Source organism: Homo sapiens, chromosome 18, assembly GCF_000001405.40.
Source record: "Homo sapiens chromosome 18, GRCh38.p14 Primary Assembly".
NCBI classification, from domain to species: Eukaryota; Metazoa; Chordata; class Mammalia; order Primates; family Hominidae; genus Homo; species Homo sapiens.
In genome coordinates this window covers 41,848,911-41,920,999 of record NC_000018.10, presented here as the reverse complement: position 1 = coordinate 41,920,999, position 72,089 = coordinate 41,848,911, and the positions used below count along the sequence as shown (strand labels likewise).

Sequence of the window (72,089 nt, the reverse complement as noted above, 5' to 3'; positions counted from 1 at the left end):
TTATTGTGCAAGTTTTAACATACTAGTTGTATCTTCATTTTTCCCCTTGCAAGAGAGCATAATTCGAAAGCAAATGGGTGAAAATAATATAATTCATGGTGGAACCTCAAATAATACTGGTTTATTAAAAATCACATTTTAAAGTACTTTCTGTATTAATATCTAATTGCATCACACGCTATGACTGATCTTAAAGTACTTCACAGCTGTTATGAACAAATGAGTATGTCATGACACCTTGGTTGAGAACTGGTGATTTAAGTTATACTCTCCTGTGTCAAGGAACATAATGTAGTTTGAAATTATTTGTGATTCTCTACCTATTATTGCCAATGGAGAAAGGGGGAAAAAGGATGAAATGACAATTTAAAAGGGCTCATTTCAAAAATAAGATTTTTCATTTTGCCAGTCTTGAATACCTCTGCTATCAACATTATGACTCATTAACATCATTAGCTTGATCACTGCCATCATCAGACCCTGAAAATCTGGAATTACAAAAAAGGACACTATGAATTTTGGCTCCTGAGAGCCTGACATTGTTGTTGTCGGTATTAAAACAAAGCACAAAAAAACCTTTTCAACAAACACTTGGAAAATATACTTTTAAATTGATTAATTTACTCTTAAATAAATACTCTCAGACTTCTATTATGTATTTTATACTGCATATTCCATTCATTATTAAGACGTGTAACATGCAAATTAAGGTTGGAAAAAGCAGACATTCAATGACATACACAAAAATGGAGCTGCTCCTCTTTATGCAATATTGGTGTGAGTTAAATTTTTGTAAATAAAAGAAAGTTTTAATTGAAACATGCTTTTACATGAACTTTGACTGCTCAATTTTAAATTAACCTTGCAGCAAGTTATCTATTAAATAGAATACATTTTTTTCAACAATGGAAATAATTGCTTTCCAACCTTTTAAAAATATGTTTTAGATTTTTTTATTCATATTTTCTTATATTGGATTTTCTTAAAGTTTGATACCCATTCAATGTGTAATCCTTTTACCTCATTGTATAAACAGCTTATATGTAACAAAGCCTGTGCTTTAGCACAGTTCTGATTTCAGTTCTCAAAACTGTTGAGGAATCTTGTAACATTTGTGACCCAGTATACGAGCATATATTTACATATTTATTTAGAAACTCAGATGCAGCACTGACTTTTGAAAAATTGTCCTGTTTATAGAATGTTGGCATCATTATTTCAAGCAAGACCCCTTTTATCTCTGTACCCCACTCCTGTAATCCTGTTTTTCTTCCACAGCCACTTGATTCTAAGATATACCTTTTTGTTTGTATATGTTCTTATTAGATGTGTTTTATTTGTCTGTATTTTTAATGTCTATAAATGGTGTGAATATAATATTTTGGTTTACTATTATTATTACTTTTGTACTTAGCATTCTCTTTTGAAGATCCATTCATGTTGCACTGAAAATTCACTGGATATTTAGAAGCTAGGAAGCAGCTGGCAAGCAAACAGCCTTGATTCCAATATGCAGTAAGAGAAGTCTTATTTACTGTTGGAGTACAGAAGAAGGTATGGTTCCGAAACCCAGACTGGTATTGAAACACCCTGAAGTATCATTATAGCATATCATTAAATACTAAAATATGAGATGCATGGTAATATTTGGTAACATTTCAAATGAGAGGGAAATCAGTAAAGGATGGGGAGGTGAAAGAAAGCTGGAAATTAAAGGACCCAAGATTTGAAAATGCAGCAGGAAAAGAGATTTAGGAGTTGAAACTGGTGGGCAGAGGAGTGGCAATGTAGCAATGCAAGTAAAGGCATGAACTTGGAGGCTCTGTGATACATGATAGCAAGAAATAATTTAAATAATTTTTATAGACCTATAACAAGGTTGGAAAAGTGGTTTTGCTATGTTGTGTTTGCTATAGGCTTCCTCTGTCTTCTTTTTTTCATATTTACTTCTTTCTACCTCAAATTTTATCTGCTTCTCTGCTGTCATAGACAGCTTCTCTTACATGGTTGGAGAAGACGGTAGCAAAAGCTCCAGCCTATATTTTCCATACAAATAGTGATCCAAGAAGAGGAGGCTCTTTCTCACCCAGATTCTGTTTGTATGTATATTCATGGATATATTATTCCTGATTCTACTTGGATGCCTATCATTGGACCAATCACTGAGAACATGGGAATGGAGTACCACAATTAACCAGGCCTCTACCAATATCCCAGTGACCAACAAATCCACAGGAGACATGCAGCTGGAGAAAGAGGGCAGTTCCTCCAAGGAAGGCAGGAGCTAGGCAGATAGGAGCAGCAGATGTCCATTAGTTTCCTATGTGACCAGCACAACAATTCGAAGAGGCAGACAGCACAGGAATTCCCATTCTTATTAATAGATGAGGACACAGTACATGAACCAAAGTCAAATAATTTGTAAGTAATTGAACAAGAACTTGGTCAAAATCTACTGAAGGTTTTAGAGTAGTGAAACCTAACAGTTATATTTTATTTTTGGACAAAATTTCCATTTGTTCTTTTGGTTTGTTTTTTCCCCCTGTATTCTTATAAGCTGTGAATCATATGACAACTCTTTAAGAGTAAAATTCAGAAAATCAGTGCCAAATGCTTTAAGCACACATGAATATACTCACACACACTCATTTGCACTCACAGAGTTTTGTTATGTTTATTGAGAGTTATTGTGTTCAAGTCACCTTCTACATGCCTTACCTGTATCATCTCACTTATCATTTCATTTAACCCTAATACAATAACTCTAAGGTCTAGGCTGTATTTTTATTTAGTTTGCAATGTCACAGACAAATTAAATAATCTTCCAAGTCCGTATGGATAGTAGGTGGTACAACCCAAATCCATATACAACCCAATAGCCCAAACAGATTTTCTTACCCACCAAACCATACAGCTGAATAATGCATGCACATGTAGGAAAAATAAGTACACATACCTTTTACATGGGCATATTTTAAATAATTCATTTGTGATTGCTAATGACAGACAATCTGTAAACAAATTAAGCCACATGTTTATTCTATTGGAACTTATAAAGCTTCTTAATTTGATATTCTACTGTTCGTTAGAATAAATGGGCACCCATAGGTCTGAACCAAGGTAAATTTAACTGCCAATAGATAATCAGCTTCATTCTTTCTGGGTACATAAAGCCTAAATTAGTGGTGAGGGATAATTTCAGATGTTAAATACAGTCTGATAATTCAGAAGCACATTGTCCTGTGTACCATTCTGTACTTTTATCGTAATCTAAGCACCTCTGCCAGAAATGAAATCTTACTAAATGTATTTTTTATGTTGCATTCTGAATATAATTGATCTTGAGTTATGATATAAAAGACCAGCACTCAGCAGCTGGAAAATAACATTTTGATGGTAGCCCAGACTCGGGAAAAAACACCCCACCACAGAGCCTGTCAATATTCAGCTGACAAAGACTACTCATGCTTGTTTCAGGAGAAGATTTTCAATCTGTCTGCAAGTAGCTGCCAAAACTTTTGGATGAATAGGGAAGAATGCAGTCAATCACCCAGATGTTCCTCCTGCAGGAGGCCACACCCCCAGCTATTTGGAAACAACCAGGTGCCTGGAACAGGATGACAGCACATCTGGAATAAATGTGTATGTGTGTGTGCATGTGTGTGTATGCGTGTGTGTGAACTTCTTAAGGAGATATTTTGATGTCATGTTGAAACAATTATTACCGCTCTTGAAGTACCCAACTCTGAGATAAAGTATGCGTCATTGTAGTTTAGAGGAACATTTAAGTGTAGTTCACATTATGTGTTGATCATGTGACAAAATGTTGATAATTCTCTCTCAGGACATCCATGAATGCTGATTATCTAAAGCCCAACCCTATTTGGATATTGAATATTGAACACTTCATCTCTGTTATGGTTAATTTAACACTATATGCACCTCGGTTTTTCTTAACTCCCGCTGTCTCCATCCCAACTTCTAAAACTTTATCAAGGTTATCTAGTTCTGAGTGAATTCAAATGACTGATAAAGATAAGAAAACACTTAGTTTCTCTCTAGTAACAGTAAATGTGAATTAAAATAACAAGATACATTGTAGGGATTTTAAACAGAAGGCAGATATGGTCAAAATGCTTTTTAAAGGCTCAGCTCAAGATGTAAAACAGATCTGAGATTTTTAAAAACATGAACAAAATATGGTAATTTTGTACAAGGAATTATTATAAAAATACTGTTCTAGTAAAATACTGAAAGCTGGTATTGCAGTCCTAATCTTAGATGCAGTGGGGTATCAGAGTCCCAGTCTTGGATGCACAGAGGTAATGGCAGGTTGTGAAGACAGAAAACAGGACCAGGGAATAAGAAAGGTGAACTGTTACCAAACTGTGGAATAAAGGGAGGTGGGTAGAGGGTGTTTTTTCGGTGTGGGGAATAGGATGAAATGTGCTCACTCCATACTGTAGAGGCTGGTAATATGGCTGTGGTGAAGAGGGCACTTGACTAGGAGTCAGGGTGACTGGGAGTCAGCTAATGTACTGTAGACCCTTGGAAAATTTTCTCTACAAAATGACCGAGATCTGTTAATACGTTTCAGCAGTCTTTCTATCCTACCCCACCCCTCCGACCTGTATTTATTTGCATTGGGGCTTAAAGTGTTTTGTCTTATAGCTGGCACTAGAATTCCACTTAAAAATGATGTAGTTATTTAGGAAAGTACCTCAGTAACATTCAGATAGAAAGGTGACATCTTACTGAATCTATAGAAACATAAGCCACAAGTGAGATAGTTGCATTACTCTGAGCTAGAAAGAAACAGAAATTAGGACTGGAGAAGAGAGATAGGAGAAGAAAGGAGACAGGAGCCTGTAAGAAGATGCAGGGCTAAGGATTCACAGGTGAAGTGGCCAGTGGAAAAGAGTCCCTGTGGAGTGGGGTAAAACAGATTTAAGAGAAAGCCTACTTGAAAGGTTACCATTCATTTTGAACTTGTTAGCAATTTTGTAATGTAAGATTCCCTTCTTTTTCCTCCCAAATATCAAGAATATCTGATAGGTGTTTAGAGGGAACTGTGAAAGGGGCTTAGTTTTATACTTGAGTTGATGTGGTATAGAACGCAGAGTGTGTGTACCTGAGAAGGTGAGAAGTAAGACCTCTAAGCAAGAGGTCATCAGGATTATATATCCCACTCACTGCCATACTCCCTAGAATTTGGAGAAAAACTGGTGAAGTGGATTTCCAAAGCACATAGAATAGAATATGGGTTATTTAGATAAGTTCTACATAAAGATTTTCAAGGTCAGGGAGCCATGAGCTGACATCTAGGCTATACCAGAGGTCTGGACCCCTACTCTCTTCCTGTTATAATAAAAATGTTTCTTCTTCTTTAAGGAATAGATTTAATGCAACAGCTGAACACTATGATAAATCGTCTGAAACTAGAGTGGGCCATCTGGCTGTCATGAATAGTCTTAAATAAATCGAACCCAAAGTAAGAAATATAAAGAGACAGTAGGTTCCATCTTAGTTGAGCAAGGTTTAAATGAGCATCTTAAAATGAGCAAGGTTTGGCCGGGCGCGGTGGCTCACGCCTGTAATCCCAGCACTTTGGGAGGCCGAGGCGGGCGGATCACGAGGTCAGGAGACGGAGACCATCCTGGTTAACACGGTGAAACCCTGTCTCTACTAAAAATACAAAAACAAAATTAGCTGGGCGTGGCACCTGCGGTCCCAGCTACTCAGGAGACTGAGGCAGGAGAATGGCGTGAACCCGGGAGGCAGAGCTTGTAGTGAGCCGGGATCGCGCCACTGCACTCCAGCCTGGGCGACAGAGCGAGATTCCGTCTCAAAAAGAAAAAAATATGAGCAAGGTTTAAAAATCATACTCTGGTTTTCAGAGCCTTCTATATTGTCATGTGGAATATGGACTAGTTGTCGATGATTATGACATCATGACTAGTTCTGGACAATGAAAGCAAAAATAGGATTATAAAAGAACTCACAGAATCCAGAATGCCAGAGAGATCCTGCAGATAATCAATTTCTCTGTTCCCATCCATTTGTAGTTAGAGACTCGGCCTTTATTTATCACTAATAGAAGCTCAGTGATGTACAACACTATCTCTTGATGATTTCTTTTTCTTATACATCTGAATCCAAAGGTATCTATGTATTTATTCATTCATTCTCAAGCATTTATTGAATATTCACTACATGTCAGACACTGATACAGCACTGAGAATGCACAGATAAATAAGATCTGGTCCCTATCTTCAGGAGCACATACTCTGATGAAAAGATAGCAGGCAAACATTGCTAATGGAATTACAAGTCATGACACTTGGCCATTGTTTCAGTGTGAGCACGGTAAAGAGAGATTACCTTTAACTTTGCCTGGGGAAGAGGGAGAGGACTTCAAAGAAGGGGTTACTTGTGAAAAAAAGCATAATATGACCAGAACCAGAAACTTGGGGTAACTTCTAGGAAATAAAATAGGTTTGTTGAGCTGAAATCAAGCATAGAAATGTGAAAGGTCTAATTTTATGGGTAGATATTATATTTCTCATCATTATTTTAACCACAGAACAAAACTAATCAGTGTGGATGAAGACACATCCACCTATAGATGAAGAATGTATCTACATATTTATATCTACCATAGATATGTGGCATATTACATAAGTTAATGTGAGCTAAGCTGTTGTAAAAAATAGACCCCAAATTTATTGGCTTAAGGAACAGTTTAGTTCTTGCTTATGTGATTCCAGAGCGGGTTTTCCAGGGCAGAAGGTAGCTCTTCTCTGCACAGAGATTCAGGGAACCTGGCTATTTCTGTCTATGACTCTGTCATATCCAAGGGTTTCTTTAAACAAAATAGTTAAGACTGAGTCATCATATCCAGGTTCGGGACTAGGAGGGTGAAGTAGACATGCTGCTGCCTTAAAGCTTCTTGCTTTGGTTTGAATGTGTCCTCCCCAAATTCAAATGCTAAAACTTAGTTGTCAATGTGATGGTATTAAGGAGTGGGGCCTTTAAAATGTGGTTAAGTTATGAGGGTGGAGTGCTCATAAATGGGATTAGAACCCGTATGAAAGGGCTTGAGGGAGTGGGCTTTTTCCCTTCTATCTTTTCTGCCATGTGAGGACACAGCGTTTGTTCCCACTGGAGGATGCAGCAACAAGCTGCCATCCTGGGAGCAGACAGCAGCCCTCGGCCAGACACTAACCCTGCAAGCACCTTGGTATTAGACTCCCAGGCTCCAGAATTGTGAGAAATAGATTCTCTTGTTTATGAATTACCCAGTTTTCAGTATTTTGTTATAGCAGCACAAATGGACTAAGACTCTCCGCTAAAGTAGTATACATCCTGTTTACTTATGTTACATTCAATTCGCCAAAATCAGCCTCATAGTTGCATTTAACTACAGAGGAGGTGGGAAAGGTAATTTGGTCATGTGCCCAGGAAGGAAATAGTAGATTTTGATTTCCAGCACGCATTCTTTGTTACAGAAATAAAATTAAAATTGATGAAAATTAAACAGTCTAGATCATTCTAAATGGATGTAAACTTACATAAAATTTATCAGGATAATATATAAATTCCTTCATTTAGGCTGAAAAATTACTTGCAGATACAGAGAATAGTAAAGGCAAATTAACAATGTTCATGTGGGAAAAAGATGTGGACGTTTTGCTTGAAGACTAATTCAACATGTGCCTACAGTTTAATGTGGTTCCTGAAAAACAAACCAACACACAAACAAAAAGTGAATATAATTATAGGCTGCATCAATACAAGTGTACAGGAAGAAAATGAATTATGTTCTAGAAAGATTTAATTCGAGATCTTTTAATAGTGTTCTGGTTCTATTTTTAAGAGGCACACGAGTAAGCAGAAAGGGTTTAGGATGACAGGGTAACAGAGATATAGAAACTATGTCATGTGAGGACAAGTAGTGTAGAAACCATGTTCTGTCCTAGAGAAGAGGTATGATGATGGAAGGGTGTGTGTGTGTGTGTGTGTGTGTGTGTGTGTGTGTGCGCGCGTGCGTGTATGTGAATTGAAGTAGGAAAAGGTATGGATTAAAGTGGTCTTTAAAATTCAAAGAAATTTAAAGTTTAAATGCTTGAAGTTTAGCCGTATGGAAGAGAGAGCAGATTCATTCTTTCTGCATCACAAAACCAAGGAAGGAACATTTTGGCTTAATATGATGAAGAACTGCATAATTGAAGCTATCCAAGAATGGTGGAATGGGCTGCTTAGAGAATTATTGAGATTCACATCACTGGAAGTGCTTGATCAGAAGCTGAATGACCTCATGTCAAGACTGCTATAGAGAAAATTTGCTCTTAGAGTGGACTAGATGATGTCTAAAATGTTTTCTAATTCTAGCAGAATTGTTTTTACTCCCAACATTTCTGACACCAAATATGTGGTTTTTTCTTCACACCAACAATCAATTTTCCAACTCTCTGGACACCAACTGGATGTCCAATGACTAAATGTAATTATGACATTAGTGGAGTTAGTGTCAGACTCCACAGGTTAAGGGCTCTGTCTCACAAGACTGCTTCCACTTCAGAAGCCAGTTGCAAGTCCTGGACCTCCTGTACTTCTGACTGGTTGGCTATAACAGGAGCTCCCATGACTCCCTCCTTGGGTTTGACAATCTCCCTGTGAGCTAGAATGGCTCACAAAACTTAGTCAAACAGTTTTCTTACTCTTACCGGTTTATTATAAAGGCTCCAAGTCAGGAGCAGCCAAATGGAGGAGATACATAGGGCAAGGTAGGTGGGAAGAGGTATGCCACCCTGCCAGCAACCTGGAAGCTCTCAGGTAACCTAATACTCCCCATAGGTTAGGAGTATTAATGAAGATTTTATTACATGGGCATGATTGACTAAATCATTGGCCATTTGTGAATAACTCAGTCTCCAATCTCTCTCCCCTCCATTGATGTTGTTGGGGTGGAACTGAAAGTTCCAACCTTCTAATCATGCATTGGTCTTTTTGGCAATCAGGCCCAACCAGGAGCTATCTAGAGGCCCCCAGCTCAGTCATCTCATTAGTATACACAAAGATGCTCATTACTTCAAACATTCCAAGGGTCTTAGATGCTGTTGTCTCAGGAACTAAGGACTAATGCCAAATATTAAAACAAAAGATGTTCCTGTCACCCCCGTCACTCAGGAAAATAAAAAAGATTTTAAGAGCTCTGTGCCAGGAACTCAGGATGAAGACCAAATAACATATATTTTAGTCCATAACAATATCACCCTAGGTTTCACTAAATTTGACATTATTTCTATGGCTCTTCTGGATGATTCAGGCCAAAATAGAATTCCTGTTGAAGTATATGAATAAAAGCTACCACTCTAAACTTGGCCAAGAGACATAGACAGTGTGGCCAACATCATGGACACTCCCTTCCCCACTGGAAAAGCACTTTTATAGTTGTTTAACTAGTAATTATTTTCATGAACACCATTTTGCTTGAAATCAAATACTGAAAGACAAACTATGATTATTCAGACTTGAGAATTTGGCAGACATTTTGAAAATTAACAATGTAAGTCTGTCACTTAAAGAGGACAATGAACAGTATTTATTGTTCATGAAAACATTTGTGCTTTAAAGCAAAAATTAGCAGTGTGGACCACTTGTATTTGCCACATAACCATGGCAGCTTCCCAGTCCTTAGAAGAATTTTCTGATGAGGCCAGTAGTGATATTAACAAATGCGATTTTTTTGGATATTATATAATAAAATGTGTCAACATTTGAATGATCTGTACAACATAGTGAGCCATTATTTTCCAAATGAGCGATTCAAAATGAGCATTGATGTTATAAAAATTATGCATGAATAAAAGATCCAAAGTACACAATAAACCAGTAGATTTTTTATATAACGAAGTACAAAAATTATTGACATGGTTTCAGATTTCACCCCCAGATGACTTTAAAGAAATTTATACTTGCTGAGTTTTGGCATAGCATCAAAGAAGAATATCCACAATTATCTGAAATTACTACTAAAATTTAAGTCCCTTTTGACAACATATCTTTGAGGCCAGAGTTTCTTCATGTTCTGTACTCAAACCACACATTGCAATAGATTGAATGCAGAAATAGATTTAAGAATCTAGTCTTTTTCTTTCTTTTTTTTAGTCGAATGAAAATTAGAAGTTTATAGAAAATGAGAAAAAAATTATTACAAGCAAGCAGATAAAAAAATCAAAACAGGAATTAGACATGGGTCTTGGTTTGATATCTTGGGTACTAAATGAAAACTGTCTGAAGTCATTAGTGAATCTAGCTGTTTTCTAATCAGGCAGATATTTTTTAAAAATTGTGAAAGAAAACCCCAAACAATGCCATTCATCTCCCTAAATTATTTTATTTTGAAAAATAAAGTCACTTTTCATATAAACATGTAAATATGTAATGGATTTATTATTTTTAAAAACTAATAAAAATTTTAAACTTTCATTTTATTTTGTAATATAGTAGATATTTTTTAAAAATCCTTTTGATTTACACTATGCAATTTAATATTTTCAATAACTATGGATGTAGGTAGGCATTATCACATTTTACTTTTCATAAAAGAAAAAAATGGAAAAGTTGGAGGACCCACTTGAGATCATGTAGTGAACTGTAAAATTATAACTCCAATTTAGATTCTTTAGCTCTAGATTAACCTTATGCTTTCTTATAAGCAAAGGCCAAATCAATCCAGACAGAATAGTGGCTGAAGAGGCAACTGTGGCGGCTGCACTAAGGAGGAACTTAAGGAAATTATTGTACTGAACTTGCAAAACTCGTGTGGTGTCATTAGAAAACAACATGATTTATTTTGTCACTGCCTATTCAAACATATGCTACAGGACTAATATTTGCCTTTACCTTTAAGCTAAAACTGAGGCATGGTTCCAGCTCAGTAATGAGTATGTCTAGAATAACACTAAAAATGTAAAACTTCTTTTGAAATTACAGCACCCTCACCTCCCTACCCCAAGATTAGGCCTTGCAAATTTCAAGAGAGCTGTGTGTCTTTCCCCTCCCCACCACCTAGTGAGTGCCACTGCTTTTTGATCACCTTCCTTAATGTAAGTTGTAATAGTGGAGCTGGGAATTGGGGAGGGGATAAAGGAGAGTCAGTGGCAGCAAGAAAGTTCTTACTTGACTGGTGGTATCACTGTGATCTGAGTTTCCTATACCAAAGGCTGATTCTTTCTCTCCTGGAGGTGCTTCTGTGGTTCTATAGAACTCCACCAGCTTCCCTTCCTCCAGTCTAAGTATTTCTGAACATTAGGCCCCTCAAAATGGGTAACTGTATTTCTTTTTCAGCTGGTCACTTGACTTCCAGGTATCCCATGGTACACGTTTTGCTTCCTTTTGCTTGAGTCCTTATCTGTGCTCAGCTTTTCATTGCCCTCTTGATGAGGATCCAAGACAAACCCACACTATCTCTCTAAAGCTCTTGGTTCTCATCGATTCCACAGGCAGCCTTGAATTTGTGACCTGTCATTGGCGGGAGTATAGTAACTTCACAAACTGTAGTGCTTATCCACCTGTTTTTATCCAGGGTGAGTCAGACAACAGTTCATGGCATCCTTCAGATTTTAGGAGACACATATGCAGCTTTTTTTTCTTTTCTTTTCTTTTCTTTTTTTTTGACACGGAGTCTCGCTCTGTCACCTGGGCTGGAGTGCAGTGGCACAGTCTCAGTTCACTGAAACCTCTGCCTCACAGGTTCAAGCGATTCTCCTGCCTCAGCCTCCTGAGTAGCTGGGATTACAGGCACCCATGACCACGCCCGGCTAATTTCTTGTATTTTTAGTAGAGATGGGGTTTCACCATGTTAGCCAGGATGGTCTCAGTCTCCTGACTTCGTGATCTGCCCGCCTCGGTCTCCCAAAGTGCTGGGATTACAAGCGTGAAACACTGTGCCCTGCCTACATATGAAGCTCTTTAAGAGGTCTCACTGCATTACCTCTTTCTAGACTTCAGTTTAAGGGCAGGCATGCCTTACTCTTTTTGGTGTGTTTATTGGTGAGGGAGTGTTAGCTATATTCAAAGCACGGCACCTCACCTAATCTCCAGCTCCTGATGAAAGTGATGGTTTAATAACTACAAATCCAGTTTCAGTCAGCTCCTTTACGGTTCTGTGGAGGAACTCTCACCTCACTGTGAAATGTAGCGTTTATTCAATCTTGAGGTAGATTGCTAAAATGGTCCTCCCCACTTTCTTTTAAAGCTTATCCTTTTATCCAAATGCTGTGCAATGAGACTTTTACTTCATCCCATCAGAAGGTGGAGGGTTTGTTTTTAATTTTATTTATTTATTTGTTTATTTATTGAGACAGTCTCATTGTAGCCCAGCATGGAGTGCAGTGGTGTAATTTCAGCTCACTGCAACCTCCACCTCCCAGGCTCAAGCAATCCTCTAGCCTCAGCCTCATGAGTAGCTGGGACCGCAGGCACGCACCACCATGCCTGGCTAATTTTTTAAATTTTTAGTAGAGACAGGATTTCACCAAGTTGCCCAGGCTGGTCTCAAACTCCTAAGCTCAAGCGATCCACCTGCCTTGGCCTCCCAAAATGCTGGAATTACAGGCATGAACCACCGTGCCTAGCCCAGAAGGTGGAGTTTATTTCATCATAATCAGAACTGATCTTATGATTTGCTTTGGTCATCTGATTGCAGTGGAGTGCTAGTTCCAAGCTTAGGCCTCAAGAAGTCTTGTATGGTTTTGCTTTCTCTGGATACCTTGCACCACCATGTGAACAATCCCAGTCTAGTACGCTGGAGGCCAGGAGACTGCCAGAAGAGCGCAGTTGTCCCAGCTGTGGCTATCTTAGACCAGTCTACAACCAGCTTAACATATGGGACATACATATGGGAGAGCTGGACCAAGAACAGCAGAGCTGCCCATCTGATCCCCAGCTAAGGCATCAGTAAGCCTAGCCAAGACTGGAGACTGAAACTACCCAGCTACCGTACAGGCTTGTGAGTTATAATAAAAGCGTGTAGTTTAAAGCTACTATGTTTTGGGGTGATTTATTATGCAGCAAAAACTAATTAATACAAGTCTCAATGAAAACTAAGACTAAAATAGTTCCATTTTGACATCCTGTTACAGTAATATAGAACTTGAAGGATGAATAAGGTTGAATAAGTGAGGAGGGAAAGGAAGAATATTACAGACTGGGAAGAAGGGGCAATGATAAGAAAATGAAGAGAGGCTGATATTCAGGAGTCAGTGAATATGCAAATGTGTAGATAATACTTTTTTTTTTTTTTTTTTTGAGATGGAGTCTCGCTCTGTAGCCCAGGCTGGAGTGTAGTGGGGAGATCTCGGCTCACTGCAAGCTCCACCTCCCGGGTTCACGCCATTCTCCTGCTTCAGCCTCCCGAGTAGCTGGGACTACAGGCGCCCGCCACCACGCTCTGCTAATTTTTTGTATTTTTAGTAGAGACGGGGTTTCACCGTGTTAGCCAGGATGGTCTCGATCTCCTGACCTCATGATCTGCCTGCCTCGGCCTCCCACTGTGCTGGGATTACAGGCGTGAGCCACTGCGCCAGGCCGATAATACTTGTATTATACTAGGGCACAGAAGAAGAAGGTGAGGTTGGGTTCGACTGAAGAGACTTTGATTTTGGGATGGGAGATTCTGCTATCATTCCGAATGTAACCGAGAACCACTGAAAGTGATGTCTGTGGTTTTCTCCATCCCCAATGTTCACGTTTCTCTTTTATTTCAGCCATCATGCAACCCTAGAATGTTTGCTAAAATAGAGGATAGAAGCAAGAGAACCAACTCAATTTTATTTCACAGAGTAGTGACTATCCATAAAGAAGGCTTTCTTTCTCAATGTGTTTCCTTGTGCATAAACCCCAGCCTACATTTTATGGTTTGAAGCACACTGACAGAAGATGAGCCAAGATACTTCTATCCTGACCAAAGAGAAACAGATGGAAGAAATAATTTCCTCAGAAAAAATGCTAGTACACAAAAATCATCCTGTTTTAATAAAAAAGTTAAAAACATGTTTGGTTATTTATGAAAGGCTTTAAGTCTTTTCTTCTTTCTTAAAGTGACATGTTAATTTATTGCTAACCACTAGATGGCACTTGTGTACAGTATTTGAAATTGACTGCGGTGAAAATAAGAGTACCTGTGGTGTGGTCAGAATAGAATCTGAGGTTTTGCTGTTATGCAGCCCACTTCCTCCCCCACAAGAAGTCAGGAGGGGTGTAGGAGAGAAGGCCTAAATCTCTTCTGCGCCTTTTTGACTTATAAAGAAAAACGAAGATGGCAGAAGTGTTTCTGATTAGATCGAGAAAAAGGATGATGCATTCTTGCCGGATGAATCAGGAGAGATGATGTTCTGTCGTTCTTTAGATATAGACCTGAAATACTAACTTTAAATTTATGGTTGCTAGTATGAGCCATGGTTCTCTATTTACCCAGTTAGTGCATTTGGGGGAAGCATGAATTGTGCCTTCCAATTTGTTACTTTATCACACTGACAATTTTGGAAGATATAATAACTCTTACCCTTTTGGGTGAAAAAATGGATCTCACAAGTCTGCTTATCAGATCACCATAGTTTGATTCATCTTTATGAGAGTTGGCTGCCTGGTTGTTCATTGCTGCCTCCAACTCATCTGGACATTTTCAAATGATGCAAAGGTTGATAGCAACTGTGAACATCATCCACAACTGTAGTGTTGAGAATAATGTAGGAAAAATCTTAAGAAAAAAGATCAGCAAACAATCAGGCAAGCAGGCAAACAAACAAAAATTCCATAATTCAATACATTCCAGTGCAAGTCTAGAGGAACTGCAATCTTGCCTAATTGTGTCCCTCATTTCTCTGGCCCTGAGACTATTATCAATATATAGAACTACCCAGCAAACTGTAACTTTTTCTGGGAGGTAAGATGCTGGCAATCTTCCAGGTCCAGCTTTGTCAACCCCATTAGCTTGTCACCACTGTGCTGATCCTGATCTCTTTCAGGGCTCATCTAATCTGGCCTTTCAGTAGCCTCAGCTTTCTCCTGTTTAGCCTAAGCTGCTGTAAGCACACGTTGTGAAGTACCACTAGATCTGATATAAAAGGGACATCTGTCCTAAGGAAGATTAGGGTGGGATCAAGAAATCCCAATAGGACAACAAGAAAACAGCAGATTGGGTCATAGGAGTAAAGAAAAATCAGAAACAGAAAGGCATGTGCTGGGGAAGTACAAGACCACACATGGGAGCCCTCTGTGATGCCTCTGGCCTTCAGGATGGCGTCTCTTGGTCTTCTCCTTGGTCACTTGGAGCTTGTATGCTCTTTTCCAAATCTTTTTATGAAATCCTACCTCAGGAAGAGGATTGATAAATTAATTCCAACTGAAGATTGTCATTCCATAGGAAACAAAGCATGAATTTGATAAAGAAATGGAATCAAATTCTGATGGTAAGAATGCAAGTTTTGACAAGCAGTGTCAGTGATACCTCCCTCTCATTTGTGAAGCTACCATTTAGGCTATTTATGTTTGTGTTTTAAAAAAATTAACCTTTACCACATAAATTAATGTATGACCAGAAACCTAGTTAGCTTCCTGCATTCAACAGCACCAAACACGTTAAAGTTGTATCGGAAATAAATGGTGGCAAATTATTGGTAGAGTGCTGGAGTTGGAATTTGGGGAGGGCCACACATAAGAACACAAAAAAGTAAATACATCAGTAAGTATGCATAAGAAGCTAGAGGATCATTTGGAGGTAGAAACAGCAAAGGGGTTAGAGTCTGGCTGAATTGAAGGAGCATGAACAGTTCCTAAGCACTATGAAGGAAAGAGGTAACCCTTCATGGTAGGGTGAGGCAAAGAGCCACAAGTCCAAAAGGCAATCTGCTTCCAGAGCTGGCATGGTCAGAGTGAGACAGAGCTCCACTGATGGCAGGCACTGTCAGACACCATGTACTGGCCTAAGAGTAAGGGTTCAATTGCTCTCTGCTGTTAGTTGTCCTCCCTCATACAGTGGCCCTGAACTTGGAGGCATTAACCAATGCCAGAAGGAAGTCTGAAGATTTGGATATTTTAGAGTGTTTGTGCTGCTATAACAGAATACCATAGACTAAATAGCTTATAAACAACAGAAATTTATCTCTTATAGTTCTGAAGGCTAAGAAGTCTAAGATCAATGTGCTAGTAGATTTGATATCTAGGGAGGGCCTGCCTCCTGTTTCACAGATGGCCTCTTCTCATCATGTCCTCATATGGTGGAAAGAGCAAGTGATTTCTCTGGGGCCTCTTTTATAAAGGCACTAATCTTATTTATGAGAGCTCAGTCTTTATGACCTAATCACCTCCCACAGGCCCCACCTTCAAATACCCTCATATTGGGGATTAGATTTTAACATACGAATTTTGGGGGACATGAACATTTGGATCATAGCATTCCAACTTTGGCCCTCCCAAATTCATGTCCTTCCTGCATATAAAGAGCTGAAAAAGTCTTAAATTGTTCCAGCATCAACTCAGATCCGAAGTCCAAAGTTTCATGTAAATATCATCTAAATCAGATATGTGTGAGACTCAAGGTATGATTCATCTTGAGACAAATTGCTTTTTAGCTGTGAACCTGTGAAATCAGACATGTATGTGCTTCCAAAATACAAAGACGGGGACAAACATAGATTAGACATTGCCATTTCCAAGGGAAGAAATAGGAAAGAAAAAAGAGTTAACAAATCCTCAGCAAATCTGAAACCTAATGGAGCAAATAACATTGAAACTTAAGGTTTAAGAATAATCCTCTGGCTTGATGTTCTTCCCTCTAAGTGTACTGGGGTGGGGGATCTGGCCTTCTGACCCACTGGGTGGGGGTGTTCACCCAGGGGTTCCACCCCTATGGTGGCTCTGTACCTGGACTCTACCCTTGTTGTGGCTCTCTTCAGTGGTCTCACCTTCATGGTTACTCCATGCCTATGTCACATGCCCATAGCTGGCCTAGTCTGGAATCAGGTGTAGGTTGCTCTGTGATTTCTCTGCACATTTCTCTAAGGAGGGATTTCTGTGGTGGTCTTGTGCTTGCTGGGGCTTTTGCACTCTGGGTCTGTGATGGGAGGGACAGCCCTGATTATTTCTCAGTTGCCTTTGGGATTATTCTTCTGTTGTCTTTGACGAGAGCTCCTGACTTCTGTTTAGGTGGCTGGCTCACCCTATCAGATGATCTTTGGCTACGCTCTTCATGTTTTCTCTGGAACAGCCTTTCTCATTCATTTCAATATGGATAAGCTGAGAATTTTCCGTATCTTTAAGTCCTGTTTCCTTTCCTTCAACAATTCCATCTTTAAATCATTTCTGCCTTCTCTCATTTTACTATAAATAGTGATGAGGAACCAGACAACTCCTTCAACACTTTGCTTAGATATTTCCTAAGCCAAAGATCCAGTTTCATCCCTTGCAAGTTTTACCTCTCACAAAACACTAGGACACAAACGCAATTCACAAAGACGAGCTTTCCTCTATTATCTAAAAACATGCTGCTTATTTTTGTCTGAGACTTCATCAGAACGGCCTTTATATTTCTACCAAGTGTGTTTAGGATCTCTAAACACTCTGTTTAGAGAATTCTTAGGTATTCTCTAAAAAGATTGAAACTTCTCTACAGCTCTCCTCTTTTTTTGTGTGTGTGATCTCAGAATTGCTCTTAGTAGTCGCTTCAAGTCAGTATTGACTTTTTCTAGCATGCACCTCAAAACTCTCCAGCCTCTACTGAGTTCCAAAGCTGCTTCTACTTTTTTAAGTATCTATTATAGCAATACCCCCACTTATTGGTTCCAATTGTCTGTCTTAGTTCAGTGGGGCTGCTATAACAGAATGCCATAGACTGGATGGAACAGAAATGTACTTTTTAGCATTCTGGAGGGTGGAAGGTCCAAGAGCAAGGTGCTGGAAGATTTGATGTATGGTGAGAGCCCACACCCTGTTTTATAGTCAGCCTCTTCTCATTGTGTTTTCCATATGGCCGAAGGGATGAGAGCTCTCTGTTGGACCTCCTTTATAATGGTACTAATCCCACCCATGAGGGGTCTGTCTTTATGACCTAATCATGTCTCAGGACTTACTTCTGACTACCCTCACACTGGGGATGAGGTTTAACATGTGAAGTTTTAGGGACACAAATATTCAGATCATAGCATTGATCCATGCTACTATTGTTGGAAGCAAACCAAAGATGACCAGAAGATTCCTAAGTATAGTGAAGTGGATTTTGATCATCGATGAGAAATGGTCATCTTCAGGCCCAGTGGCTTCCTGTACTGGGCTTTTTTTCCTACCCAGCTATTACTCTTTTTCCTTCTGCTATGAATATGTTCCTTCCTTCAAGGAACTGACCTTTTTCTACTCCATGTGGTTCTTTTGTGTCTGCCAAAGATAGCCTCTCGGTCTTTGAGTTTTAGGTTAGGCATGTTATCAGGTCTCATCAAACATAGTATCTGGCATATAATTCATTTATGATCTAAAACCAGCCAGAGTTCTTCCCTAGGTTTTATGTATGGAAAAATGCTGTTCTTTTTTTGTCTGGAATAGCAAAACTGGGGTGATTCAAGCCTGTAACTTTTGGTAGCCTTGCTCCTTCCTCTCCTTACTACATGGAGAAAGACTATCTGAAGTCATAGAAAATGAGGCCAACATGCAGAAACAGGCAAAGATGTGAGTTGAGCAGAGAAAGAGATAATAAAATAACTCATCTGTTTTGAGCTGGGTCTCTGTCACTGGCAACCATGAGAATCTTGACTAGTATATTCCCCAAACAGTCCAACTGAGGTTCCTAATTTGGCACATGCATTTCTTCTAGGAACTAACTAAATCATTTCTATCTCTAGCTTAGCTTGCCATATGATTCTAATAGGGATAATAGTATTTTTGGAAGAAAATATAACTATGATTCAAATTTTGATTATCCTAACTCATGATCTTTTTATGACCTGAAGCACAAGTATTAGCTATCCCTGAAAGAGATATTATTTAGGACAGAATCAGATAATATTTACAACAATTTACCACATTGTTTAATAGGGGAAATTATAGTGAATGGAATTTTTACCAGCTCATGGCTTTTTTCTTAAATACTGCAATGACTGGTAGGGTACTGCTCTGGCCAATATTCTTCTCTTATATTTTCTATTAACAAGGACAGAAAGTGAAATGGAAGAAAGATTTCTTGGAGTTCTAAGCTAGCTTAGGCCTGACAGCAATGAGATCAGGGGAAGGAAAAACAAACATCAGCATAAACTAGAGTGTAACTTATTGCTTTTAGGTCCCATAGACTACTCCTCTTGCCCTCCACACTCTCTCGCCAAAGAAGAAACGTCAGGAACCTTAGTCCAACTCCCTTATTTTATAGATGAGGAGCCCCAAGAGGTTAATTAAATGAACTAACCAATGTCACAAAGCAAGTTCCTGAGGAACCCAGATTCCTAGTCCTCTTTTGATAGGTTAAATTGCATGTAAATACTTGTTCTAAGAGAAATTACTTTATGCTATCACTTAAAATGGTTATTTTCTTCCATTAATGAGTTCCAGATAGTAGATGAAGAAAGGGGCTAGGCAACCTTTATAAAAACATAAAAGCAAATACATGTATATTTGTAGTTTGTCTTTTTCTCTAAGCACCATCACACCATATCTTGATTTTTTCTGCCCCATGGGCCTGCCTTAGTTTATCAACTCTGTGCTGCTACTATTGTTGTTTGCATTTGTTGGAATAGCCTCCTTACTCCTCAGTCTGGTTCAAAACACATCTCTTGCTGGAAGGAACACAATTAGTAAATGATAAGCTCAGGTTACAAAGTAGGTCTGTCTAAGCTCTAATGAAATATTCTTTCTCTCTCTTGTTACTTCCCATGTGGCCTCAGGCAATAATGCAACTGCAAGATAAATGACCATTAATCTGGAGAAAAGTCTCTTGAAGTAAGTCTCAGGGCTCCATAAAGGACCTTGTCCAGCTACTTATTGAAGACTTGTGTGAGGACAGTGAAAGAACGCTGATCAAATTGTAAGTAGCACAAAGCTATGCTGTATATCTAATATGTCAGAGGTCAGAATCAAGGCTCAAAAAGGTCTTTAGATGCTGGAGTAATGGCCCAAATCCAATAAAAACAAAATTTACTGGGAATAATGTTAGGTCTTGAACTTCAGACTGAAAACTCAATTGGGGGGAGATGTAGCTTAATAGTAGATCTGTGAATAAAAATCTCAGGCGGTGGGGGCGGGTGGTTCTTAACTGACTATAAACTTGATATGAATCCATAGTAATAGGATTGTTCAAAAACAGACATCAGTTTTGGGTTACATTCATGGATGTTTTGCATCCAAGATGAGAGTAGTGATCAGTCTCGTTCTTTGTGCTTCTTAGGCAATACCTGAAGTTTTACATTCTATTTTGGGAGCTACACTTGAAGACGGACAGAAATGTATGAGGACATGCTCATCATGGGACAAAAACATTTGGAATCATTCATTCACTTATTTACTTACTCATTCAGTAGATCTTTACTGGGTGCCCATCATGCTCCAGGTACTTCCCTTGCCACCCAAGGCACAATTAGTGAACAAGGCAGACAAATAAGGAAACTCAGGAAATTTAGCCTGTAGAAGATAAAACTTGGAAAATATGTGCTTTCTATTTTCCAATATTTGAATGGCATAGCATCCTTCTGTGTGATCATAGAGCTAGTGCTAATGTATGTACATTAATATAGAGTAGTGTCTGGGCCATGACTTTCCACCAATTAAAAGTATCCAAGGATGGAACGGGCTTTTGCAACTAGGGTGCACAGCATCAATGGATTGACTTCTTACAGTCCATTGGAGGGAGTCAAATATAGTAAAATCCTGTGATAATGAGCCCCGTGATAATAGGGATTCTCATATAACATACTTGACAACTGGCTCCTTTATCCATTCCCTTATTCAAAAGGAGCTGGCTAAATTTATTATATTCTCAGGAGTGGGGGGAATGGAGGAGCTCACTGGAATATGAGCAGGGGAGTGAGGTTAAGTAGGGAAATAGTAGGCCGCTGCATCTGGGGAAGCAGGTCTGTATTCTCCTGGCCCAATCTCTCCTGACCAGGCCTATGAAGCAGGTGCTGCCTAATTAAACAATTCTTGGAATTGCTACAGCAATCTTAGAAGTCCCAGCCAGCCCTAAAGCCCTGATGGGCCCCATCAATATTAATCTGAAACAGATAACCACCATCAGGTGGCACTAAACCATAACTGGGATCTGGATAGATCCAGATTGAACCAGCAAATGAAATGCCACACTTGTCATTTCATCAATTTTACAATGATGCACCTAGGCATTTTATGTGATTGAAATTTTTGAAACCACTTTTCAAATTACGGAAGGATTTTACTGTACCAAAAGGATTGCTGGACTACTTTACCATTGAGCTTCCAGCCAGCTCTCTGCTTATCTAGCTATAACTATCCTAATTCTGTCCTGATGGGCTCATCCATCATGGCCCCACTACAAATGTTATGTTGTCTAGTCTGACTTCTCTAGTCAGAAATAACTTTTCTTTCCATGTACTTCTTATGGATTTTTTTCATATTTATCCTCAAACAGTTATTAAATTGCATTATAATTCCCTAGCCCAAATACATTCCTCAGTAAATATTTGGCAAGCACCTGCTCTCAGGTAAGCACAAGAAGTAATTGCACCTGATCTTAAGGGATTTTTAGGAGAACTGGGCAGATCAGTTCAGACCAGCACAGGCCCTCTCACACAGCACTGAATGGGGGGATTCTGTCGAGTGCTGAATGGTGCAGCACTGAGAGGTGCATAGCTTAGAGATGAGAGAAGTCTGTGGGAACCAAGAAGAAAGGAAGACTCCCAGGGAAGCCAGGACGCCTTGCTCTTCAAGTTACTCTACTGAGGGACTTCTGGGTTTTTCACAGCATTCTTTTTTTACTTGATCTAATTTCTACCAGGTTAATGCTGTGCCGAACTGGTATTAGATGAGAATATATGTATATATGTTTATATATATGTATATAATTTAAAAAAATATTTCAGGTTATGGGCTCTTTTTTTTAGGGTTTATGTCATAAAATCATCAAGTGTTACATCTTAGCAACAATAGCGCCATTAAAAATAAAAATTCACCTGCAGTCTAAAAGTATTATTATCTTGATAGCTAGAGAAAAGTGCCAGAAAATCATTGTCAATATAATTGCCTTTAAACACAGAAATTTAAAACGGGATCATTTCCCCAAGCACTGTTTACTTTTTCTTTCTTTCTTTTTTAAATTCAGGGTGTTGGCTTTACCTTTGTGTGTTAACTCATTAACTATGTGCTTCCAAGTCAGCCATTTTATCTGAGTCTCAGAGTTATCATATATTAAAATACCTCCCTAAATTTCAGAGGTGTCAACAAGATCATCTATAACACTTAATATAAAATTAATGCTTAATGTAAAATTACAGAATAAGTGCCTGTATGGATATTTTCTATGCCAGGCATATGCTGCCTCAGTTTCCCATATTCTCCGTGCTTATTTCCTTGGTCCCTGCCTGCCATTGACTTTGCTTGATGAAGTTTAATTGCTGTTTTCCAAGATCAATTGCCGTTGGCAAATCTCTCCAAATACCTCATGTTTTTTCCATCAATAAATAAGGGATTAAAATTATTTTATTTAGTGCAGAGCAGTCTATTGGTCTTTAGGAAGGTTTTAGATGATCTAAAGAAGACTCAGTTCTTGCCTTCTAAAAGTCAACAGTCTTAAGGATGTATTAACCAAGACACAAATTTTCCATAAATACATATATGTTCCATCCACTTAGAACTTATTCTAGCAAGGCACAAAAGGAGAGGTTGTGGGAGCCCCTGGCTCTTCTTGGAGTCAAGGAGTTAAGAGGATTCCCTAAATACCTTGACTCTTCTCAAGAACGGCTTTAGATTTGCTATCTATGCATTCATATCAATCACTTTTGAGCTACTTTAAAATTTCTAGCTGGTATTCCAACTTGAAATTCAAGTATTTATTGTATTTTACTATACTACATGCTTCACATGTGTTAATTCATTTTTATCGCTGTAACAACCTTGAAAGGAATGATACTCTGATAACCTCCATTTTACAGATGATCACATTGAGGCTTTTTGAAAGGTTTATTGCCTTAGGGCACACTTAGAGTAAGTGAAAGAGCTGAGATTTTAATTCAGGTATTCTGATTGCAGAATTAGTCTGCATGACAACAATGCTAAACTGCCTTAATAACAACTTCATTCATTTTAAAATTGCTTCTTTCAATTTTTAAATGTCTTTCCACTCCCTCTCCCAATTCTGACATACTGCAATGTCATACATACTTCCCCTCACACCACTGCAAACCTTTTGTGAAAAAAGGTTTGAGGTGCGATGGAAACACATTGGTTTAAGAATGAGAAGGCCCTCTAATTTTGGCTCCACCAACATGTCTGGATAAACATGGGAATCTCACTTCTCTGATTCTGTTTTCACCTCTGAAAAATAGTGATAAATTATGTCTTCTGTGTGGGTTGAGAAAGTAATGACATACATGAAACTATATGGTAAACTGTAATGAGCAAAACTCATATTAGATATAATGAAAATATTATTGATTTCAATCATATCTTGTTAGTCTTTGCACTTTCTTTGGATCTTTGTAGATAGAGAGGAACTACCTTTTTCTTAAAAATCTTAGATAATGTTTTCTGGATCTTTCTAAACAACATGAATTTTGGAAGTAGACATTCTAAGAGACTGGTATGCTCTACTTAGTTTTTCATTTTCTATCTTAGAAATGCTCTTCTTTTTCACTCCTCCAGAAGATTCGGAGAAGGGGGAATAAGTTCCTAGATACTGCACAGTCATATTTGTATAGCAAGGAAAGATGAGGTCATTTGGGTTGCCTTATAAATGGTAGTTGAGTGCTGCACAAGCAGTGCTGGAAGCCGGAATTAATTGGCTCTTAAGAGATGAGGCTGAGGCAGGAGAATGGTGTGAACCCGGGAGGCGGAGCTTGCAGTGAGCCGAGATCGCGCCACTGCACTCCAGCCTGGGCAACAAATCGAGACTCCGTCTCAAAAAAAAAAAAAAAAGAGATGCAGTTCAGTTATCATCCAACAAAACCATTTCTCCTTTCTAAATGTATGTATGTTATGGTGCTAAGCAGCAACGAGAGAACAAATCTAGGGAGAGTTCCAAAAAGTGTTCTGCTTGAACAATGTAGACTCCTGTCACCATCCAGACCTTCAGGAGTACTTTTGTGTGGGGAATAACTGGATCTACCAGAAAAGGTAGAACTCACAGCTTAGCTCTAGGGCTGAAATTCTCAAGCAATCAATGGGTAAAATGGACATTCCTATAATGGGGAGTTGGGGGTTCACCTGAGGGGAAATGATGAGGTGTGCTGTGCTGACTTTGTCTGGGCCAGAATGATGATTCAATTTGGTCCCCAAGGATGATTTTTAACATTGCACGATTTGACACTTGCATATCTTGCTCTCTTCAAGACTCTTGGTCCTGCAGCATGCTCTACTCGCTGTGCGTGGGACCTGTGAGATAATCAGTGAAGAGAGACGGAAGGATATGAAAATGAGAGAGGTAGGTATGGTTTTTCAATCTTTTACTTGACAGGGGTTCTGAATTAGACATTTTATGGATACATTTTCTTCAGATTAATGAGGTCTAGAAAACTTGGGCTTAACATACTTGACTTCTCTGTTTTACAGGAAAGGCAGACCTAGATCATATGATAGTGTCAACCTAAAAGGGAGAAGCTGAGGCAAAATTAGTATACTCACGGCAATTTGAATCCATGCTCCCTCAGTCAATTCTTAAGCTTGGCCCAGATAAATTCTCTACTTACATTAATGTGGCCTCAGCTTCTCCTCTTTAGGTCAACTATGCATATAACAGTGTTTTTACAATCCTTACTTGATACACCTCACCATCATGCATATATATTTTTACTGTAATCTCCCAATGGGTTCTTCTTGCCCCCTGCACAGAGACAGCCAATTCACTGAGACTGCAATATTGTTGTGAAGAAAGAGTTTAACTAACGAGAAGCTAGCCATGTGGAAGAAAAGGAGTTTATTACTCAAATTGGCCTTCCTGAAAATTTGAAGGCTGGGATTTCTAAGGATAATTTTGTGGACAAGGGGCTAGGGAATGAGTGCTGCTGATTGGATGAGGATGAAATCATAGGAGTATGGAAAGCAGTCCTTATTCACTGAGTCAGCCTCTGGGTAGGGGCCACAGGAATGGTTGAGTCATGGATCCTGGGTACAGGCGGAATCAGTTGGTCACCAGAAATGCAAAAGTCCGAAAAATATTTCAAAAGACCAATCTTAGGTTCTGCAATATTGATGTTATTGTAGAACTTAAGGAATAATTGAGGAAGTTACAAATTTTGTGACCTCTGGAGCAATGCCTGGTTATTGTTTAATTACACCGACATCTTAGCAGAATTCTGGCCCCTTTCATACTCCTAATCTTGTGGCCTCTCATTAGTTTACAAATGTGGTTTCAGTCTCCAAACAAGGAGGAGGTGCATTTGTGAAGGGCTATCAACCTTGCTTTAAGGTTTAAACTACAAACTAAATTCCTCCCAAAGTAAGGTTGGTCTATGCCCTGGAATTAACAAGGACAGTTTAGAGATTAGAAGCAAGATGGAGATAGCTATGACAGATTTCTCTTACTGTCATAATTTTGCAATGATGGTTTCATTACTACCTATAGAATAGTCTTGGGAAAGTATTAGAAACATTGCTTATGAGAATGAATCACTGTAAGTGAAAATTATGAAGTGGAAAGTTATTTAGATTACTCAGACTATAATATCAATGTATCATAAAGTATAAATTTCCCTGTAAACTGCTGAATATGATGACAGAGGAGGACATCAGCAAAAATGTTGAGTAAATTAAGGGCTAAAGTAGTGCCCAGAGATAACTCAACCATATTACTACTTAAGAACTATCAATCAAGGCAGAGGGTCACCTTATTAATATGAATAGGGAAGTCTCCCACAGACTGATAGGGAGAAAAAGCCCCCACTCTCTGTCATATTCAGATAGGTGATACAACTTGACCCAATATTCCGTTTTTCTTCTAATTACTTCTTATAATATACCCAATTGAAAGGAGGGGCATTTAGAAGAAACCTATTGAAGATGGAGCAGCTTCCACTTCAAATTTTGAGGGGAGCACTTCTACTGCTTGATTAAATGCCCAAGAGCCCAGTGACCTTTCCTGTTACCCAGAGCAAGAAGAGAATGCTTCTTCATAAACAGAAAGGAGACAAGAGCTGGTGAAAGGGCTTTACACAACTATACTACCCTTCTCCTTGAAATCTTACTCTATTTTTCTTTTCTTTTTAACGTTTAACTTCTTTTGGAGGGTGGGATGGAGAACAAACCTTAATTATATTTATAAAGCAAAACCTTATTTTGAGCTTTGAAATTCAAATCTAAGTTAAGGGGCACACTCTAAGTCCTGTGCTATAGAAACACAGAGGTAGGCTGGGCACGGTGGCTCATGCCTGTAATTCCAGCATTTTGGGAGGCTGAGGTGGGTGATCAATTGAGGTCAGGAGTTGGAGATCAGCCTGACCAACATGGTGAAATATGTCTCTACTAAAAATACAAAAATCAGCCAGGTGTCATGGCGGGCACCTATAATCCCAGCTGCTCGTGAGGGTGAGGCATGAGGCATGAGAATCACTTGAACCCAGGAGGCAGAGGTTGCAGAAAAAAAAAAAAAAGGAAACAGAGAGGTAGCTTGGAAAGTTGAGATGGGGATAAGGGATCAGAAAAGCCTTTTTAGAGTAGATGATACTAGTGTAGAGTCCAGAAGGATGAGCTCCATGTGTACTGATATCACATTGGTGGCTTAAAATGAGCTATCATGGGTGTATTTACACCATGGAAATAAACGAACACTACAAACCAGGCCTTGATTTATTATTTTGTTGATTGCTGAGACTCCAGAATTGGTAGAAAAATGCTAATAATGCAGAATAACCCAAAAAGTGTATTTTCTCTGTAGTCATTACATTACGAAAATAACAATATTTGAGGAAATAATCCTTAAATATTAAAAACTATTATCTGATTGAGCAAAGAAGTCCCTCATGTTATTGACCAATGAGCAAAGGCCAGCATTTCCATTGTTTTACTTTCACCTTACTCATTAATATTTAGTGAATTATTTCCCCTAGAGAACCAGTTGTTAAACATTTACCAGCACATCACTGCTCTAAGACTATCATTCACCAAGAAAGACACTATAGAGAACACAAAGACTGGGGACAGGGTGGGGAATGTTGATTAGTTGGTTATGTACATATGTCAGTAGGCAGTAACAAATGTGACTCTTGAAAAGATGTGAGAAAAAGTTTAATACAGAAGGTAGAAAGGGCTAGGAAGTTCAGTGTATAAGACAGTCATAGTTAACTGACATAATTGGGGCAAAGTTGATGGATTAGGGAATATTTTCCTTGAGCTATACAGAAAAAGGTAGCTCTTTTTCTTTTTCTTTTATCTTTTTTGTGTGTGTTTTTCAGTCTTTTTACTTTTTATTTATTTTTATTTCATTACTTTTGGGGAAACAGGTGGTGTTTGGTTGCATAGAAAATTTTTAGTGGTGCATTTCCGAGGTTTTGGTGCACCCATTACCTGAGTAGTGTACACTGTACTCAATGTGTAGTCTTTTATCCTTTACCCTCTTTCCATCCTTCCCCCGTAAGTCCCCAGAGTCCATTATATCATTCTTATGCTGTTGCATCCTCATAGCTTAGCTCCCACTTATAAGCGAGAACACATGGTGTTTAGTTTTCCATTCCTGAGTTACTTCACTTGGAATAATGGTTTTCAGCTCTATCCGGGTTGCTGTGATTGCCATTATTTTGTTCCTTTTTATGGCTGAGGAAAAGGTAGCCTTTTGATAAGTAGAGATGGTAGGCACAGACTCTTCAGGGCAAGAGAACAATGATACAAAGGCATTTGGGTGGAAGGGTGTGGGTGATTTTAGGACATAGTTAGGAATCAAATTTGCCTAGGAATTAGGTTGTATATTATAAGAAGTAAGTCATAGGAGATTTCATTAGAAAGACAGAATAGAATTATATTGGAGAGGACATTGACAGCCAAAATGAGAAGCCTATTGAAGAAATATGAGATGAGAGAAATTATAAGTAAAGGGTTTTTCTTAATATAATGTTGATGGAACATGCCAGTTTCAAATAATCTTCAATAGATTTCTAAATTTATAATTTAAGGGCTGGAAAGAACATTACTCATTCAACCCTGTTCTCTAATTTTTACATGAAAAAATAAAAATATAGACAGGCCTTTAAAGGTACATCCAAATTTAGAACCGCAGTCCCCCACGTGAGAATACCAGGCTGCTCCTCCAGCTGAAGTTTGTAAGTTTCTCAACTCAGGATTTTCTGGCCTTTATGTTGACTGTTTACATGGGATGCTGGCAATCTTATTGGAATCCAGCACAGTGGCTGGAACATAGTAGAAGCTCAATAAATATATAAGCTGAGAGTATGCATGAATATTCTGGAAAAGAGTGATGACTCATTTCATATACATTGGAGGGGCAGGGAAACAAAAAACCAAACTCTTAGACAAGTGACAAGAGAAAGTCAAAAGCTCATTCCTCTAGCTTGATAACTGATTAAAAGTGAAATAAGCACAAGAAAAAAAATCACAGAGGGAATAAATGATCATGCCAGTATTAGGAATGGTGGTTTGGAAATCTGGAAAAAGCCGTATATACATACATACATACCTGGCCTGGTACAAACTTAATGTTGGCTGAACGAGATTGCTATATTGGACAGGCCTGTGAGGTGGTAAGGAATGTTCATATAAGCATTGAGGTCTGTCACGTGGCAGGTCCTGACTCCTCACAGTAACAGAGAGACTATTAAATAAACCCAGTGCACACAAGACTCAGAAGCTGGCTCAATTACACACTAGAGGCCTCTTTGTGAATTTAGTTCAGAGTGAGCATAGAAATGGTGATTACTGAAATGCCCTGTAAAGGGTTTCCCAAATTGAGATTTGAATTTGCCCATAGATTACTAGGAAAGATTTGGTAGAATTACTTGTCTTGGAATTAGAATGTAATAGGACTAGAAATAGGGATCACGCAGAGGTGATATTCTTCTAGTTATCAATGGGAGTTTTCCAGATTGCTAGGACAAGCATGCAAATAGAAGATGTATTAGGCCATTCTTGCATTGCTATAAAAAAATACCCAAGACTGGGTAATTTACAGAGAAAAGTGGTTTGATTGGCTCATGGTTCTGTAGGCTGTACAGGAACCATGGCACCAGCATCTGCTCAGCTTCTGGGGAGGTCTCAGGAAGCTTCCAATAATGGCAGATGGCAAAAGGGGAGCAGACGTCTCACATGGCAAAAGCAAGAGAGTGTTGGGGGGTGCTACACACTTAAACAACCAGATTTTGCAAGAAAACACTCACTATTGCAAGGACAGCACCAAGCCATGAGGGATCTGCCCCCGCGATGCAAACACCTCCCGCCAGTCCCCACCTCCAATATGGGGACTATAATTCAACATGAGGTTTGGGCAGGGACAAGTATTCAAACTACCTCAGAGGACAGAGCTCCATTTGAGGGACTTTTCCAGCAGTCATGCCCCATCTTCATGTCTTTGTTCACATTGTATTCCTCTCCTTATCACTTACCTCCACATACACAAATAATCTTTGTCCTAAAACGCAGCCCCATTGTTATTTATTATCATGATTTCTCCGTAGGCAGAAATTTCTTTCTATTCCTTGAACTTCCACAACACAATAGTTAACTCTCTTACAGTATTTAAATAGCACTTACATTTTATTAAAATATATTTTGATATTTTCTTGTTGATATTTAAATAAAAAATTTCAGATTTACAGAGAATTGAAAATATAGTACAAATTATTCTCATATAACATTCATACAGCTTTCCCAAATGTTAAATCTTGCATAAACATAGTACAATTAGCAAAACTACAAAGTTAACATCCTATTAGCTTTTAATGCCTATTGTTTTTATATTAGGCTTCCCCCAGGGTGGCTGGGTTTTCAAGTCTTTCAATACTTTCTGTCCAGGACTGAAGATAGTTCCCTAGTTTCTTCCCTGCCTCTAGGTCCTCTTCCAGTGTTGTGTTCTTTTGTGTTCCTCCACATCAGCTGTGGTTACATGTGCCAGAGCAGAGACCAGACATTGTAATATAGACTGTGATGCTTTGACTGGGAGACCCACACTACAGGTGCTATAATCTTGGTGTCCTGTCTTGAAGTCCAGTGTTTTGTTTACTGCATACTCAATTTTTTTTTTTTTTTGAGTCAAGCTTTCACTCTGTGGCCCAGGCTGGAGTGCAGCAGCATGATCTCAGCTCACTGCAACCTCAGACTCTTGGGCTCAAATGATCATCCCACCTCAGCCTTCACAGTAACTGGGTCTACAGGCGTGCACCACTATATCCAGATAATTTTTTGTATTTTTTATTAGAGACGGGTTTTTGCCATGTTGCCCAGGCTGGTCTGGAACCCCTGGGCTCAAGTGATTAGCTCGCCTCGGCCTCCCAAAGTGCTGGGATTATAGGCATGAGCCACTGCACTCGGCCCTTACTCAATTTAGATAAAATATTACATATAGAAGAAAATAATAACTGAGGATAAAAAGTGAGTCTTAGTAGTTACTCTTGTACCATTTTATCCACTGTGGAAATGGACTGGAGTGGGTAACATCAGGAAAAGTAAGCTGAAAAATAGGTTGGGTACTCTTTCTTCCCATCTCCTAGAATGCTATTATTTTGCATCAGGTGCATCATGGGTAGGTATTGTGAGGTCGAGTCAGAAGCCAAGACCAAGAGTTAAGATTATGTTTCTTTTCTGTTTTTATGAATATTTATCGCATGTCTCCTGTGCCGGATACTGTGGGATGTTAGTGATACAATGGTTAGTAAAAAGAGAAGTGGTTTCTGTCTTCATGGAGTTTATCATCCACTAGAAAAGATGTGGGAAAAAGCCTTTACAATATGTACTATTCTAAATACAGTATATATATGTTCACTCATTTAATCTCATATATATATGTTAACTCATTTAACAACCCTGTGAGGTAGTAACCCCATTTTATGAAAGAGATACAGAGTGGTTAAGTAACTTGGCCAGTAGCAGAACTGGGATTTGAACTTGGCAGTTTGGCTCCAGGCTTTGTGCTATTAACCATTTTACCACACTGCCTCTTGTGCAAATTTGACTTGAAGGAAAGGGTACAGCATGAAAGAAGAACATACAATAAACTTGCTTTCCATGGGAAAATAGGTTGCAGACCGAATGATCTTAGGGCTGAGAAGGTGTTTAGTAGGGAAGTGGGGGTTTGTGGGTGGGGCATGGGGGAACAGGACAGGAAGAGAAGATTTTTGTGAACAAAGATAACAATGTGTGTAAAGGCCTTGAGTAAAGAATAAACAAGGTAAGTTTGGGTAAATAAAAGAGGTCCTAGGAGTGCTGGAGATCACATTATGAGGAGAATAAGACGAAGCTGGAGATGGCTACCATACAGGGATTTTCAAGTCATGATCAAGATTTTTTTATTTTATCCTGTGAACAATTAGAAACTATCCAAGGCAAACATTCCTAAGCTTTCTTGGTTCATAGCACCCCTAGGCCAACAGAAATAGCTAAAATTTCCATTAATTAAAAAGTTAGCTAAATATTTATGATCTAACAATTTAAATGTTCTTTGAAAAAATATTATACGTAAATGGACAGAAACCAGTATTTTTTATTTCATTCTTAAATAACTACAATTTCTTACTAATTATACATGTTTGAGTGTTAGGCACTGCGCAGTTTCTCAAACCTTGGAATCAGATTGGATACCTCCACCTTTATGTTTTGTTCCACAGTGATTATTTTGTGGAATTGCCTTTCTTATCACAGCAGTCACTGAAAGCCCAAGCTTCACACAAAAAAAAAAATATTGAAAGAAATGTAGTGCAATCTAATGTTGAAACTGTGCAGTGTCTGACTGATGTGGAGTATTATTGTTTTCCTCAAAAATTAAAAATATTCCAGAGAACTCCTATGAGTCTAAATGGAGTCTCAGGGCACCTTAGTGTACATTTTGAGAACTGTTATTGAAGTAGGAGATTCATATGAACACGGCGTGTTTTGTTTTTATTGTTTTTGTTATTTATTTATTAATTATTAACTAATTTATTTAGAGATGGAGTCTCCCTCTGTCTCGCAGGCTGGAGTACAGTGGCGCAATCTCGGCTCACTGCAACCTCCGCCTCCCGGGTTCAAGTGATTTTCCTGCCTCAGCCTCCTGAGTACTTGGGATTACAGGCATCATGCCATGACGCCCAGCCAATTTTTGTATTTTTTAGTAGAGATAGGGTTTCACCACTTGGCTAGGCTGGTCTCGAACTCCTGACCCCAAGTGATCCACATGCCTCGGCCTCCCAAAGTGCTAGGTTTATAGGTGTGAGCCACCATGCCCAGCCAGACACTGGCTGTACTGTTTTCCAGAGGCTATACTGGCCTATGGATTGGACAGAAGCAAAAATGGAATTGGGGGAGACAAATTCAGAAGCTGCTGCATTAGAGAAGGCAAAATAATTGTGGCTTATAGTGACTAGAGATGAAAACGTATGGGTGAAATTGAGTAATATTATGTAAGAGAAAAGCCATCAAAACACAAGGTTGGGAGCCAGAGTAAGGACAGGGAAAATAAAAAATAGGGGCCCAAAATTATTTATTTAGGATATACTACTTTTGAAGTATAGTATTATGTTGGTAATGATCTCTTCTTGGTTCAGGTGCAGGTATTCATTCCTTAGCACTCTGACATTTCACACAAATAATTTGCTAATCCTTTGTGTTTAAAATTGTCTGTAATTCTTGGTTTCCCCAGACCCCTGCTATGGGGTAAATCAGGACTCATGTGATATGTAGAGAGGACTCTGGGTCCTGTCCAATCCCATGGTGGCTGCATGTGTGATGCTCTGTACTAGAGGAATGAGACACATTTTCTTCTTGTCTTTCTTTCTTTTTTTTTTTTTGTCTCCAGACTCACAAGCAACTCAGTTAAGGCTGTAGACAAGGCCAGAGAGTCTGAAGGTGGCAGAGCCTCTACTCTTGACTGGCCCCATGTTGTTGAACCTCAAATCTGAGTTGGTACTGCCTTTCTGCTCCCTGGCTGAGTTGTTGCCAAAATATCTCAGCCTCAGTTCACAGGGGCCACAGATGGCTATCTGGTCCACTGACAGTTGCCACTTTGTCTTTGAGTGTGGCAGTTTTTCAGCCAGCAGTGCTCAATTTGTACTCTAATTCCAGCCCTTTTGATGCTTAAAAGTTGACTTTGCTCTTCAGGGTAACTGCGCCTTCTATCAAGTCTCCTCAGAAGGAAGGGAATCTCTTTTTGTGTCCTTGGGTAATGCAGAGGTGTCCTTTCAATAATTCTGACTGACCCAGGCCCCAGGCAGGGCCATGCTCTGTGAGGGCTAGGGCCAGGTGGCAGCTTTCCTGGGCATTCATGCCTGTGGTTAGGAACATTCTCTTCTCTTTTGTGAAAATGCCATAGTCCTGAGGTCCAATGACCTAATTATGAGCCCCAAATTCCCCTCATGCCTCTTAGGGCCTGTTGCAGTGTCTCATGAGTCCCAATGGGTCAATGGTGATTATGCTGTTCCGTCCTGAAAGTTTAAGGAAAAGTACAAGTTCATTTTGCCTCTTCTAGAATACAGATTTTCCAAGCCTTGTGCCAAATACACTCCCCAGTGTACCTATTTCTCTGTTTATTCATGCTTAGGGACTTATTTTCTTTGGAGATTTGAGGCTAGAAGTTGGAACATCACAAGCACAACTATCTTCTGGATAAATTGAACGAAACAATTAGAGATTGATAGTGCTTATCCCCAAATGCCAAATCACCCTGAATGAGATAGGCTTCTAAATTTATCTTAAATCCACAGTGCTAACATGAACTGGATCGATACCCTAATTTATGGGAGGATGTTAGCGTGAGGAAGTCTCACAACAGACACACACATACATATGACAACTTTCCTGTAAAGGTACAGCTGTGTGTGTATGATATCTTGTCTTTTCAACATCAGTGTAGGGACAGTAATCTAATTGTGTGGTGTGGCTTTGCAAAAGTCCACTTGTGGTCAAACATTGCCCTTTTGAGAGAACATTGGCTCTGAAACATAAGAAATTTGAAATGGTATTCGCAGGATGAAAGCAACCAACAGATCAGCATTTGTGAGGTGCAGGCAAGATGACTTCAAGCTGCAAAGCTGGGCCTTGACAGACGGATTTAGCACCATTAGCAGTGGCCTGTTGAAAAACAAAAATGACTTCAAAACTCTTTCCTCTGAACCAGAATGTTACATTCATCCCTTCGTTAAAACATCCGTTATTTGCTGACTTGTTTTCTGTCGCCCCCCCAGCCCCCAGCCTCTCACTCTTTTGTGTCGGAGCTAATGTTCCCAGCGTCTACACTGCGTAGGCCCTGATTATTTGCGAGACAGAGTGAGTTAATGCAGATTTGCAAGCTGTTCCCATTTGTGAAATGTCAGAAAAACACATGCAAGTCACTGGCTTTAGCACTTCGCTGCCAGCTGGCTCTTCTGGAGGCAGGGGACAAATGACAGTCTATCACGCAGCATGCTTTCAAAGAAAGAGGGGACCTACTCCAGAACCACAGCATCAGAGCGGCTTTTAACAACATAAGCAAAATAAGAAGCCAACATCAGTTTTTTTCTTCCCTTATTTCTCCCCCTGTTGTTGAATGAATGGCAGCACAACATTTGGGAGCTTTTTAAAGCCTTGGGAATATCGATTCCACTGCCCACCATCTGAGAGAGTGATGGGATAATGGGAGCTTGCCAGGAATGCTGCACACTCTCTGGTGAGTGACGACAGAGATACTCTTCGAGCCTTGGAGGAGAGGGTGCACCGCTCCCCACCTCTGTCCTTCAGGTAGTTTTAGTTCCCACCTTCCCACTGCCAACCTCTCTGCAGGTGTCTGGATTAAGTCGGGATTTCTGCTTCCCCTCCCTATTGGAATAATGCTGCAGTCCTTGTCTGGGCCCTAGAATCTCCCATTAGAATTTCCCATTCGAAGCCCCTCAGCACACCCGCTTAAGAAGGTAAAAACACATGGGAAGAAAACAATACATGAACTTCCCTTTGATTCATTCATGCATTCATCCATCAGTTATTTACTAAGTATCTAGTGTACGTCAGGTACTATGGGGGCTGAAAAGAAGTAGGAGATATAAATTGTTCTTGCACACAAGGCTCTAACAGAGTTGGTGATAGAAAAATAATCACAACTGGAAGTACAAGTGGGTACAAATGGTGACAGAGGAGAATAAAAAAAAAGTTGTAATTCTCTCACGTCAGAGGAAGACTTCATGAAATGAGTGGATAATGGGCTGAGCTTGGAAGGACATGAAAGATTTTAATAGCCGGAAAGGAACAAAGAGGGCATCTGACTTTGGAATGATGCAGAAAGAGGGGCGCGAGGCTGAAAAGATGGCAACAGGTATTGGTGGTGACCATACCAGCCTGATTAGGACAGAAAATTAGATAGGGGAGTTGTGGAGAAAACAAGAAACTTGGTTGAAGCCAAGTTAAGGAATATAGCCTTTCAATGGAAGTTTGGAATCAGAGAGTGCCATTTTCAGAATGGGGTCACAGATTGTTTTTATCCACTTACCTGTGTAAGATCCCATTCAATGCTCAGGTATACGGATACGATTTGGATATTTGTCCCCACCAAATCTCATGTTGAAATGTAGTCTCCAATGTTGGAGGTGGAGCCTGGTAGGATTATGGGAGAGGAACTCTCATGAATGGCTTAGCACCTTCCCTTTAGTGCTGTCTTTGAGAAAATGAGTGAGTTATCATGAGATGTGGTTGTTTAAAAGTGTGTGGCATCCTCCCTCCCTCTCTCTCTTGCTCCCACCCTCTCCATGTGATGTATCTGCTCTCACTTCACCTTCTGCCATGAGTAAAAGCTACTTGAGGCCTCCCCAGAAACTGAGCAGATGCTGGTGCCATGCTTCCTGTAAAGCCTACAGAACTGTGAGCCAATTAAATGTCTTTTCTTTATCTATAACCCAGTCTCAAGTGTTCCTTTATAACAATACAAGAATGGCCTAACATATATACCTAAATGATGTATGCACCCAGCTCAACCAGGTTTTCTCCGTGGCAAGCCCAAAGAGGGTATATTACAGAGAACAACTGCATGGTTAAACTGGGACTCTGTTTCTAACAAAGTTCTTAATGCAAACCTGGCTTCCTGCTAAAGTTGCCCTTGTGCTAACAGAGAGGCTTGTCTTCTGATATTTTGTAAGCATTTTTTAAATTCCCTATTGTTGCTTCCAGATCTTACTCTTCCATTATTATGAAAAAATCCCTCTTATTTTAGGTTTTGCAACTGGTGGCTACTCCTCACCACCCTTTTTTATTTAGGATTATGATTACTGCCTTCCCATTTTAATCTCTCTAAGGTCCTAGGTGACCTCAGTATTCACATTGACAGCCTAAGTAAGAAGTGGCAAAAACATGCCATATGTTTCTACTCTTACTACCTCAGTGCAGATATCACTCATCGATGATGACACTCTTTTCCATTAAGCCTAGATGGATTCTTAGAATCCTTGTCAACACAGCACTTCATGAGACAAAATATATTTGACCTTCCTGTACCTGTACCAGCCTTAAAACTTAAAGTAATATTTGTTCTTCTAATTCAAGCTTATAATTTCAAGATCACACTCTGTTTTTTTGGTGTGTTTCTTTTAATCAACTAACATCTGAAACTGGCTCTGTGGCCTTTGACCCTTCTTCTATCTTTCTTAGCATAGTGGACTTCCAGATTCTCTCATTTTATTCCAGGCTGCTATTTAGCATCGTTTCACCTTATTTGTTAGCCTACTTATCTCCATGGTTCTCATCTCTGTCAGGTAAGGTCTAGTCTCTGCCTCCACAAATCTCTGCTCTCCAGCGAAGAACCACTTTCATTTCCACAAAACCCCAGCCCCAAATCTAGCCCTCTTATAGCAGATGATCTAAAGTTTTACTTTCTGAGAAATTTATGCCTTTATGCAGTCTATTCTCCTTTCCTGGGGAACAGATGAAGAATCTCTCCAGAGCCTCTTACGATCCATCCCCCTGACCTCTCCCCTATGACATTGTCATTTTCAGCCTTTCTCCTCATTTTTGACTTCTTCCTCTTTATTGGTTGTTTTTCTTTATTCTATCAATATGTTTAAGCCTCTTCTATCTTAAAAAACAAAAAAATCCTCAAAACAACCTCTCTGCACTCCACACCTCTCTGTAGAAATGGTCTTTTCTTTCTCTCTTTGGAGAAGAGCCAAACTTCTTGAGCTTACACACTCAGGCTCCAATTCACTGCCTTCCGCTTTCCATCCCCACTCTACACTTCCACTCTCCTGGCAGAGAGTATGAAGGGTATCTGCAACTCAATCTAGCATACCTTTTAGACCTTATCTTACATGATCTCTGAGAAGTGTTTAACCTTATTGAATATGCCTGAGGAAAAATGGCCAGATTTTATCAATGTCCTTATAAAGCTTCACTGATGTTAATGAGCTTGAGCAGTTATAGTCTTGAGTGACTTGCAAAATATATTTCCATGTGAAGGTAAGCTTAGTTCATTATAACTTTTTAAAAAGCCTACTTTTGGGGCTGGCTTTGAGATGTGATATTAATTACTCCCTAGAAGATGGTGTTCATCACATAGTATATGCTCGATAAATATTGACTGACTAAATAAATGAAGTCAGCAGAGAATCTAAGTAATGCTCAATTCATTGGACTCCTGCTTCATCTTCTCAACTCTGGTGGTTTCCAGAGACTATGAATATTAAGTGTGGGGTGGTGAGTGTGGAACCTGGCACCACTAAAAGAAAGAACATGTAACCCAGGCTGATGGTTTCTGGAACTGCAGCTGACTATTGGTGGACAAGTAGAAATCAATCAGTCAAAAGGGGTTATGAGGGCATTCAGAAGAGGAAAAATATTATGGGCAGAAGGTATGGCTCATGTGGTACCACTGGACTTATATATTGCAAATATCAGATTCCATTCTTAACTTTTTCTTCCTTCTCAATCTTTGCAGGTTTTTCTTCATCTACATGGTTTTTAAACATCATGGTAATAAACACAGTAACATTGATGGAATACTTATTCTATGACTTGCATGCGTTATTCAATTTAATCATCATAACATTAATCTGTTGAACAAATACTAAGCATCTATCACATATCTGCCATTGGTTTTGATTCTATGATACAGAAAAGGAAAGCTGCAGTCCCTGTTCAGCAAGCTCATAGTCTAGAACTCAGGCACACAAGGACGTATGTCATTGTGATTCAGATAATTTGATGCCTAGAACATACTAGGTACTTAATGTTTGTCAATTAAATAATTAACGTTCAACTATTTAGAAGTTATAAGACTGGCTTCCTTTCCTCATCTTAATCTCTACCCTCACTGAATGCTCATTTCTCTCTGGCTATGAGATATTTATGTATAAACTCCAAATAAATAGAGGAAAATGACATAGAGGCTTTACTTAACATTTTTCTCTTAGTCAGTCATAGTCGAATTTTTGCCCTTCCTTAACTAGCATTTACAAGGTGGCTCAAATGATTCGATTTTTGTGGTATTTTCACAAATTGTTGCTAACATACAGAAAATGCTCCACTTCCATGAGGTGTCTCACTAAATAAAAGCTACAGGTAATTTAGCAGTTCTTATAGAACTGAAAGGAGCACAGTTTGACCAGGAGTTACTGGAAAGGGAGACATCCAAACAAAACAATATAAATGGCCTTGGTGATCTCAGATGGTTGGCATCCTCTATCTCTACCTATACCTAGATATTTACATATCTAAATTCATACCGCTATCCAAATCCACATTTAAATATATCTAAATATATTCCTGATAATATTGCTTACAAAATTTGTCTTCATAAATTACTGCAAACTCCTTACCACTAATCCCCAAAAATCAGTGTTATTAGACAATTCCCTTGACATTTGATATATGTTTTCCATCCTGTACATGAGTACAAAAGAACTTTTCAGATACAGCTCAAAAAAGCACTGCAAGATTTTCGCTTCTGTATCATGCATGCAAAAGCACACTTGGCCAAGACAAAGTTAGGGTATGGGATGTAAGAAGTAGACAAACAAAAGCTCAGGATGGTGTGAGGGAGAAAAAAGAGTATCTAATTCAGTAATTTCTCATTGATAAGAGACCAGGAAAGGAGAAAAATAGCGATCTATACATACAGTCGATTCTACTGGTCTTCCTAACAGGATTATGTCATCATGAAAAATGATGGGTGGATGGCCCTGGATGCTGAAGTCTGTAGATGAGTCAGGGTGCATGTGGAATGCTGGTACCCCGGTGCACCCTGACTCATCTACATAACAGGATTATGTCCTGTGCTTGTGTCCAGTCCAGGATCCTCTCTAGGTGAACAGAGAGTCTATAATGAAGCTTTTATGAGTGAAACTGATTTGTGATTGTGTGTAATGATGATGAAAATGATGTTTGTTCAGAGCTTTATTCTTATTAACAAACATTGTATCTATTTTAGATTATCAATTACATTCCACATTTATTAAGACTATTCTTATTATTCTGCCTAACTTTCTAATTCTTATCCTATATGTAGCCACCACTTCACCCAAAATTGATCGTCTCTACCCCTTGAAACTGGCTTATACTCTTATATATCATCTTACCTGGAATGCCCTCATTTTCCTTTCTATCTTCCTAAATTCTTTAAAGCATAGATCAAATTTCCATCTTTTCTGGAAAGTCTTCCCTTGAACTCCTATCCTGAATTCTCCTGACTTTCATTATCTGTATATCGCACTTGGCAGGTGTCTCTATGTATTAATTAGTTCTCTTTCAGTTATAAGTGATAGAAACCCACCTCAAACTATAAATTGTGTGGGGGAAGTCCTAGACCAGAGAAATTTAAAATGTGGATGTAGCCTCAGGGGCAGCTGATCTTAGTTGTTCAGTGATATTGTTGGGGTTTGTCATCTCTCTACCTCTCTCACCCTGGTTTCTTTCTGAGACAGGCTCTCTCTGTGTGTTGGGCAAGTTGCCACTGGCAGCCTCTGGCCCTCATTTTCCTAGTTTAGCACTTCTTGATGAGAATGAGGAATCTTCTGAGAGACCTCTAGCATAGAAGTCCTGGGGAAAACCCTAATTTGCCAAACTTAGTTCATTGATCATTTCTGCACCAATTATTGTGGCCAAGAATATGAGCTACTGGGGAGTCAGTGCCCTCTGAATCACAGAGACTGTTCCCTGCAGGAACAAAAGAATGAGAAAGGTAGGCAAACACAAATAACATTTATAATACCTAGTAGTATAAAGTTCTGATGTATTGAATGGTTTTCCCTCTATTCAAGAATGCAGAACTTTAAGGTTTGGGACTCAAATTCCTTTGTTGCTTTGACTATCCCTTACACATGTTGGTGTTCAAAAATATACTGAAATGATTTCAGAGTAATCATGTAACATATCTGCAGGTGGTTATTTTGGTTGGTTAGGATATGATTTTGTTTTGTTTTTTAAAAAGACCGAGTCTTACTCTGTCTCCCAGGCTGGAGTGCAGAGGTGCAATAATAGCTCACTGCAACCTTGAACTCCTGGGCTGAAATGATCCTCCTGCCTCAGCCTCTAGGGTAGCTAGGATTGCAGGTTTACACCACACCACACCAAATCACACACACACAAAAATTTTTTTTGAAAAAAGAAATTTATAGAGACAGGGTCTCATTATGTTGCCCAGGCTAGTCTCAATCTCCTGACCTCAAGCAATCCTCTCTCCTTAGCTTCTCAGGGTGTTGGGATTGCATGTGTGAGCCACTGCACCCAGTCAGGATAGGTTTAAAGAGACCAAACTGTTGAATATTACCCTCACAAGGGCCACCTACTTGCACATTCTTCCAGGGCCATGGGTTACTCCTCAGACCTCAGACAGCTGTCTTACAAATACAGCCATTGGTCTGGGGTCGAAGGTGGGGGTGCTAATGAGAGCCTGGAAATGGATCACTACAAATCGTATCCTTTTGTTGGAAAAGAAATTCTGTGTGCACATTCTTATGATGTATTATCTTCACCAAGAGAAGAACATGATTAATAGCAGAACATAATATATGACTCTAGGATGGCTGGGGAAAAAAAGCCAATTTTCTCTTCAGCATTTGGACCCCCTTGGAAGTGAGTTGTATTGTAAATTCAAGAGTCTTGTATAAATCTGGTAAAATTTCTATTGAAATAGATGACCTATTTAGTCTATTACATCTCTAGTTTCTACAATTCTGAGATTCCTTGGGGCGTGTGCAGAATGGAGCAATCGAAGAACAGCAAATTTCACAGTATGGTCTGCCATCTGTATAGGAACAGCAAGAAAACTGATGGGATTTCTCTCCCTGGCAGATATTTATTTCTCAAGTGCTTTTAAAACAGGAAGTCTGCAAAATTCTTCACAAGTGGTTAAAACATGAAGATTGATTTACAAATGTATATTTACGAGGAAGAACTATTTTACAATGTGTCTAAAATTTCCATTAAAAACCTAACCAAATATTTCTAGCTTCCCCCCAGACTCCTTTGCTCTACAATTTTAACAAATCAAGTAACATTTGTAAGTGCTAAATGTTAAACAGTTATTCACAGTTAATTTTTAATCAACTAACAACAGTTATGTGTTAATTGAATGCCATTAACAAACCATAACTTGATGCATCAGCTCTTTTGTTATGCAAGGAAACTTTTCCCTGAAGCTTTTATATATTGTCTGACTTCCTTCTAAATAGAACATCAATATCTATAGACTATGAATTTAACACGTGTTTCTTGACATTTAGGTGTGTGTATGTGTATGTGTGTCCCTGCACCCATGTAAAACAAATCAGAATGTACTAAAGTATTGAAAATGAAAGAGAAATCCAAATACAGTCCTGATGCAGAGTTAGATATGCAAAAGCCAAAACAGAAGCCAATTTGACATTTTGGAATTTTAATCTTAACTCTTATTTTTACTTTGAATTTCTGAACAAGTTACTTAATATTTCTTTGGCTTTTATTTTCAAGAAAACAGGGCTGGATTGATTTTGATAGGGGATATTTCTTCATCCTAGGCTGAAATAGAAAGTTAACACCATTCCTACAACTCAAAAGACTAATAAAAATTAACATATATCAGCATTCTAATATATTATTTATTTATTTTTGAGATAGGGTCTTGCTCTGTTGCCCAGGGTGGAGTGCAGTGGCATGATCTTCGCTCACTGCAGCCTCGACCTCCAAGGCTCAAGTAATCCTTCCACCTCAGCCTCCCAAGCAGCTGGGACTATAGGCATGTGCCACCATGCCCAGCTAATTTTTGTGTTTTTTGTAGAGACAGGGTTTCGCCATGTTGCTAAAGCTGGTCTCCAACTCCTGACCTCAAACAATATGTACACCTCAGTCTCCCAAAGTGCTAGGATTACAGGTGTGAGCCACTGTGCCCAGTTCTAATATATTTTTTAGATTGTAGCATAGCTTTGTGGTTAAAAGAAGATGCAACTTGGGTTACAGTGTGAGAAATTGTCACTACTCCAATAGAATGGGCTGGAGGCATACTAGGGCCTTAAGAAGAAGATCCAATGGGGGTTGAAAAAAATGGCCCCTGCAATATCAGCCATATTGTCCATGTATTCTGTTTAAGAGCTGTTCTGCAAATATAGTCATTGGCAGGTGCAGGCCAAAATGTACTGCTGAAAGGTACTAAACTATAAAGACTTTTTCTTTCTTTATTTAAAATTTGTTTGCTCACACACATATTCTGTTATGCCCTCAGACTTACTTATAAAACACAAGTTCAAAGATAACATTAATAGTAAGAAGAACATTAAACTAAGTATAAGCTCTTTCTTAGAGGAGGATCCTGTGTAATTGACTAGAAAAACTGCCTTGACTGTGGCACTGGTCTCTCCTTGGTTCTAAAGATGTATGGGAAGCAGACAGAGAATAGTATTCATTAGAAAGAATTGAGATGGGGTTAATTAAGGCAACAGGAGAAATTTACATCAAAACTAAATATATTGTTAGCTTGATTTTGTGGGATATCCTTATGATAATCTTGAAATTGCCTCAGTTATTACCAATCTTTTTTTTTTTTTTTTTTTTTACTTATCCAGAGTGGTTGTTGACTAGCCTTAAGGTCTTCTAAAACATTTCAGAGCCACAGGTAATGTCCCTGAAGCATGCATAAAGGAAAATATAATGCATTGTACATTGTATTTATGCTGTAATTAGAAGATATGTTGTTTCTATCAAAAAACATGCAATCTTATTAGTATTATGACATATGAGGGGGTTCTAACCAATCAGATGTATAGAAAAATATTCCATAGTTGTGTTTTCTGAAAGCAGTCACAGCATTTTCTGTATCTAAACATTGTTGAATTCTGACTTCTAGAAGGGTTAAGTGAGCTCCCAACCTATGCACTAACTTATCGACTACTTAAGACATAATAGGCCAGGCACAGTGGCTCATGCCTGTAATCCCAGCACTTTGGGGAGCCAAGGCAGGCGGATCACCTGAGGTCAGGAGTTCGAGACCAGCCTGGCCAATGTGGTGAAACACCATTTCTACTAAAAATACAGAAAAAATTAGTCGGGCATGGTGGCACATGCCTGTAATCTCAGCTACTCGGGAGGCTGAGGCAGAAGAAGTGCTTGAACCTGGGAGGCAGAGGTTGCAGTGAGCTGAGACTGCGCTATTGCACTCCAGCGGGGGCGACCGTCTCAAAAAAAACAAAAACCAACCAAACAAAAAAAAGGTAATAAATACATAGCGAGAATTTCTATGCTAGGAGCCAGATGCATATCACATATATACTAGGTCTTGATTTTCAATTTTAGGTAGATCTTTACTTTCCCAGAATATAAGTTCTTTTCAGGACAGACAAATTTAATTCTATGTCATGCACTGGCATTGGATGGCTTCCACCAGGTATGCTGGCCACATTTACACAATAATGATGATAATTAATATTTGTGAAGCTTTGTGTAGGATTTTTTTTTAGCTTTATCTTATTTGGCTCTCATAACCTTAATAAGTCAGTAGTAAAAATTCTCCCAGTTTATGGGTGAGAAAACAAGCTAAGGGAAGTTACATGATTTTTCCAAGTTATTCTCATGTTAAAGTATGAAGCCAGGCCTTGAATTTGGATCTAATTCACTCTACCACTTTAGAGAAATAGGCCAAGGGTTTAAGAGCACTTCAAGATTTTCTGGAATTTCTTGATGCCTAAAAGTGGAAAAAGGTCAAGATTGCCAAGGCCATGGGGCAGACCTTGTACAAGAACTACCTCCTGAGTTCTCGTCTTCTCTACTCCAGTCTGTAGGACTGCTTACAGTCCCAGAAACATATATTATATATCTTCTCTGTGTCCTTCTATAATGCACCATCCCTGATCTTCAACTATTGAGGTCTACTTCAGGTTCAGGTTTAGTGACACATTCACAATGAAGACTTTCTACAGTAGATGTAATAACCCACTCTCTCCTCATCCCAAACACATACCCTCATGGCTTAGGTTTTGCTTATACTTCCAGGCTGGACCTGATTTTCTGTCCTAGTAGGGTTATTTCTGTACATAGGCCATTTTCCCTTTCAGGCTGTGAGGGCATCATGGCTTCCTTCATACCTAATGCACACCATTGATCATATTAGGGTTCAGTGAATGCTGATTGGCCATACTTCTAAACCATAGCCATTGTATTTCTTCTGTTGCTATGTTTCTGTTAATTTTATCTCTTTACTCCTTTGCCATCTTCTTAAGAAAAGAAACACACTAAATTATCTTCTGTATCCCTTACAGAATGTAACACAGAGTAGGTGTGTGTATTAGTTTGTTTTCATGCTGCTGATAAAGACATACCCAAGACTGGGTAATTTACACAGGAAAAAGGTTTATTGGACCTACAGTTCCACATGGCTGGGGAGACCTCACAATCATGGCAGAAGGCAAGGAGGAGCAGGTCACAACTCATGTGGATGGCAGCAGGCAAAGGGAGAGCTTGTGCAGAGAAACTACCGTTTTTAAAACCATCAGATCTCATGAGACCCACTCACTATCATGGGAACAGTGCAGGAAAGACCACCTGCATGATTCAATCATCTCCCACCAGGTTCCTCCCACAGTATTTGGGAATTATGGGAGCTACAAGAGGAGATTTGGGTGAAGACACAGAGCCAAACCATATCAGTGTACAATAAATTCTTGCTGGATGAGTCATTAGGCTTATGTTAGCCTATGCTTTTCTTAGGAATCATTCAAAGTTAATCATAGCTCAAATTATGAAATAGGTCATTCTTTCTTTCTTTCATTTATCTATTTATTTTCCTCAGAAATTCAGCTACTTGCTCTTCTCAAATTGTAATCTGGCTCAATTAGAATCCACCTTTAAGCAACCTTTATGCTTCCCCTCCCTAGTCAGCACCCATGGCTTCAGAATCTACTCTTCCATGCATGGGCTCTGTGTCCCATTCAATCCCTCAGTGTCTCGCTATGTTAATGTATTAATGACTGCTGTTTGAGTCATGTGTTAGCCTTCCTAGAAGTAGCCATTTTACTGGAATATTCTGAAGATACAATGCTTTAAGTTTTAGTGTTTGGGGAATAATTTTCTAATGCTGAGAACTTTAAACACCATGATGGGCAAATGATAGGGAGAGTTCAAGGCACACGGGTGCTTTTTTAGTTCTCATAAATTGTACATCACAGGCATCTGCCAAAGTACAAATGTGGCATTGCATCCATTTCAGTCTTTTAAGGAAAAATAGGAAGGGGTGTAGAAGGAGAGACTCCTTGTAGCTATATTTATCATGGAAAAAGGGGTTTTTATATCCAAACTAAATCCTTTGTGTACATAGACTGCTTTTTTCCTAAGTTAGTTGACACCTGTGGAACGTCTCTTCTGGGAGGCAAGAAGAGGGCGTAGGAAAAGACAAAGCTATAAGAGAAGGGATCTGGCTGTGTGATCCAGGATTATTGGTTGTTCCAGTTGTCTCAGCTGTAAAGTATATGATCTGTCTAAGGTTTCTAAGGGTCCCTGACATTGAAATTTTAGCTAATCAGAGAAACATATAAAGTGGTAGTCAGGGAGGTTCCTGAGTTTTGGTAAATCTTGTCTCTTGGAACCTCAGCTTCATCATAAGGTGGAGTGGTGGGGGTGGCGGGTGTGGGGAGTGTGGATTGCTTGATCTCTAAGGACTCTTCCAGCAATAAACATCTTTATTTGAAGGCAGTTATTAATTGCACTTTAGCTTTCCTTGGCTTTATCATTTGGGGAATAATTTTAGAGAAATCCTAGCACTTTGGGAGGCCGAGGTGGGCGGATTGCCTGAGCTCAGGAGTTTGAGAACAGCCTGGGCAACATGGTGAAACCCCATCTCTACTAAAATAGAAAAAATTAGCCAGGCATAGTGGCGGGCACCTGTAGTCCAAGCTACTCGGGAGGCTGAGGTAGGAGAATTGCTTGAACCTGGGAGGTGGAGGTTGCAGTGAGCCGAGGTTGCACCACTGCACTCCAGCCTGGGCGACACAGCGAGACTCTGTCTCCAAAAAAAAAATCTCCAACTATTTGCTTAAGTTGTTTATGAAAATATTTCTAATTGGGTACTTTTCAAGCTACTAATTACTAAACTAAAGATGAAATATCTATGCCTCTCAAATTTGACAATGTCTCTTTAAATTGCTTTTTTCTTCCTCACAGCTAGATCCACATCTGTAAATGTCTAAGTCATGCTGCCAGCCAGTCTTGCCTACAGCTACTTGATTCTGGGAGAGCCTTCTATAAAACTGATTACAGCATTTCCCTGCCACACAGTGAAAAAACAATGTAGTTTGATATGATAAAACATTGATTGAATACAGGGGATATGAAAGTGTCTGTCATCAGATTGGAGGGGCAAAAAGAGTGGCTTTCTTCTTTCTTTGGGGTGAGGTAGGTATGAGAATTGCATAGATATTCATTGAGATAAGCTTGTTGGTCTTTCCTGTGAAATCACTTGTTATCAGAGCTTTGCCCCCTTTCAGCTCTCAGTGAATATTTCCATCCCCCTAGAAGTGTGTGTGTTTTGTGATAGGGGAGACTGAGAAAATGAAAGAGGATTAGCGTTTGCTAAATATCCCCTCATTCATTCACTGATTATTTCCTTTTATGTTAATTGATAGACTGATATCTTTCTAAGTGTCTGGCACCTAATAGGTATTGAATTAAACTATTGAATAAATAAAAATATAGGTTTCCAATTCAATAAAGCAAAATATAAAACCAAATGAGTATTTTATTTTGGGGTGAAATGATGATGTATTGACAGAGGTTGGGGTTCTGTGAATGGAAGAGGCAAGGGGCCTGGTCACTCTGCTCAGGGAGATTATAATCTCATTAATTAAACAGTTTTGTACAAGGTTTAATAACAATGTGAGAAATAATTAAAACGACGATTAGAAAGCTGTTTTAAGACAACGTATTGTGTGTGTTGATTTAGTGGGTTTCTAAGCTTTTCCTGAGAGAAGGAGCTGCCTGTAGCACCTTAAAAGAGGGGCTAGGTGGGAGGAGGGAGGCCTTTAAGTGGGGAGGGAACAGGACATGCAAAAAGGGATATATTTAAATACAAGTATTTATTGAGTAGCTACTACAGTCCAAACACTCTATTAGGTTCTGGGCATACAACAATAAGATTTAAATCATGGATACACTCAGAATTTAAATTAGGGGTTCTCAAACTTTTTTTTTTTTTTTTGAGACAGAGTCTTGCTCTGTTGCTCAGGCCGGAGCGCAAGTGGCATGATCTACACTCGCTGCAACCTCTGCCTCCTGGGTTCAAGCAATTCTTCTGCCTCAGGCTCCCGAGTAGCTGGGATTACAGGGGTTTGCCACCACACCCAGCTAATTTTTTATATTTTTGGTAGAGATGTGGTTTCACCATGTTGGTCAGGCTGGTCTCGAACTCTTGACCTCAAGTGATCCACCCGCCTAGGCTTCTCAAAGTGCTGGGATTACAGATGTGAGCCACCGTGCCTGGCCTACGATTCTCAAACTTTTATGGGCTTAAAATTCACCTGGGATAGTTGTGACAATACAGATTCCTAGGACCCATCCAAAGAATCACTTTCAACAAGTCTGGAGTGGGACATCAAAAGCTGAATTTTGATAATCACCCAAAATGATTGAATATAGATTCTCTGGGGACTGTTTTGGGAGACACTGACCTATGATAGTACTCAAAGCATGGTCTCCAGACCAGCAGGGTCATCTGGAAACCTGTTAGAAATGCAAATTCTCAGGATCCACCTTAAACCTACTGAATCAGAACCTATGAGATGGGCCCAAGAATTTGTGATTCTGATGCTCAGTAAAGTTTGATGACTAAGTCTGGAGGATGTGGTGGGTCTGGAGATAAGTTGTGCCTCCTTCACAATTCTTCTGGGCACATCAATGAATCAACATTTATTCTTTGAATATGTGTTTGTATTATTTACTTCAATCTGAAGGCACAGGGTGATGTCAAAAAACCAACAATCAAACTTTGTGTGAAATTAAAATACAGATAACTGGCATAGATGAAAAAAATAAGCTTAAATAGACAGCTTCCTAATGCCAAGTGGGTGTTCATCTGTTGGTAAAGTAGCAGATCAGATGTTAATTACAGCAGAGGAGTGCTCAGCTAGCAAGGGACAGTCATATTTCCTTCAATCATCTTCAATATTTGTACATTTCCCAACATTTGTGTGTTTTTTCCTCACTTATGCTGTTAGGGGACTGTGTGATATGGGGCTGGCACCAGGCAAGTAAGAATGCCTGGAGTTGATGGCCTTTACTAGCACTGTTACCCTTTGCAACTAACATAATTTCTCTCAGCCCAGATTTTCTCTTTCATATACAAATAATGTGGGCCTATTTACCTCGAAGGGTAGTTGTAAAGATGATAATAGAAATAGCTAACATTTATTGAGGGTTTTCTCTGTGCCAGATACTGTGTTAAGTGCTTTACATGAATTATCACATTTAATCTTCCCTAGAACCCTATTATCATTGTTGTTCAAATTAAGAAATTGAGCCTTGGTGAGATTAAGCAAATCGCCGGAGGTCACACAGCTGGAATGTGGTAGAGCCAGGATTTAAATTTAGAATGTCTGATTCAGAACTCAAGCATATCACTGCCATGCTGGACTATAAAGTTTGAAATGAGATAACATATAAACTGTAAAGTGCAATTTACATTGAGAAGAAGAAAAGTGTCCATGCACTTTGTTTATTCACGGGATCGTCTAATACATTGTGCATGTAATAAGGGCTCACTAAACACCAGTTAATAAATGACAACGATGTGTTCTTTAACTTTTTTCCCTAATCCAAAGGTCTTGTCTGATTGTGTTTTCAATGTTATATAACAAGCTCTACATAGGACTGAAACTGAGAAACTTAGAATAGTTCCTAGGGTAATATAGAGACCGAGGATGTTTTCTGAAGCTTCCATCAGCTTTTGGGTTCTAGTAGCTGCTCCATATCTCTGGAGCAGATGGGATATTAGGGTGTTTGGTTCTATCTCCTTATCATAATTGGAGCTCTTTGGGTTATTCTTTTAACATCTAGGCTTTTATATCTGTAGAATAATCCATAAATTGGTTAAGCAAGAAACAGTGGTTTTCTGCATTTATCCAGAACTATGTTAAGCCTTGTGGGATGTGAAAAAAAGTTTATGTCTTAAACTATAGAATTACTCAAGGACTTTATAATTGAGCAGGTGGGTTGAAGGATGAGGCACAGGAAATGAAACAGCAATGAATCACATAGCCTATAACTGTAGCTCATATTGACAGAATAAAGACTTATGGAAACACAATTACCAGATACACTGAAAAGAATTATAGAAAAGAGCCTATGGAGAGGGAGCTTAATAAATGTTTGTTAAATGAATGAATGGATAGATGGATTGACAGTTTAGAATGGGAAGGTTTGAACTCTAGTCCTTACTACTATGGATATGATTTAGAAGAAGTTACTGATGGTTTTGGGGCCTCATTTTTTTTTTTTTGTTTGCAAAATGGGTAAAATAATGCTGACCTTAGTACATTTTAGAGTGTATGATGATAATGAAATAAAATAAAATAATGGATGTAAACATACTTTGTAACTGGAGAATAATATATAATTTTAAATTGTTGTTTTCATTTTTGAATGTCTGCAGCATTCAAAAATATTTTAAAATTATTGTTTTGAAATATGCTGCTTGTGAATAAAGGTAAACGTAAAACACAAAAATAAAAGGAAGTTGAGCCCTGGTGGATGGACACAGGCCAATGGGCTTCTTGGCTGAGGGTGGACTTGAAGAAGAAGCCACTGCTCCCTAAATAGAGCCAGATTCCTGCTGCCTCATTAGCAGAATTAGGGAAGGCAGGTTCAAACCTGTCTCCACATTGAAACAGGATGCATTTAGATACAATCTCAGAATCAAGAGCCTGTATGTTTTATCGAAGAACAGTTCTTGAATGTCATATACAGATGTGAAGTGGATTGAAACAATAAGTACCTCATGCCAACTCCTCTTTGTAATTTTGGAAAGAAAAAAAGCAAAACAGAAGGATACATTGATTTCTATCTTTTTTTAAAAAAATCATTATATAAGTGATTTGTGAATTTTGATTCTTCTTTTTAAAAACGAAAATTAGAATAATAAGAAAAAGCTTACTTTCATCTTTGATTCCAGTTTCAATTCTAGTCCTTTGTCTTCCTTGACAGAGGGAATCACATTTGTGAGTTTGATGTGTGTGTATTCTCAGCTAGTTTTGAAAATCATTTGTTTTATAAGTCTTTAACATTCATATAACTAGTACACAATTCATATTGTTCTATCATTTTGTTCACTCTGATTTGCTTTTGATTTCTAGTCTGCAGAGATACACATATTTAGCTAATTCCCCTTAACTAGACAATGACCTATTAAAAATATATTTTCAGACCATATAAGACTTTGTCCTCCCAACGGGCTCGTCACATTTAAGAAAAAAACACAGCACAGCTCCAGGACACACTGCCTCCCATTTCCAGTAGGACAGGCAGAGCCTGACCAAAAAGGCAAAGAATGGCGGAGGACGGTTCATAATCAATATCATGAAACACAATTCAAACAATGGCCTGCTTCTGAAAGCTACTGTTCAGTTGACCTGAAAATAATCTCTTTTCCCTCTCCAAGACTGTGTTCTGTTCTCCACCCCATCGTCCCCCTCCCCAGAGTCTTTGTGTGCAGAATCCGAATGAGTTGGGTTTGAGCTCTAACAGCTCTCCCAAGAGTGTTATTATTTTTCCCCCTTTAAACTGAAGGGTGCTAATTAATGTAGGAAAAGTTATATGCCAAGTTTGCTTTGCCTGTGGTTTCCTTAGATTAAAGGCTACTGGCAACTCCAGCTCTGTCAGAAGGGCTGGTGCTGTATTCTTATCCCCTGAAGGAGGCTTCAGCTCTGCTGACTCAAGAAGACTTCAGCTTTTGATTTCGAGTTATTGGATATTGACCCATCACTCACAGCAGAGTTATGGGCCTGCTGCCCTGGATCCAGGGAACTGGGCCCAGGCCCTGCTTATAGCACCTCCCAGACCTCCCTTTCAGTTTCTGTTGAACCTAAGCCTGTAAATGTCAATTTCATTTTGTAAAGGCCAGGCAGTTGTCAGTTCTTCCAGGGGATTCAGGGAGAAGGAACTCAGGATGAGGCTTCCAGTGACACAAACATTCTGCAGTATTTTATTGCAGCTCTTCAACTTCAACCTCTCCCTCCTTCCGTATCCCAGTCTCTTCTAATACACCATCTTCCCTTGCCTTAGAAATTATCAGTGAACCAGCTTTTTATTGGGTCCAAACTGGAAATATAACCAGTTTCAAACTACTCCCATGTCTGGCAGATCAAGTGTGAAGTATTAAAAAAAGTTGTTTGGGTACAATTTCCTCTTTGTCAGAGACTGCTTCCAAACACAAAGTTGACCAGATCAGGTAATAAGACCGACAGAGAGTGATAATTTGGATAATCTTACTGGTGAGGAAAATCCCTATTTAACCTTAAACTTTAGTGTCACCACTAGTCCAGTTACTTCTCTTTAATTCTGATGGTGGCAAGATCCCAGTTTAAGATGAGATTCCTACATGCCCATGCCTACCCAACAGCTGGATTTGAGGACATGTCAGAAGACATTTGCATGAAAGCTAAATGGGCTCTTGGAAGGAAATTTATGTGAGGAGAAAAAGGAACTAGGCACAAAGACTTTGACCCAGTGGCAAAGCTGCCGAGGGCCACAAATAAAAGACAGAAAAGGTGGTTCCTCTTAAACCTTTCTAACACAGAAAGCACAAGAAACCTGGATTTGAAACCCCACTAACTGACTTTGACACAGGAGAGTAGAGGCCTAGAAGCCTTCCTTCCATTTCCATGCCAAGCACTTTGTCTCTTTAAATAGTCCATTGTAGCAGTAAAAGTGTCTAGTGAGAGATGCAGGAAATGGAAGCAGCAGATAAACACTGACTCCTGAACAAAGGCAGTGCCTTGTTCATAGGCAAAATCCCCTTAGTAGAATCAAAGATATGGAGCAGAACCTTAACTAGGAGACTGGAAACTTATGCCCAAGGAAGTCTAGCAGAAGGGTTGAGTGTGCAACTGGAAATGCTTGGTTATTACCTTTCTAGAGTCCAGATAAGCTGGAACTGGGGAGGGGTGGAGTATACGGGAGGGGAGAGTGGAAAAGGGTCAAGAGGCCATCAGCTGAGGGTGACAGGAAAGGTCAAGGCTAACAGGCACACCATAGATACTTGAAATCTCAAATCAAGAAAATGTGCAGAGATTTGCAACATTTAGTGAGCATCTGTTACATGCTTCACGTGTTTACACACAGGGCTTTGGCCTAATTATAATACAATAATATTTCCAATCTCTTATTCATCTTATGTATAGACCAAGCCACTAGGAATCTTTTTGTCCCAGCTCTGGGAACAGATCTATTTTTTTTATTTTTTATTTTTTATTTTTTATTTTATTATTATTATTTTTTAGACAAGAGTCTTGCTCTGCCGCCCAGGCTGGAGTGCAGTGGCGCAATCTCAGCTCACTGCAAGCCCCGCCTCCCAGGTTCACGCCATTCTCCTGCCTCAGTCTCCCGAATAGCTGGGACTACGGGTGCCTGCCACCACGCTGGCTAATTTTTTGTATTTTTAGTAGAGACGGGGTTTCACTGTGTTAGCCAGGATGGTCTGGATCTCCTGACCTCGTGATCTGCCCGCCTCGGCCTCCCAAAGTGCTGGGATTACAGGCCTGAGCCACCACGCCCGGCCAGAGCAGATTTATTTTTAAGACACAACACTGTGTCAGCTTTTCCACCATCAGAGCATTATGACTAATATCTACCTGTGATTGAAAGGTACAGACATATTTTTAGATAGGCCTACTTAATTGTGGATAATATTTTAATATAATATGTCTAGAATTTAAAGATAATAAGAGTAAGCATCAGCATAAATAATAACACCATATTTTTTGGCAATACTTTCACGTTTTTTGGATTGTAAAATTTCTGTTTTAAAAGAAGGCAGGATGGAGGTTTTTCTTTCGCTCATTTTGTAGATGAACTCACAGAAAATTTGAATGACTTGCCAGAAGGTACTTAGATAGTGTTACTGTGTCCGGAATTGGTGGGTTCTTGGTCTCACTGACTTCAAGAATGAAGCCGCGGACCCTCGCGGTGAGTGTTACAGCCCTTAAGGTGGCGCGTCTGGAGTCTGTCCCTTTTGATGTTCAGATGTGTTCGGAGTTTCTTCCTTCTGGTAGGTTTGTGGTCTCGCTGGCTCAGGAGTGAGGCTGCAGACCTTCGCTGTGAGTGTTACAGCTCTTAAGGCAGCACGTCTGGAGTTGTTCGTTCCTCCTGGTGGGCTCATGGTCTCGCTGGCTTCAGGAGAGAAGCTGCAGATCTTCTCGGTGAGTGTTATAGCTCATAAAAGCAGTGTGGACCCAAAGAGTGAGCAGTAGCAAGATGTATTGCAAAGAGTGAAAGAACAAAGCTTCCACAGTGTGGAAGGGTACCCGAGCGGGTTGCCAATGCTGGCTCCGGCAGCCTGCTTTTATTCTCTTATCTGGCCCCACCCACATCCTGCTGATTGGTAGAGCCGAGTGGCCTGTTTTGAGAGGGTGCTGATTGGTGCATTTACAATCCCTGAGCTAGACACAAAGGTTCTCCACGTCCCCATCAGATTAGTTAGATACAGAGTATGGACACAAAGGTTCTCCAAGGCCCCACCAGAGCAGCTAGATACAGAGTGTCGAATGGTGCACTCACAAACCTTGAGCTAAACACAGGGTGCTGATTGGTGTGTTTACAAACCTTGAGCTAGATACAGAGTGCCAATTGGTGTATTTACAATCCCTGAGCTAGACATAAAGGTTCTCCAAGGCCCCACCAGAGCAGCTAGATACAGAGTGTTGATTGGTGCACTCACAAACCTTGAGCTAAACACAGGGTGCTGATTGGTGTATTTACAATCCCTGAGCTAGACATAAAGACTCTCCACGTCCCCGCCAGACTCAGGAGCCCAGCTGGCTTCACTTAGTGGATCCCGCACCGGGGCTGCAGGTGGAGCTGCCTGCCAGTCCCGCGCCGTGCACTCATACTCCTCAGCCCTTGGGTGGTCGATGGGACTGGGCGCCATGGAGCAGGGGGTGGTGCTAGTCGGGGAGGCTCCGGCCGCACAGGAGCCCATGGAGTGGGTGGAAGGCTCAGGCATGGCGGGCTGCAGGTCCCGAGCCCTGCCCTGCGGGAAGGCAGCTAAGGCCCGGCGAGAAATCGAGCACAGCGCCGGTGAGCCGGCACTGCTGGAGAACCCAGTACATCCTCTGCAGCCGCTGGCCCGGGTGCCAAGTTCCTCACTGCCCGGGGCCGGCAGGGCCGGCCGGCTGCTCCGAGTGTGGGGCCCGCCAAGCCCATGCCCACCTGGAACTCCAGCTGGCCTGCAAGCGCTGCACGCAGCACCGGTTCCCGCTCGCGCCTCTCCCTCCACGCCTCCCTGCAAGCTGAGGGAGCCGGCTGTGGCCTTGGCCAGCCCAGAAAGGGGCTCCCATAGTGCAGCGGTGGGCTGAAGGGCTCCTCAAGTGCCACCAAAGTGGGAGCCCAGGCAGAGGAGGCACCCAGAGCAAGCGAGGGCTGTGAGGACTGCCGGCACGCTGTCACCTCTCATTACAACCAGACACAATTTCTGCCCAAGAAAAGGAAGGCGTGATCCAGTTTCTCTTCTTTATGGACCACACACTTGACATGTGACTTCACTTGGCCTTCACAACAGTGCTGCAAGGTAAGCTTTATTATTATTATCCTTTACAGATGAGGAAATTGAATATCAATGAATAGGCAATTCATGATTAACCATCTATTTAGGGTTCAAGAATGAGTTGAACTCGGATCAATCTTTCTAGTTTGAAAGCTGTGTTCTTTCTACTATTCCAAGCTTCTTCCATTCTGCTGTTCCCATTGCTGAGAGAGGAAACACTTAAGTATTACAACTCTGAAACTGTAGAGAATTCCCTTGAAGGGACTGGGATACTGGTGATGCATAACTGGAATTCAGCGGAGCCACATCTATAAGAAGTACTGCTAGGTTTAAGTTGGTAGGAGAAGCTGGTGGGAAAAGGGGTATAAAACACGGTTTGTGGACAAATTCAAGAGCTGAGGGGATGCGGGGGGCACTCTTGAGGTGTTGACCTCAGACCATGCCTGATGGGGACAGAGTGGTTGTTAGCACTAAGCACTTACCCAGTTGTACAATTTGGAGACTGGAAAAGTTCCCTTCTGATCTCGGATAGGCTTAAGCCCTGAAGCATGAATTGTGAATACCTTTTGCTCAGCATCCATTAAATAAATGTTATTCTTCTCCCTGGCAGAAAACACAAATTTCTCTGTTCAGAGCCATGGTTTAGCAGAAGGAACAGAATTTTACAATATCCCTCTTTACGATAATGGCTCTCACCTTCCAAGGAAATGAGCTTGGAGGAAAGGAGCACCATTGAGTGCCCAATGACAAGTCAGCTAGGCTTGCCACTGCTGCTAATTATCTGGCAGGGAGGAAAGGCTGTGTGTCCCTGGAATACGGAGAAGGGTTTGTGAACTTTGGAGAATGGGCAAGGCACTTTAGTGTCTGTGTCATACAAACTGGAGAATGGCCCCCATAGGGTCATGTCTGACCTTTACCTCTTCTCCACTACTGAGCAGACATTTTTGCCAATTATGATCCAAAACACGCTGAAAAGTATCCTTGGCCATTGACAGTTTGCAAGGGAGAAGCAATGCCTCTGGAATAATACCATAGCCAGGACAAAGAGGAAGGGTAAACAAAGCATTACTTTGTGTTGCAAATAGATGGCTTTGTTAAATACTGGAGAAATCCCCTCTGTGTCCACCTTACGCAGCTCTGATAAAAATGCATTTGCAATACGCTCAGTGTCAAGAAATCACATCTTACTGGGCCAAGGAGGTTAAGAGCATCTCCCCAACTACAGAATAAAACTCATTAAAATAGTCTTTCCAGCAAGAGAAAGCCCTGTTTGCTACCCTCCCCATACCCTTCTCTTTTTCATTTAAACTAATGTTTTGCAGAGCTAGACACATGATCAAAATAGCACAATCCACATTTGTATTAAAAATAATAAGCACAGCAAAAATGGGAGGAAAAATTAATGGTAAACAGCATCAGAAAACACAGCAGAGGCAGAAGTCAACTTAACAGAACATACTTGACTGGCAGGTAACACATTAAAATGCTATTTTGGCAGACAGAATTGATAGCAGACTTGCTCAAAGAAAATCCGCTCCAAAAAGACGACAAATACAATCCTAATCCCTTTTTCCTGCCACATGCTGCAGATGAGTGAAACCCAGGGGGAAAATTCTTATTACAGCAAATAGGTGTGAGTCCAAAGGAAAAATTAAGTCAAGTTGACAATTTACAAATTTCCTTTCAAGCATGAAAGGGGACTGGAAACCAGGTTTTTTTTTTTTTTTTTTTTTTTAATCTCAAGTCTGGTGTTTGGTACCTTTTAATATGGCTGACTGAGAATAAAGTTCTAAGAAAAGGCTCATTACCAGCCCAGGGATCATCTCTCGAAAATAAAGCCAGAAATAAAATAACTTTTGTCAGGCAAGCAACATTAGAAAACCTAATATTGGGATGAGACATTTTTCCTGCTGTCTGATGGTTATTGACAGATTGGCAGCTTGGGTTTAGCTATGGGACCGCTGATTAAAGTCAGAGGGGAAAAGCACAGCATCTCTCCACAGTTAACTACGGGACTGTCAGGGTCATTAGATAATCTCAGGAACATTCCTCTTCAGTTGAGGGGGTTTCTAAGGGTCCCCGTGTAGACTCTGATATTCACATGAGCTTCTGTTACACCTGCATAGCAGCCTTCTTTGCCCATTTAAATGGAAGAAATCCATGATGTGTTAATGTACTGAATCAATGGATTATTACCAGTGTGGTGGGGTCCAAGCCCCAAGGTTGGCCATTTAGAATATGGTGATAGGAAAGAAGTACAGAAAAAAGATAAATATTCTTAGGTTGATTTTGAGAAATAAGGGGGAACATGGACCCAAAGTGAAGTGAATTTGAATCACACAGGCTATGACTTTTGTTGATAAAGAAGAAGCCTGGAGGCTGAAGTTCTAGTCCCATTCATTGATATTTTTTTAGTCCCATTCATTGATATTTTTAGGTCCCCTCCCCTCCCCTCCCCTCCCCTCCCTTCCCATTCCCTCACCTCCTCTCCCCTCCCCTTCTCTTCTCTTCTCCTCTTTTCTTTTTTCTCTTTGAGACAGAGTCTCACTCTGTCACCCAGGCAGGAGTGTAGTGGCACGATCTCAGTTCACTGTAACTTCTGCCTTCCAGGTTCAAGCGATTCTTCTGCCTCAGCCTCCCAAGTAGCTGGGATTACATGTGCCCACCACCATGCCTGGCTAATTTTTGTATTTTTTAGTGGAGATGAGGTTTCACCATGTTGGCCAGGCTGGTCTTGAACTCCTGACCTCAGGTGATCCACCCGCCTAGGCCTACCAAAGTGTTGGGATTATAGGCATGAGCCATTGCGCCCGGCCAGGCACCGGCCCCCTCTTTTCAATATTAACTTTCTTTGCAATGCAGACAAGTCACTTTTAACTAGGGTAAAGGCTTATTCCTGTGTGCCCTGGAGGGTCCTGCTTTATATCTAAAGTAACTATCAATAATTTTCTTCTCACTTTCAAAAGTATCCTGTTTTGGTTAAGTATTATATGGTCACTATACTTGTAAATTATCTGGGGCCAATGTTCATATTTGAAAATAAAGAGAATGTTGTAGAAAATGCTACCCTCAACATACATAAGCATTTCTTGTGTTTCACTGTGTTAAGCATGCTTTTAATCAGTTAGTGCAGTTATTGAGAACTAGCAAATAAACTGTGGTGAATTCGGATGTTGCTCCTATTAAGGATGTTTTCTTTTAATGGAGAACTTTTGAAAATGAGCTTTTAATAACTCAGGACCATATTTTTAATGGTAAAATTACAGGCAGCCTCAGCTTATATCAGGGATTTTGTCTTCTTTGAGAACCACTAAACATTGGGCTGGTAAACTTCAGTGGATAGTTTAGGAGACCCTAAAAACCATTTCAGGGCAGGCTATACACAAAAAACTCGGGAAATTAAAACAAAAACATAATTGTGGGTCCTAACCCTCAAGGTTTTAGTGAAGTCCTTAATTTAGATTTTTCAGAAGCTCATTAGGTGTTTCTGATACTGAGCTGGCTTCGGGGACATCGACCTATCCCAGTATTTTCATTTTACAGGTGAAGAGACTGAGGTCCAGAAAGCGGCTGCAATAGCAATGACTATTTGTTCTTTGTTGTTTACCAAGTAGTATCAACAAAAAGTATTTCCTTTAATTTTTATCAGTGTCCCATGGTGTTTGAAATATTAGGGACTAATATGAGGCAAAATAAAAGCATGTGCCCGAAATCTCATAGCTAGTTAGCAGCAGGATCAGAATTAATATTCATGTCTCCCGATTCCTATTCTGGATCTATTTCTCTTATCTGTAGCTACTGAGGATATTTAGAAAAAGCCTAAGTTTTTTTGACTAAAGTGCTCAGCTCACTTTCTTTCCGTATTTTCCAGAGATAACTATTTAGGAGGTTGTTGTTTTCTTCCTGATTTTGGTCTTTTTTGGATGAACATTTAATTCAGCTCTCTTCCACTCCCTGTGTGTGTAGTGGGCTGCCTGGCAGAGATGGCAGGAGATGTTTTCATGCGCAATCAAGGACAGAGATGCATTGGCTGCCAGCCTCAGGCAGGGACACAGACTTGTCTCCCACCAGCAGAGCGATGATGCGTTTCCCCAAAATGTTCCAAGAATGGCCTGGAATATGACTAGACAAGGTCCATGCGGCCCCATGAATGGCTTCACACTGCACCGGCCAGAAAACAAACACAACAGTAATTCTTGGATTAGCATGAAAACACTTCCAAAGGGGTCTCAAAGACAGCCTTGTGTCCCTTTCATAAAAGGGAAGAGATGAGGTGTGACCAATAGCCTGTTGGATGTCTTTCTGTGCCAGGCAGAGGTCATCTTGGAAGGGCACCACAAACACAATCAGTTTAACAGAGAGGAAACAGACTTGAAGCTAAAGGACAAAGAACATTTCAGAAGAGACAAGGTGGTGTCTGAGGAAGGCAATTTCAATTAAAATAGGAAGGAGAGTTAGCATGACTCACATATTAAAAAAAAATACAGTATCTTTTGCACTGAAACACGATGCATGTAGCACAAAAAACATGGAGTTTGTATCAGGAGGTGCAAGTATTCCAACACTAGCCAAGGTCCTCTAAAGTTCTAGGCTTCAGCTTTTGCATTTATAAAATAAAGCTAGTAATATCTACTTTTCCTGGTTGCTGTGAGGATTAAATGAAGTTAGAGGTAGGAAGTCAAGAGGAGATGGATTAGTGAAGAGAACCTGTACTGGGATATAGATGATTTGGCTCAGAATCCTTGTTTCTCAGTGACTAGGTGATAAGGGCCAAGTGATTTTACCTGAGTGGCCCTAAAATTTTTCAAACATTTTTGGATGTGTCTGTTGTACCAGAATTTGACAAATTAAATTTTCAGCAAAATTCCCATGTATAATACAAATAGATGTGGAGCAGCCCTGTTTAAAGCAGAGGTGGGCTGAGGGGCGGTGTCCAATATTCTCTGTACCTCTCTTCTTCCATCTCTTCTTCCTGCCATGACAATGCCTGAGACAGCTCTTCCATTTCCATACTCTAGGAGTCAGCAGCTGTTCACCTCTGCTGCTTTTTTTGATCTTTCCAGCATGAATTGGAAAATAATTCTTTCAAAATCTCCCACTCAGTCTTCTGAAACTTCAGTGGAGTGGCCGATCTTCTTCATCTTAGATGAAGATGTTTTATAAACAAACATAAGAAGAAGATCCATGTGAATGAATATCTGGATGACAGAGTTAAATGCCTCTGATGGAGTTAGTGCTGCTTCCCAGAGCATGGGCCTTTAAAAAGTATCACCGGATTCATAGTCACAATATCATTATTAAAGTCTACAATGCTTATTTACTTATTTATGTTTTCAGTAGAAGGGGAAAGTAAGAATCTTAGTGTAAATTTTATAGGTAAGGAGTCACTTTGAATTTCAGGTGACCTAAGTGGATATATAAACAATGAATCCCAGTCTAAAATCAATAGTGTCACACAAAAAATAAATGTGATCATCTGACTTTCATTTTCATAGAATGATCAATTATACATTACACACACACACACATTACCATATAGAGTCCTCGATCCTCATAATGTCTTATTACTTCAAAAGCATTTCCTTTGTGATCTGCTTTAGGATCTACCTATCTCTTTCTTTATGGAGATTAGATAAGCCTTCAAAACTCTGAAGACAGAAAATAATTATATATTTGGAGCCATTTCAAGAAAAATGAACAAAGGGACTCCTATACTTTGCATTTTATAAAGTATATATGTCTTAATGCTGTGCCATGTGTCCTGGCTTTATCATGCTCTCACTGTGTAATCCTGGATAATCCCCTTGAACCTGGAGTTTAGTTTTCCTTATCTGTAAAATAGGGATACACAATGCCTTGTGAGTATCACATGGGACAGTATTTGTTGTGTTTTGAAAAGCTAAAGATGATAGTCAAATATGGCCTTTATGATTAAAAAATTAAAAAGAATGATTATTGTTATTATCTGGCCAATATTTTAAAAAACAAAGACATAAAAAGAGACCCATTCTTCTTTTCATTAACAACCAGAGCCCCATAAGCCTGCAACCACTAACAAAGAGAGTCATTGGCCTTCAGCACACATGGGTTTCATTTAAGCTTAGAGGGTTTACTTGTAGTGGTTTGGAATGTAATCACAATATCCTGTTTTTTCTTAGAGTTCTGAGACCTTTTTTGTTAATTCCTGGTAGAATCAGGAGGACATTGAGTAGTAAATTGGAGCTGTATTCTGCAATTATTGTCCTGTGACCTCTGGTGAGAAGTCTTGGTCTTCCACACTCTTGGGCTATCCCAAGTCTCATGGGGGATATAAAAATAGAAACTATGCTTAGGGTCAGCTCCCCACAAATAAGTATATATTTGGGGTTGCCAATTCCAATCACACCTTCAACTCGCCTACTGTTTTGTCAATCATGTTTTTCACTGGGAGAAAAGCTGATCTGGTTTGGCTGTGTTCCCACCCAAATCTCATCTTGAATTGTAGTTCCCATAATCCTCACGTGTCATGGGAGGGACCTAGTGGGAGGTAATTGAGTCATGGGGTTGATTTCCCCCATGCTGTTCTCATGATAGTGAGTGAGTTCTCATGAGATCTGATGGTTTTATAAGTGTCTTGCATTTCCCCTGCTGGCAGACATTCTCTCTCTTGCCTTCCACCAATGATTGTAAGTTTCCTGAGGCTTTCCCAGCCATGCAGAACTGTGAGTCAATTAAACATCTTTTCTTTATAAATTACCCAGTCTCAGGCATGTCCTTATAGCAACATGAGATTGGACTAATACAAAAGCAATTTAATAAATTGATTTACCTTGAAGCATTTGCAACTAAATGCAGCTTCTCATGAATCCTAAAGAAAGATGCATGAGCTCTTGGTGACGCCAAATCCACCCAAACCACATAGTTGAGAATGGGGGCAGGGTAGTGTCTTAAAAGGAATTTGGGATGCTACTAGGAAGAGAAATGGCTGCCAGGGAGCCTCAAAAAAAATAAATAAAAACAAATACTCTTTCTGATATGTTTAATTATAAAACCTCTTAAAGTTTTTTGGCTTTCTTGTTTCTGGTGATAATTTCAGCTGGATTTTTTGTCATTGCTCCTGAGAAGCAGTATTAGGGGACACGTTCTCTTGTCACAGGTCATGGATAAACTGAATGACCTTGAGCAGTGTCATTTTATCTCTCTGGTTTCAGCTTCCTTCTTTACTGTTTATTTTAGTTTGTAGATTTAAAGTGTACAACTTGATGTTTTGATACGTATACATTATGAACTAATCACAGCAATCAAGATAACAAGCATATCTATCACCTCACATAGTTAGCTTTTTCTTTTCTTTTTGGTGAGTAAACTTAGGATCTTCTTTTTTAGAAAATTTCAAGTACATAGCACAGTATTATTACCTATAGCCACCATGCTGTGCATTATATCTCCAGAGCTTATTCATATGGTTTTCCCTTTTTATGAAATGAGTTTGGATACAGAGGTTTTTCAAGGTGACTTCCAGTTTTAAATATTGTAATTATTTTCTATCTATTCAGTTCTGTAGATGGTGAGCAGCTTAATTATGATATGTAGGTTACTACTGAAAATAACAGGGAGATAGGAACACCGCAATGAGAGTTGACCACTGTGTGTGTCCTTCATCTTGTTTCTTTTCACCTCCAACATGGAAGGGTAGGAGTGATGTATTTTCTGTGTGCTGCACAGATGAATATTTGGCACCTGATTCTTGATCATTATAAGTGATGCTCAGATCAGGATAGCTGAGGTGAGCATAGATGATAACTGGGAGAGGAACATTATTGCTCTAGCAGGACTCCTAACTCTTGTAATTATTGTAAAATGAAAAAAAAGCTACTTCATTCTGGAAATGTAAATGGAAAGAATTGACTTCTTTTCTTCTTGAATGGCATAGATTGCAGCCTCAACCAGAGGCAAGAGGAGGAAGACTTGACCTCTGAGAGTCCTGTCTCAGCCCCTCTGTTCTCCAAAATGCTGGCCCTGAAGGAAAAGTGTCACCCGTCTTCTCGAATGCCCTGTCGCACACTGAGTAATGTTGCCCCTCTGCCCCCAGTGGAGCATTTTAATGATAACGCTGTCTTCAGGGACAGATTGTGACATGTCTTTTAAAGGAAGATGAAATCTATTAAGACAGTGAGGACAGAAAAGAAAAGCTATGTCCCTGGGAAGAGTGCTCTAGAGGAGAACACTATTTGCTCCTTTCGTGCCCGTCTCCTTCTACTTCTTCCTCTCTTTGTTGGAACGGCGTACCCTTCAACTGCTCTACTTTGTGTCTGGATTATTATGGTTGTTGGTGTATAAAATTGCTGCTTGGTGTATATAATTTATAAGCTCTAAAAAATGATAAATAGTCTCAAGTAAGAAGAGTGATTTGTGTTAAAGTCCTCAGGGTACTTTTGTACAGGAATTTAATTTCTTGAGGGAAATTGTCTATAACTTCCTGTGGAATATTAGTTAACTAGTTCAGAGCTGGGATTTATTTTGTGTTGTCTTTTTTTTTGTTTTTGTTTTTGTTGGTAAATTTTTCTATTTTGGGTCTGGATAGGTTTTACCTGAGCAAATGAGATTATATAACAAAGTGTGATGTGCTGGGAAGCTTAGGGAAACAGACTAGAGCTTAGTTAATTTATTTTTCTTAATTTTGTTTCAAACCAATTGCTGGGATTCTCTAAGTTGAGGTTATTTTTGTGCTGCAGCCCAGTGGTTCTAAATCAGGGGAAATTTTGCCAGCCAGGAGACACTTGGCAATGCCTGGAGATATTTTTGCTACTGGCATCTAGTGGGTAGAGGCCATGGATGCTGCTATAAAGCCTCTGATGCACAGAAGAGCCCCCCACAACAAAGAATTGTTAGGCCTAAAATTCTGCTTGTGTCAGGGTTGATAAGCATTTCTTCAACTCAGTAGGCTCCAGGGAACATAATTCAATATATTTTTACCAAAGAATTTCTATAGAATGGCACTGTTTTTTTTCTCAACTTGAATTCTCATCACCAAGAATGGGAAATGGGGACCAAGAAGATGCTGGAGTTGAGCTAAATGTAAATGGGTCCCACAGTATGTAGAGTTCAGTGTTTAAAAAAATGACCGTAACATGTTTTACTATCTTTTTTTTTGTATTTCCCTAATGTTTAAATTCAATTTTAGATTGCAACAAAAAGAAGTCTGACTAATTGAAGGAACCAGTGAAATGGATTTTTACTTATTAGTAGTATTACCACCATGGCCTTCTTGAAAAAATTTCTTAGCAAAAGATGGTCAGGCATTGAAAATGTAACCCTAAACTTCCACTGTATGTGTATGACTATGAAGATTCAGATCAAAGTTTAGGCAAGAAGTGTTTAAGGGTGGGAGTGGGACCTCAGATGCAAAGATCTCCCTGCCAATACCCTTTGTACTTTGCTGAGCTCTGAGCCTGGTAGTTATTGCTGAGATTAGTGGATTGATGAAAAGTGTAATAAGCAGAGTGAACACTAGTATAGTATTCAGTTATGCAATATGAATAGCTTTGAACTCCCTAGCCTTAGCTTAGTTTTCAAAACTCTCTAGTGCCTGATCTTAGTTTGCTTCTTACTAATAATTCTCCTTCTCAGATCTGCTCTAGACAAACTTTTGTCCCTATTGCTTCATAAACTCAACTTGCGTGTTCACAGGTAGTCATATACCTACAGTTTTGTTCATGCCAATTCCTTCTGCTACTAGTCATTGACATTTCAGCTATCCTTCTAGAGTGAGGTAAAATTTCATCTCCTGCCCATTCGCAGTGGCTCACACCTGTAATCCCAGCACTTTGGGAGTCCGAGGTGGTGGATCACGAGGTCAGGAGATCGAGACCATCCTGGCTAACATGGTGAAAGCCCGTCTGTACTAAAAATACAAAAAATTAGCTGGGCGTGGTGGTGGGCACCTGTAGTCCCAGCTACTTGGGAGGCTGAGGCAGGAGAATGGCATGAACCCGGGAGGCAGAGCTTGCAGTGAGCCAAGATAGCACCACTGCACTCCAGCCTGGGCCACAGAGCGAGACTCCGTCTCAAAAAAAAAAAAAATTTCATCTCCTTTGTGAACCAACCAGCCAGAAATACTCCTTGCCTTCCCATTGCTTCCCTTCCCTTCCCTTTTCCTTCCTTCCTTCCTTCTTAACTTCCTTCCTTCCTTGTAAATGATAGCATTTATTAATTGTGGGTAGTTAGCACATACTTTTAACTTTTTTTCTGTATTTAAAAACTAGGAACACAATGAATTAGGGGATGCTAAGTTCCAACATCATACTGACAAAACTTGTGTAACTCAAAACAGGTAACTTAACCTCTCTGATCCTCAGTTTTTTCAAGTCTGTAAGATTGGCAGAATAATACTTATTCTGCCCTCAAAAAATAGTTTCTTTTGTTTTTTTTTTTTTGAGTCTGGTCTCACTCTGTTGCCCAGGCTAGACTGAGGTTGCACTGTCATAGCTCACTGCAGCCTCGAACTCCTGGCCTCAAGTGATCCTCCCACCTTGGCCTCCTAAAGTTTTAGGATTATAGGTATGAGCCACCATACCCAGCCTCAAAAAAAAAAAAAAGGTTTTGGATTAAATAAGATAATGAACACAAAAAACCTTTTCAAAAATATAAAAACTACATAAATGTAAGGCATTATTATTGTCATCAATTTACAAAATTACAGTGAATCCCACAGAGTGCTAATGCTGTATATATTCTGTAAAGCACTTAGCATAGTCGGCACTTAATAAATGAGAGCTCATGCAAGAGAATTGTTTCCACAGTTAAGACAGACTGGTATGAACAGCAGTTAGAAACGGGAGGCTGAGTAAGAGTTTACTACCTGTATTGGTAGAGAAGCTATTAAAAGCAAAATGTGATTTTTAGCATCCCCAGAACCATGATAGAAATGAATAAAATTTTGTGTGCTTTATCATTTGTGACCCAGAAAAGAGAACCCTGAAGCCATGAAAAGTCCTAAAATAAATTATTTGTTTGCAAAAGGAGGCAACATATTGCACTGATTTGACAATTTCAGTTTCTCCATTACGGGTACAAATAGAAGATGGGGTCACCTAAGCAAAATGCTCACTTATTTGTTAAAGCATTTCTTGACTACAAATTAATAAGCCTGAATTTATTTTCATGGCTCATAAACTGGTTCAATGTCCAAGCTTCCCTTCTTGATTGGTAGGGTAAGAGTAGTCTTGGGAGATGAGTCTGAGGGTGAGGTCTCAAAACTGGGCAGAGCTGGCTTTCAGAGACTGAGCATGGAGCTAAATGAATACGGAACAAGTATTATAGGGGACAGAAATGGGAGAAACAAGAAAGGAATCAGCTGATGATAGCTAATAGCTAGTGGGTGGTAGTGAGTTAAATAGAGAATTAACAATTTAGCTAGTAAATATCCTCCGAGATAAAGTGCAGGTTGTTGGGGGGATCTTTTATAAATCACCTGTATCTCACTTTTCCCTGGTAGATGGGAGGAAGCTGTTCAGCATTTCCAGCCTGTAAGGACAATACACGAACAAGAGATGAATCTATTGCCTTAGAAGTAATGTAGTTATAGTTTGCAATGTAAATAGAGTATAAAAATACATAATATAGTGAATGGGAAGAGTTTAGACTCTATGCTACACTGCTTTTATTCAGTTCCCGCTTGGCCATCGATTAGTTAATGAGGCTTTGAAAAAATTATTCAGTGTCTCCTGGGCTCAGTTTCCTTATTTTAAAATAGGAAGAACAGTCCCTACCTTACAGTGTTGTTGTAAGGATGAAATCAGATTAAAAAATGTAGTGCACATTGAACCAATGCCTGTCAAAAAGAGTTCTCAGTAATTGCTAACCTTTGTTACTAGATGGTCAACAAATGGAAGCAGGCAACTATTTTTCTTGTATTTTTCCCTCCTCTGCCTCCCCAGCTATGTCTAGCTGTTTAAGGAAATACTTAGAACTGAAGAATTGTAAAGGGTTTTGAGAACAACTAATGCCTTGCTACTCAAAGTGTTCTCCGTTGGCCAGTGGCATTGTGTCTGGGATGTCTTTAGAAATGCAGAATTTCAGCCTTATCTAGCCAGACCTATTGAATCAGAATCTGCATTTTAACAAAGTCTCTGGTAATTTTTGTGCATATTAAAGTTTGTGAAGCACCACTCCAGAGCAATGACACAATGAAGGTTTTATGAAAGAAGAAAGAGAAAGAGAAAGAAAGAAAGAAAGAAAGAGAGAGAGAGAAATAAAAAAAGAAAGAAAGAAAGAAAAAGAAAAAAAGAGAGAAAGAGTGAATGAGAAACCATACACTATTGGGAAGTTTTGGAATTGTTTGGACTTAATATACTGAATCAAAACCCAAAAGTAAAATATTTTCAGAACTGAATGAATACACATTTGAAAGAAAGTAACGTTATGTGATAGTGGCTTATGACAAGAAAAAGAGCCTCAATTTATTAGGCATGTAACTGTGTGTCAGTCACTGTGTCAAGTGCTTTATTTTTGAGGACTCATGCAATTCTTAATAACCACAGTATGAAGTAGTGGCTCTCATTCCCACTTTACAGATGGTAATATTGGGGCTCAGAAGAGTCAAGTGACTTTTTCAGGGTTGCACTAGTTAGTTGTCAATATCAGAAGTGCTGCTTTTCCCAGATAAGAAGTGGGCAATACTAAGATTGTATTCTTCATTTCCTATGTGGAGAATTCACAAGAAAGACCCTAACATTAGACCCTGGGTGAAAAGATCAAAGAAAACTAGAGCTCTCCTGGGTGATGCTTTGGAAAAAATCTGTTTACCCCAGGTTTTAGGTTTGGGGTTGCATGTAACCGGTGTCCACGGGCTTTTGGTGTCTTTATAAAGCCTTTGAGACCAGGAAACAGCTTTCAAGTAAGATTGCAACAACATAAGGGCCATATTTTACATTAGCTAGTGAGATCAAGATGAAGCTTGTGCTCTGAACTCTACCTTCTCTAAATTCCTTTCTTGACCCTCTGTTCTGATTGGTCCTTTCTCTTGAGCATTTTTGGGTGTTTATTGCTTAGTTGACATATACATTGCATTATATGGTTAGTTACATGGAGAACTCAGATGTAAGCTTTGATCTTGTTTCTTCTTAAGATCTAGGTTGGCCTAAACTCCTGTTTTATATCTTGTGTTAAAGTCTAATGCCCTTCCTGAGATTTTCAAAACTTTTGACATTTCCAAGAATGAGTTATGTTATCAAGGTCAGTATCTGGCTGCAATTCCTTTGAATTCCAGATTTTCCATTCTGTGTTTTCTCTCTGTTTATTTCCACTAAATCATTTAGCCAGTAACTATGGATTTCATCCCCTTTCTCTGATTTCCATAATAATACCAGGTTTTGGATTTTGAAGACATTCCTGGTGACTACTTTATTCTTGAGACTTGGTTTTCTCATTTTCTTTAAAAAGTAATAACAATTGTTATTATTTTAACTATTCTTTCCAGCTTGCTAGATTTATGTTCTTTGGATGGGTAAGAGGAAGATTTCTGCAATTAGATCTTTTGGTGATAGAGTTTCCTAGAATTGGGGACTAGAGGTGGAGATTCTGGCCTGGGGGTAATTAAGAGCTCCAAGAAAAACAAAGACAGTATGGAATAGTAGAAATACAAAGATCCGAACTGGGAGGGCAGAGAACCAAAGTAGATCAGAGGCCAGTTTTGAATCAGGTTATGGAGCTGAGAATGCTGAAATGAGACAAATGAGGAAATGCAACTTAGATGACCTAGTTGGGAGGGAAAAGTGGATATGATGGATGCCAAGCAATTTTGAGGATACTTGTTTTTCATTATTTTTGTGTGCTTGCTTTTGTTTTTTGTTATGAGCAGTACAAAGAAGATTTATGTCCTAGCTGAAAGGGTACAGGATAGGATATACACTTGCTACTCTTCCTTTTGAAGAGTATACATTTTAAAAACGTTTATTGAAAGCAAACTATATATTAGAAGCTATATGAGGCTTTTGCCCTCTTTTAAACTTTTTAAAAAACACCAAATTATGCATACTTATTGTAACAAAATCAAACAGCTATAAATAGATAAATTGTTTGTGTGTGAGAGGGAGGGAGGATGGGAGAAGAATGAGAGAAATATATAGAGTATAAAGTTCTTCTTTATCTCAGTATCCTCTTACCCCGACCAAATTATCTTATGCAGAGCTTCCACTGTTAACAACAATGTCACTGTTTCGAAGACTCAGAATATCCATTTATTTGGTACCAAGAGAGGACATATTTCTTTTCTCTTTTCCGACCACTGGAGGGAACTTGTCTTTTGTTCTCTCATGAAATAGTTTCCTCAAAGGTCCCTTTATTCATGACCTGTGTTTTCAGACCACAGATGTACTCAGGTTCAAATCTATGAAGAGTTCTCAATATATGAAAAGTGAGCATGGTCTTCTACTGTGCTATTTTGTTTGTTGTGAAACAACAGCCTTCCATATGGGTGGAACTAGGCTATTTCATGCTGTATTGTTCACAAAGGGAAACATCCAGGTCACGAGAAGTTGTTTTACAGGTCAGGCAAGCCATAGTGTATAAGCACTACTCTATTGATGCCTTATTATGAGATACTGACATAGAATAAAAAGAAACGATTCTTTTAATGAAGACAAAATGCATGGTTCATTGAAGGAAGCAGAAATGTCACTTGCTGCTTTCAAAATTGGACCATTTGACTGAACATTTGTGTTGCTTTATTTGCTGCCTATTGAAAGATATTCCAAATTCCTGAGCTGAATTTGTGGGGCTAACCATAGGAAAAGAAAGAAAGAAAGAAAAAAATATATATATGTAAATTTTAAGACACAAATTTACTTCTAGAAGTCTTTGTACTTTTAAAAATTGTCACGCAGGCCCCATTACTGGTGGGGGAACAAAGTCATAATTTGAGGTTAAGCTAGAGAAAAAAGAGGGACTAACTGAGGCAGAGAGCAAGGCCATAAGATCTCCACAGTCCTCAGGCACTACTTTCTGTTTTTTTTTCTTGTTAAAGCCTAATCGGGAAGCTTTAGACTTCAATATTCTTGTATGAAATCCAGAAGCTATGGGTAAAAATAATTGTGCTTTCTTTCCTCAATGTTTCCTAGAGATAGAAGAAACGGACTTATATAAAATGAGTGAATTAGGTTTACTAGGTGCTAAGCTTCTTGAGGATAAGTACTTGGGTTGTATTTGTTTTTTGAATCCCCCACGATGACTAGCATAATGATTGGCACTAGACAGGCAATAATATATGCTTTGTGTTTGTTTTCATTTTTTATTGTTAAATAGAATAGACTGACAGTCTGATTCTGATTGATACGGACTGAGAGCTGAGATTGTGTAGGTGGGTGCTGCTTGAAGGCTGAGGACGAACAAAATGACCATTCAAACTCTCTTCTAATTTAAGAAATCCACTATTCAATCTAAATACTTATGATAAACTGTGTAATAGGAGGAAACAATAATAAAATGACCCTTTTGCAATCGCTTCTGAGACAACCAAATTAACACTTTGTCACACACCCATTTATTTTAATTGTTCTCTCCAAGGTAATATCAAAAAGTCAACATGGATAGAGGAAACAGAAGAAAAAAAACAATTTGTTCCTCATTAAATGTTAGAAAAGTCCGAGATAAACCTATTTAAAATTGATCTGATAAGCCCGAGAACAGTGATGCACTGATGTGTTTTCCTCAGCTAATGGTCTTCAGCTAATATTTATCCATTGCTTTGAGTAACCATTAATCTCTTGTGTTGAGAAACTCCACAAATGCAATTTCTAGGGCATTTAACCTTTCCATGTTTGCTGTCTCTTGAGTTTGGGTGACTTGGTTTTGGTGTATACTCAATTTCATTTAGTTTTCTTGGGTCCCAATTGCAAAGATAATAGCACCAAGTCCTTTTAAAATTAGTCTTTCTCATTTCACAACACAGCAATATGTTCCTGAGGTGTAATGAAGTTAAATTCATTTTGCCTTCCCACACTTACATTCTTATCCATTACTACTTTCTCTTCCTTGCACTGCATTCTCTGCTATTTTTCTCCTGTGTAATTTGACATCAGGAATGGCCACGAAGGAAACAACTGAGCAGTGTAAATGCCTTTCTAATGATCTCAAAGCTTCACTTCGAGTCTAATAATATTAATGTCCTTGGATCAATCTTTAGTGGATTTTTTTGTTGTTGTTGTTCTTGAAAATTTTTCATAGCTTTCTTAAATATGAGGCCAACTTAACTTCACTTTTTAACCTAAGGGCATCGAATTCAACCTTCCCCTCCTCCCTCTTCTTCTTCCCACTCTTCTCTTTTTTCTCCATCTCTCTCCTTCCCCCCAAGTCCAGAGTTGACAAGTAAGGCTTTTGAAAAAATGACCATGGTTCTGAACAAAGCCTGTTGTTGCAGGTAATTGTTGAAATATCAAGGGTATTGTGTCCTCCATTACTTAAGCTCTCATTTGTGGTTTTCATGGTTTTGAGGAATGTTTATGGCTGACAGTCCTTTCTTTACAGCTCTATCCTTCAAGCTCCGACTGATACTGTTGAGAATGACCGCTTGAGTGACTGATAAAATGTCAAGATG

General features: G+C 39.4%; 1 long non-coding RNA gene across 1 annotated transcript, besides 1 other annotated feature; it reads left to right on the top strand.

The window, feature by feature from the left end:
* Nucleotides 1-12,736: 12,736 nt before the first annotated feature.
* Nucleotides 12,737-47,490, top strand: LOC105372085 (uncharacterized). The gene is made up of 5 exons (XR_935411.2): nucleotides 12,737-13,015; nucleotides 19,929-20,068; nucleotides 20,429-20,590; nucleotides 24,559-24,649; nucleotides 46,930-47,490. It is a non-coding gene; the product is annotated as an uncharacterized LOC105372085 (long non-coding RNA).
* Nucleotides 54,682-55,238: an enhancer, noted in NCBI's record as "H3K27ac-H3K4me1 hESC enhancer chr18:39445727-39446283 (GRCh37/hg19 assembly coordinates)". NCBI's record gives its function as "activates a minimal SCP1, AML or CMV promoter by ChIP-STARR-seq in naive H9 embryonic stem cells {active_cell/tissue: H9 hESC(naive)}" and the evidence as "EXISTENCE:reporter gene assay evidence [ECO:0000049][PMID:30033119]".